This window comes from Triticum dicoccoides, chromosome 2B (genome assembly GCF_002162155.2).
Source record: "Triticum dicoccoides isolate Atlit2015 ecotype Zavitan chromosome 2B, WEW_v2.0, whole genome shotgun sequence".
NCBI lineage: Eukaryota > Viridiplantae > Streptophyta > Magnoliopsida > Poales > Poaceae > Triticum > Triticum dicoccoides.
Genome location: NC_041383.1, coordinates 748,907,457 through 748,979,545, shown reverse-complemented (window position 1 = coordinate 748,979,545; position 72,089 = coordinate 748,907,457). Strand labels below are relative to the sequence as shown.

Here is a 72,089-nt window from a genome sequence, read left to right as displayed (position 1 = left end):
CCGCGCTCACCGTGCTCCGCCCCTGCCGTCCCGCGCGCCTGCACCACTCTCCCCGTGCCCCGCCTCCGCCTCTGGCCCCGCGGGCCATCGCCGCGCTGGCGGCAAACTTCGGCACCCACCCCGGGCTCTCTCCTTCCCGCTGCCGCCCCGTTCAGCCAACACATCCGCCGCGGCACCCCCGCTCCGCCCGTCCATGCCGGCTTGCATCACCGCGCCCAGCACGCCTGGTTCTACATGGGCGCTGGCGCCCGTCGCCCGTTCGCCCACGCCCGCTATGGCCCAGGGGCCTATGACAAGGGGCCCCGCCCCCTAAACATTTTATAAAAAAAAGAGAATAAAAAAAATAATAATAAAGAAATTAATTAATTAATAACTTAATTAATTAACTTAATTAATCCTGATTAGATTAACCTAATCACTTAGGTTAGTTAATTAATCTGGTAGGTTAGTTAACAGTCAATGACAGCTGGGACCCACACGTCAGTTTGACACAGTCAACGCCCTGTTGACTGCTGACGTCATGCTGACGCCAGCATACACTATTCGGGATAATGTTGATGTAAAATAATTAAATAAATTCTAAAAATGATTAAATCTTTTAAAATTAATATAAAATAAACCGTAGCTCGGATGGAAAAACATTGTACATGAAAGTTGCTCAAAACGACGAGATGAAACCGGATGCGCAGCCCGTTCGTCCGCCACGCGTCCCTAGCATAGTGAACCCGCAACATTTCACCTCTAGTTCATTTGTTCGAAAACACGAAACTCCGGGGATACTTTCCCGGATGTTTCCCCCTTTTGTCAGTATCACCTACTACCGCGTTAGGGCACACCTAACACCGCTTATTGTCATGTCATGCATCGTCATGCTAATTTTTGCATTGTATTTACTGTTTCTCCCCCCTCTTCTCTCTGGTAGACTACGAGACCGATGCTACTGCTGCCCAGTTCGACTACAGAATTGACGACGCCTTGTTCTTGCTAGAGCAACCAGGCAAGCCCCCCCTGATCATCAGATATCGCCTATTCTTCTCTCTACTGCTTGCATTAGAGTAGTGTAGCATGTTACTGTTCGATTACTCCTATTCTGTTGCATAGCCTGTCATTGTTGCTACAGTCGTTGCTACCTTACCCGCAATCCTAAATGCTTAGTATAGGATGCTAGTTTATCATCATTGGCCCTACATTTTCTTCAACCTGCCTTCCTATATCGGGCCGTGATCACTCGGGAGGTGATCACGGGTATATATTATACATATATACATACTATACAGATGGTGACTAAAGTCGGGTTGGCTCGTTGAGTACCGCAAGTAATTTCGATGTGGGGGCTGGAAGGACAGGTGGCTCCATCCCGGTAGAGGTGGGCCTGGGTTCCCGACGACCCCCGACTGTTACTTTGTGGTGGAGCGACAGGGCAGGTTGAGACCACCTAGGCGAGAGGTGGGCCTGGCCCTGGTCGGCGCCCGTGGTTACTTCATAATAACACGCTTAACGAGATCTTGGTATTTGATCTGAGTCTGGCCACTGGCCTATACGCACTAACCAACTACGCGGGAACAGTTATGGGCACTCGACGTCGTGGTATCAGCCGAAGCCTTCTTGACGTCAGCGATTGAGCGGCGCGCGCCGGCTTGGACTGGAACGCCTGCTCTTGTACAAGGGAGGCTAGGTCTGCTCATCGGCCGCGTACACAACGTGCAGGTGTGCAATGGGCGATGGGCCTAGACCCCTGCGCGCATAGGATTTAGACCCCTGCGTGTTGATTTTCCGAGGCCGGGCATGACCCAGGAAAGTGTGTCCGGCCAAAGGGGATCCACCGTGTTGGGTTATGTGGTGCACCTCTGCAGGGAAGTTTATCTATTCAAATAGCCGTGTCCCTCGGTAAAAGGACGACCCAGAGTTGTACCTTGACCTTATGACAACTAGAATTGGATATTTAATAAAACACACCCAGACAAGTTCCAAAGACAACCCGGTGATCGCTTTCCCACAGGGCGAAGAGGGGAGGATCGCCGGGTAGGATTATGCTATGAGATGCTACTTGGAGGACATCTATCTACTCTCTTCTATATGCTGCAAGACGGAGGCTGCCAGAAGCGTAGTCTTCGACAGGACTAGCTATCCCATCTTATTCTGGCATTTTGCAGTTCAATCCACCGATATTGCCTCTTTACACATATACCCATGCATATGTAGTGTAGATCCTTGCTTGTGAGTACTTTGGATGAGTACTCATGGTTGCTTTGCTCCCTCTCCCCCCCCCTCTTTCCTTTTCTTCTCGGATGCCACAACCAGACGTTGGAGCCCAGGATCCAGATGCCACCGTTGACGATGACTCCTACTACACTAGAGGTGCCTACTACTACGTGTAGGCCGCTGATGACGACCAGGAGTAGTTAGTAGGATCCCAGGCAGGAGGCCTGCGCCTCTTTCGATCTGTATCCCAGTTTGTGCTAGCCATCTTATGGCAACTTGTTTAACTTATGTCTATACTCAGATATTGTTGCTTCCGCTGACTCGTTTATGTTCGAGCACTTGTATTCGAGCCCTCGAGGCCCCTGGCTTGTAATATGATGCTTGTATGACTTATTTTACTTTTAGAGTTGTGTTGTGATATCTTCCCGTGAGTCCCTGATCTTGATCGTACACATTTGCGTGCATGATTAGTGTACGATTGAATCGGGAGTGTCACAAGTTGGTATCAGAGCCGACTGCCTGTAGGAATCCCCCTTCCACACACCTTGGCCGAAGTCGAGTCTAGACATTGCAAAAACTTTTACTAACATGGCTGTGTGTCTTCCGGGCCCACGTCGCCATTGGGTGGCACTAGGATCTTTTACTCCTCGCCTATGCTCTGGGACTCTGATCTCTCTTCTCTTCGCGGGTTAAATGATTTTACTAAATCTGACTCTAGGTTCTCGTAACTACTTTATCCCGGAGGGCCCTTCAGTCCAAATGATCGCCTGCTGGACCAGAAGATTCCGAAGATACTCTACGATGTGCTCTCGAGACTATGTGCCATCACTTTTGCAATTCACTTCCATCGATAAATCCCTCTGGATAACTACTACACATGTCGTTCATATTGTCATCCCCAGTTGCTCTTGTTATTACAAGATGTCCTGAAATACTCTCTGATCTAAAACAGGCGATGCCGCAGGATGTCGCGTCGAAGCGAGGAAGGGCGAACAGGGCCCCTGGCTGCTAGCCCCAGCCGTCCCTCCCATCAGGGTTGCCGTCGCCGGTGACGGCGTCACCGGAGGCGACAGAGGACGTATCGCCTGAGGGGAAGAAGGGGGTGCGCAGGCCTCCTGCTCGCATGCCCCTCCGAGGTCCGCCGGTCCCCCTCGGGAACCCAAGGCCGCAGACCCTTCCTTGGGCCCCATCAGCACAGAAGAAGAAGTCGAGGAGGAAGGCTGGACCATATGCCCGCCTCTCCCTCCATGGCGTCCAAAGCAGGTGCCACCTCCGGCCTACGCAACGGAGATGAAGAGGGGGCAGTGGTGGCCTCCTGTCCACCGGCTTCACGCTGTCCATCCAGCACAATCAAAGACTCGCACCCCACAACCACCAGTGGAAGAAGTTCCGACGGTCGTCCAAGTCAATTCGATCACTCCAAAGACGAGGAGGCGCGGAGAAAGCCCCAAGGATCCAAGCTGCATCATGTTGGTCAGAACAAAAACTGGAGACTTCTCATTAGCAGGCCCTCCTGCTTTAGACAAAGTTGAAGGCCCTCTAGCCTTATCACCATTGTTCTGTGCATTATCATCCTGGTACCCGGAGTCACCTCCACCCTCAGAAGTATCCATATGATGTGTCTCCTCAAATTCCTTAAATAAGTTAGGATCCTCATACTCGACATCCAACATATACACGATGCCCTCATGAGTCCATCTTACCACATCCGGCAAGAACTCAATGTTAGCAACACTTACAAGCAAATGTGCCACCCCATGAGCGTGTGTGAAGGGTATATCCACCTGTTCTGTCTTGCCAAGAAGGGATCCCAGGCTCCATGTGACCAAGAAATTATCCAGTGGTTCAGATGGCGCCCCCGAAAAACGGACCCAAATCCGAGTCAACGGCGTACCCGGAGGCTCCTTCTTTTTCACTCATCAAACTGCAACACAAGACTTGTTCCAGTGACTCTACTCGTGCCAAATTTGAGGATTCTCAACTGATCCTCTTTAGACGGAAACTCCACTTTGTAGGACTGATCAGTTAACTTCAGCAAAGACCACTAAAAATTACCCGGTGCCAACTCCCGTAACTACTGAATAATTTGAGCTTCAGTCAGAGGGCTATGAACCACCTTCACCACACCTGGGAAGGAAGTTCTTAGCTTCAACAACTAAAAGCGATAATAAACATAGAAGTAGGAGCGTCTTCACCACTTTCTCATCGGGCCTTTCCCATTCCGATCGCCGGTGTAGCTATAGGCGTCCGCGACTGGTGGAGGATCTTGGTCATCGAGCTATGGTTGTTGTTTCCGTCGTCGTTGGAGTCAGAGAGGATGATCAGCCCCTTCATTCGGCGTATGGCCCTGTCATGCTGGCGCTTCAACTTTGCGAGCCGAGCCGCCTCGCTGCTGCCTCCTTCACCTCGCGCTCCGAGGCAAGCCAGATCACATTCGTGTTCTTCCGTCGTAGGCGGAGAGCGTCCGTCTCCCCCGTCGTGTGCGACTGGCGGTAGACCCAAGCGAGGAGCCGCTTTTCATCATCGGGCTCCGCCGGCATCCTGCGGCAACGGCGCACGGACTACGCGGTCGTATCCCTCTCCCTTATGCGCTGCCTCTCGCGGCGGGCGACGCGCGCCTTCAATTCCGGAGTGCGTGTGCGGGCCGGCTGCGCAGGCACTAGCACCAACCACTGCCCGTGCGGAGCAACGACCTACGGGGATGGGGACAGTGTAGGGGCGGAGAGAACTGTGCCGCCCTGGCGGAGCTATGTGCGGGACAGAAGGGGCATGCTCTGGTCGTGCCCGTGCTGCGTCGGCATGGGGGCTATGGCGACGTTGCAGATCCAGAGCTGCCCCCGGTGTCCACCTTGAGCCGCTGCAAGGAATGTGAAGGGCCAGCTCCTCGCCGACGTCGAAGTGGTTTCAATAAGAATCTTTGTTGTTATTCTTTACTTCATTGTACTCAATTTGATTTATTTTGATTGGTTGCCAAACATATTCGTCCTCATCACCAGTAGAAGAACGCGAAGCATATTTCCCCTTTGCTTGACTAGCCAGGGCAAACTTGATGTGATTTTATGGTGTAGGGACCTTGATGTGATTTTACTTATGTTTTTGGTGCTTTATATTTGATGAGCTTTTAAAATATACTTATATGGATCTTTTTCTTGCAAAAGGAATCCATCCTCAAAAGTTTCGATTACCCTAGTCATCATCATGATTGACAAAAAAAATACGAAGCATGTATTTTTAACATCAAAATACGAAGCGTGTTAGTGTAACGCTGGGTTGATGGATTGCTAATTGAGTTCCCACATCCTCATCCTTAGGCTTTGTTCGGTTAATCCCAACCCCAGGTGGATTGGAAGGAATTTGCAGGGATTTTGGCTTGCAGGGGATTAATTCCTCCTCAATCCCCTTCAAATCCACCTCAACCGAACAAGCCCTTAGACGTGTCATCTCTCTCCCGTGACGCCTCCTCCACATTCAGAACCCGATCGGGCCGACGAGTCAACGTCCCAGATAGCCCGCACGGAAGCAAGCAGGCATGCGCGCATTTCCATTGTTGAGCTGTATCCCAAATGTGGCTGACGCTCATCTGGTCAGAACGCGGAGGTCCATCTGAACCCAAAGCTTAGCTTCCTGCTTAGTTGACCTACTAGAATAGATTAACACTAACATGCATGCGGCAAGCTAGTTAGCTCCTCCTGGCCACAGTTGACATTGTCGCAGCACACAAAAGCTTTGTCCTGGAGCTAGCAGATTAATTTAGGAGATATCTTATCTGATCATCTGATGGATGGCAGCTAGTCTCGCCATGCATGCATGACCAGTCTGGAGCCAATCCATGATGCCGTGGCCAAGTGCAGGTTGAGATGTACTCTCAAGAAGTAATGTTATCTCTAGATCAAGCTTATCTCCCGCACCGCCATTGGTCAATGGGTGAGTTAGCATGCTTAGTGGCAGCCAAACGACCGGAAAAAATTAGTAGTAGTAATACAAGACCCGTCAAATCATTCCGTCCATTTTTCGCGTGCCGATAACCATGGACTGTGGTCGGATTCATAGAGCATTGACCGTTATATATTTGCCACTTTCTGACGTATATGGTGCCCTCATTACATTAGCGGCGTCCTGGAGTTCTACGTGGTTTTTTTTATTCCAAAGGGTTGGATCTACGATCAGATATTTTCATGCTGCAGACGGACTATTTATCAAAGGGCTGCACATGATAGTAGTAGTGGACTAAAAAAAATGATACTAGTACTACTGCAGATTCTTTACCGTTTTACCAAGCCGTACGTGCACACTGGATCCAGTGGATCCAGAGCGACTGACAGGATCCGCCGTTGCCAGCTGCATCACCACCGTAAAACTGGTATGCCGACGAGGGAGGGGATCTCGGAGGATCTCCGTGCTGCGTGCTGGGCGCCACCGGCCGCAACCACGCGACCTTCCTCGGGAGCCGCGCGCGCCTACAGGTCCACCACCAACAACAGCTGCAAGCCCTCCGCTGAAAGGCAGAGGAATCTCGCTTGAATTCTGGGCGGTCCCGGCCGGCGGCCGACCACGCCGGGCCACGGGCAGCCGTTGGTTTGCCTCCAGCTGCGCCCGCGCGTCATGTGCCGTGCATACCTGTTGGATCGATTAAAGAAGAAAAGCGTCCAGCAAGCACTAGCTCCTTGTCTGCATGCGCTCCAGTTCGTTCAGTGAATCCGGAGGCGCAGGGCTGCCTAGCTTGGCGTAGGATCGTCGTGTCTTTCGGCGCAATTTTGGCACGGCCGACGGACGGTGACACGATCCACCGAACTGGAACCCCAACGGCACACTCAGGCTGTTGTGCTTAATTACAGCCCACGACAGTACATCGTCTCGAGTTAGCATAGCGCGGTGCTTGCTCCGGCTGCATGGCCAAGCAAGTTGCTGGGTACAGTCAGCCAAGTTGTTTGTTTAACTGGTCGACCTCGTGCGGTCGTGCAGTGGTCATGACCAATTCGTTTGGAAGTTCTGCAAAAAAAAGTAGGGTGATACGTACAGGGTACAGCCGCTGTGTTGTTTATGTTTTCTCCGCAGATCAAGTGCCCTGCATGGAACACTTAAAAAAAAATCATGTTTGTACTGTCAAGTACTCCCTCCGTTCCTAAATATTTGTTTTTCTAGAGTTTACAAATGGACAACTACATACGGATGCATATAGACATATTTTATAGTGTAGATTCACTCATTTTGCTCCGTATGTAGTCACTTGTTGAAATATCTAGAAAGACAATTATTTATGAACGGAGGGAGTAGTACCGTCTTCCATATTGCTCTTAAACTAAAACTAACAGTACTGCCGTCTTCTGTATTTATTTATTTTTGTGGGGACGTCTTCTGTATTTCAGTTTAAATAACTAGCAGTAGTGTCGTCTTTTTTTTTGCATGGTAATACGTGTCTCATTCATATCATAAGGATTAAAGTACAAGTCACGTAAGAACCGACATGGCAAAACTGAAAAGATAGCAGAACATCTCTGAGCTTGACACGAACACCCATCACCTGCCTCCGGCACCACGACAGCAGCCACCGAAGAAAAGAATGATGGATTACCTCCTCATCCGAGCTCGACGCGGCTCCATCGCTGATATGCAGCTTTGCGGACCTCCAAGATGGCTCACCAAAAGTGAAGCCCTTACCGTTGAACGAATCAGACCGGGGCAACACCCCGGACACGCCATCGAACTCCAGATCTGGCACCCCACCGCGACTAAGACGTCGCGGAAGGAAACCATACCTGCCATCCACAAACCACGAACCCAACACATGTTCCGTCTTCCAGATGTCGTCGATGCAGACCACAATCTGCATCCGCTCCTGGACTACCTCCCAAGCTCCGCGCCGATGCTGGAGCAAACGCCGGCGCAACGGCGGAGCCCGAGGACACAGGTCCACCACGAGGATGCCGCCGCCGCCACGCCATCCTTGCTTGAACAGACTGGTTTCCAAATCCATCCCCAACCATAGGACCAATGGCCTTGTCAAGGAAGGATCCGAAGAATCTTTATTCAGCGCTGTCATCGTCGCCGCCGAAACAAAGACGATGAACAACCTAAAAATCTAAACTACGAGGGAGTAAAAACGATCCACACGCGTGGATCCGGCGTCACCCTGTGCGTTCGGTTTATTCGGTTTAATGGTTCGGTTTATACGGTTTTTTGGTTTGTACGGTATTAATACTTCGGTAAATACGGTATGAAAATAAAATATGGTTCGGTTTCGGTATATATCAAATTATTTCGGTATGGTTTCGGTATATACCATAGAAACCAAAGTTGACGCGAATTTGAAAATGACGTAATAATAATTTGCAAATTTATGACTCAAAACACATACTATTTTACACAAATATTATATGACTACATATATAAGTATATATGAATGCTTTGATTCATCTGTTGATGGTTATGGACGTGCTTAGCATTTTAAAAGGAGAAAATGACTATGTTATAAGAAAAATTTACGTGCTTAGTAGTGAATTTAACTCATGTACAAGAAAAATGACAACTTTTATGGTTCTTCATCTCAAGAAATATAAATTTATTTTTTACTTCGGTTTATTCAGTTAACCGCTCGGTTTTTCGGTATATACCATAAAAATCGAAGTTCAAATTGGTATGAAAAGTTCATACCATACCGAAACCAGAAACCATAAAAGCCATAAAATCAGTTTGGTTCGGTTTATTTTCGGTATGGTTTTTCGGTTCGGTTTTCAAATGCACAGAGTGAATCCGGCGACCCCCCTCACCACAGACGACCGAGGTCGCCGGCGGAGGGAAGCCGCCGGAGGACGGCGCTGAAAGATTGGGTCTCCTGGCGGCGGCTAGGGTTCCAGCCGCCAGGGACAGGAGGAAAACGATTCCAGTAGTGTCGTCTTCTGTGGTCTCCCGTGTTTTAAAATACAGCCGAGGAATACAAGACTGAATGAGCCAGCGTCCAAGAGTGGGGGTGTGTTTGTTCGATGCACCATTCCCGTTGCCATTTCAAAACTAGTACTTCCTGTACTACTTCAGCATACGCACGTGCATGCCTCGGAGTCTGAATGGAACTAACTCAGCCTAGGGCATTCTTTTTATTCATGATTCTTAATTTCACCTTTATAAGATTGAATGGAACGTACTCTGCGGGATGCTAAGCGGCAGTTTGTCTTGTCTGTTTCCTCCGGAGAATTAGGATCTGGAATGGTGCACGGCCGCTTAGCTTAACTAGTGTACTCAAGGAATGACAAACAAAGAGAATCGTCACTTGCGAAAAGGCTCTGTGAGAATTTGGTTCCATATATATGACTGCGACAACACAACACCATTGTTTTCTTCGAAAAAACTAGTAATACTCAGTAATAGTGGCAGTAAACATAATGCACCACCAGTTTAGTTTCCAGAGCCTGTTGCATCATTTTATCCAGGGAATATGGAGATTTGAGATAACAGTAGCTAGTTTCTTGTGGTGCAACTGCATGTCTTTCTTAGATGATCAGCCCAACTAGAAGTTACTGGGATAAATACCCCGCAAAAGAAAAGAAAGTGGGATAAAAGAAGGATGCAACCCTGTAAATTTTGGTTTTGATCTCCGGCTGGCTCCTGGAGGCTGTCAACGGCCAACTGACTGTCTCAAACTGGCCTCTCCCTTGGACGCCGGTAGGGGTCGTGCCCTGCCTGCTTGTGGCGGACCGTCCGTCCGGCGGCGCGTCCTGGCCCACAGGGCATCCTCCACAAACACCGGTCCCAGGCCGATAAAAAGGAACACCGGCTGGTGCCCGGAAGCCGCCCACTGCGCCTCACGTGCTCGCATGTAGCACCACGGCACCACCCACTGGCTCAACGTACGACAAGATGATCCCGTCTGGCCTGAGTGGCAAAATTTCGTGTTTTGACCCTTTTCTAAAACCTATTCGAGATTTGACCCTAGTTTGAAAAAATTTCGAGATCTGACCCTTTTGCTACCGCCAGAGTCCATGGCGGTAGGGTCTAACAGCCTACCGCCAGGGACTTTGGCGGTAGGAAACGACGCTACCGCCAAACGGGTTGGCGGTAGCCTGCACAACCCTACCGCCAAGGTGCTTGGCGGTAGGCACGAGCACGCACTGTGTTCAATACTTCGAGATTTTTGGCGGTAGGGCATGCAACCCTACCGCCAGGGTCCTTGGTGGTAGGCTGTTATCCCTTATCGCCATGATCTCTGACGGTATCAAAAGGGTTAGATCTCGAAAAATTTTCAAACTAGGATCAAATCTTGAATAGATTTTAGAAAAGGGTCAAAACACGAAATTTAGCCGGCCTGGGTCGCCATGGAAAAATGCTCCAAGCAAGATTCAGATCTCCCAGGGCCCAGGAGAGGGACGCCTTTGCTGGACAGATCCTGTGTTTGGAGATGGAGATACCGGCACCTTGCCGTTCACGCCGTACAACGCATGCCACACACGGGGATTCCGGCAGGATAAGCAGATGGTCCCGGCCGACCTACCAAGATAGCCCAGCTACGTCCAGGTTTCCTTGCTCTTCTCCAATGCCGCGATTCTGAGGGCATCTCCAGCCGCGCCCCAAGAAGGCCTTCCCAGGCGTTTTTTTCGTGCCGGCGCCGAAAAAAGGCCCAGTCGCGCCCCCACGAGCCCGATTTTTGCCAGCTTGGGCCGAAAACAGCGCTGGCGGACCCAGCCCGAACCCGGCGCGCTGGGGGGGCGCTCGGGGGAGCCGGGCAAACTTTTTTGGCGCGAAGAAGCCGCGGGCCCGCCGCGTCAGCGACACGGCTCTCTTCTCGGCCCTTCGTCGTCCTCATCGCCTCGTTTCCCGTGGCGAATCAATGCCAAAGCTGCCGCGCCGGTCAGCCTGCGCCATTGATGCCTCACGGGCGGCGTAGTGAAGACCGGACGACGCGCGTCCCCTCACCCTCCCTCGCCCGCCACGCGTACACACGGTGCCACGCGCGTGGGCGGTGCCTCGGCCTATATAGGACGCGCCCCGGCGCACTCGGCGGCTCACACTCTCCCGCCATCGTCGTTCCTCCCTCTCCTCTCCTCTCTTTCGCCGTCTCCAGTTCACACCCATGGCCGAGCGCTTCCCAGGCGACGGCGCGGCGGCGAACGGCTTCGGCCGCCGCCATCTTCATGAAGACGAGGCTCGCCTCCTTTACGAGGCCGAGTACCCGGTCCCGCCGGACATGCGGGTGCCCGGGTCGTGGAGGATCAGCGCGGGCGGCGTGCCGGTGCCCCCGGTACCCACCGGCGCGGCGCAGCGTGCGGAAATCGCACGCATCCGCTCGAACCTGCCGCGTGCGGCGAGGGAGGGGCCACGATACGTCCCCGACAGCCCGCTCTAGGACCCTTACTTCCGCCGCCGTCACGCCCAGCAGCTCGAGGCCACCAACGGCGTCGTGCCCTCCGGCAGGCTCAACGCCGCCAACCGGCGTCGGTGGTGGGGTGTACCCGGGCGCACGTTGGAGGCCGTCCTCGAGTACATCGAGGGCGGCAACACACCGCGCCTCGAGTACCCCGCTCCCCCTTCCTTCTCACGCCGCCGGGGAAGCTCCTGGACCCCGAGCGCATGGAGATCGGGGGGTCATCCTCCTCGTCCGGCGGCTCGCCCTGCCTCCGCCCCGTCAAGCCGGAGCCCCAGGGCACGCCGGTCGCCGCGCGCACCGGCAGCTCCGGCGTCCGCATCGGCGCCAACGCCTCTCCACCCACCGGCCGCTTCGTCCTCGTAGAGCCCAAGCCGGAGCCCGGCCTCCCCGCGGAGTACGAGGAGATAGCCCGAAGCGGCTTCTCCCACGAGGACGCCATGCGGTGGGCGCGAGACGACTACCTCCGCGACGAGACGATCCGGCAGCGCCGGGCCCTGGAGGAGATCGCCGCCCGCAAGCGTGGGCGCGAGGATGAGCACGGCGTCGTGGTCCTCGACAGCGACGACGACGACGACGACTCCTCCGGACCGTCCAACCCGCCGCGCCAACCGGGGGAGGGATGCAGCAGGGACGGCGGAGGCGTAGGCGGGGGCGGCGACGACGACGACGATGACAACGACGGCGGTGACTACACGCGGTTCTACAGCCTCCTCGGCATGTAGAACCGCGTGGGCGGGCGGCAAGGGAGACGGCGGGGTAGCCCGCGGTAGTTTTTTTTTCTTTTTTTTGTAAAATATGTTTAAGTTTGAACGAACTCGCCGATGTTTGCGTTAAATTTGAGTCGTTTTTGCGCCGTATTAGACTTTTTTGACTAACCGTGGGCGCCGCGACTGGGGGGCATCACGCCCCCAGTGCGCGGTTTAGCGCCGCTACGCCCCCAGGGGGCGATTTTTTGCCCCTCCTGGGGGGCCAACGGCTGGAGATGCCCTGAGGTGAGGTTTACTTCGGGGCCGGCCTGGTTTCGGCGGGAAATTATTACGGCTCGTCGGCGTCCATTCACAGGTGCAACGAATATCGTATGGTTTTCAGGAGAGGATGAGTGGCTGAGATTGCATCATGAACTTTGTACAAAGGAACACCAGCGCCCAGCCACATCTCCTGACGTTTTATTAGGAAATACTAACTCCATCTAAAACTAAGTGGCTCTGGCAACGGTGCATACGGATAAGCCCTTCAGTAGGAGTTCTTTCTATGAGACGATGAGACTTGCATGGAGCTTAGCACAGGGAGTTAGCTTTAAACCACTGGGCGAAAATCTATTCTCCTTAACAGTTAATTGCATGGGAGATTGGAAGAGGGTCACAGAGGAGGGGCCTTGGTTGTTTTGTGACCATGGTGTGCTCATTGAGAAGTACGACGGATATTCTCGATATGATGAAGTGGTGTTGGATAAACTTGCAGTATGGATACAGATCGTGGATCTTCCTCCACTCTACAGGAGGGAAAACGTCATGCGATCGCTGGCAAAGAAAGTAGGGATGGTGGAGAAGGTAATGTTAAACCCTAGATGGGGCGAGGGAAGGATTGTGAGGATAAAAGTTAAGCTTGACATCCATGAGCCACTGATGCGATATGTCTCTATCACAAAAGATAAGAAGAAGGTTTACTACTCGGTCCTCTATGAGAAGATGCCGGTATTCTGCTATGTGTGCGGTCATATGGGCCACACCTATCTTGAGCATGGTAATGGGAAGCATGATCCGAGGACTATGGAGTGGGGCGAATTCATACTTGCACCACGACCAGGGGAGAGAAGGCAAACATGGCAAGGGTCGCAGGGATGGAAGAAGGACAGGGGAACGATGGGTGGTAGGGGGAGAACCAATAGCTCGGATGACGATGATCTGCACGACACTCGTACCAGCCCTACAAAACCTATAAGCGGGGGAAGGGCGCTGGGGCCAAACCTCCTGGCAGGAAAAGGCTTGCTTTCGATGACAAGAACACAGATCCGGCTGCGGCAAGGGAGGGGCTTTCAGCACTGGAGCCCCAGGTTGATATGTTAACTGCTATGGTAGTTCACTCGCAGGCGGGTTTGAACACAGGGAAAGTAGATGGGGAGGAGGGCGACACGTCCTCGCACGATTCTAAGAGATCGAAGAAGGAGAACTCAGCTGTGATGGATACCAGCCACAATTTATCGACGAGCTCCGAGAAGGGGCTCGACCGGTCACAATGAAACTCCTCGTGTGGAACTGCCGCGGGATGCGTAAACCTGCGGCAGTTCGAGCGCTCTTGGGGGTCCAAGAGCGAATAAAACCGGATGTGTTGTTCCTGTCTGAAACACATCTGGATAAGGCTAAGGCAGGAAAACTGAAGAGGAGATTAGGGTTTGATGAGATGGAAGTTTCGGAAAGCGATGGTAGAAGTGGAGGTCTGATCATGTTTTGGCACACTAACCTGGGAGTCTCTTCCTAGGAAACTCATGCAAATTTCATTGATATTCGAGTAAAGGAGACAACACCGGAGGGCTGGCGGTTCACAGGGTTCTACGGTGAACCAAGCAGCGATCGGAAACACATGTCCTGGGAGTACATGCGTGCTCTTTGCACAATGGCAGATTTGCCCTGGCTAGTAGCAGGTGACTTCAATGAAATACTGCATGCTCATGAGAAAGAAGGGGGGCTGCACGCCCCCAACACTGTATGCAGGCCTTTAGCAGTGCATTAAGTGACTGCGAGCTTGATGATCTTGGTTACTCTGGAGATATTTTCACTTGGCGAAGAGGACGCATAAGAGAGCGCTTGGACAGGGCTGTCTCGAGTGGCACGTGGGCAGACTTGTTTCCATCTTATGGTGTGTCCAACGAGCCTTTTAACAAGTCGGATCACCGACCAATTTTGATTGACACTGAGTTCCAGCAAGGTCTGCAACCAAGGGGCCCGACAGGGCCAAGAAAATTTGAAGCAAGATGGCTTGCCGAGGAGGACGTTGAGGTTATTGTTCAAACTACTTGGGACCGAGCCAAAGCGAGTGGAACTGGGCCATACTCGCAGGTTATAGATGACATACATGCTGCGTTGCATACATGGGATAAAGAAACACTCAAAGGTCCCAGGACTAGGTTGAGGAAACTACAGAAAGAGCTGAACGATGTTCTGTCGGGACCGCTAACGGATGAGGCAGTTGCGCGACAGCATGAATTACACTTGCAGATTGAAAACCTACTCGAACAGGAGGAGATATATTGGATGCAGAGAGGCCACGCTGATTGGCTATGCCGTGGTGATCAAAACACGGACTTCTTCCATAGAGCTGCTACTGGAAGACGTAAGAAAAACTTTATTAAAAAGCTGAAGGGAGAGGCAGGAGACTGGATCGAGGAGGAGGATCTCCTAAAGAGTCATGTGGCAAGTTATTTTGAGGGACTCTTTTCTTCAGAAGTACATGACCCAGACCAAGCTGTATTGGACAAGGTCAAGGCGAGAGTCTCGCCAGAGATGAATGTTGAGCTGATGAAACCCTACACTAGAGAGGAAGTGAAAAGGGCTATGTATAATATAGGGGACTTGAAGGTACTGGGACCTGATGGTCTACATGCGGTTTTTTATAAGAGATTCTGGCATATCATTGGTGAGGACTTGATCGATGAGGTGTTGATGGCAGTGATTAATAGAAAGATACCAAAGGGATGGAATAACACCACAATTGTTCTTATTCCAAAGGTGGAAAATCTGGAAGTCATTACACAATTCCGTCCAATTAGTCTGTGTAACGTGGTCTATAAGGTGATCTGAAAACTGCTATCTAATAGACTCAAATATATGTTACCAGAGATTATTTCACCAAATCAAAGTGCTTTTGTTCCCGGGCGCTTGATTACTGACAACTTCTTAGTTGCTTTTGAGTCTTACCATGCTATTAAGAGGAAGAGAACGGGGAAGTTTGGAACATGTGCGGTGAAGCTAGACATGCACAAGGCCTACGATAGGGTCGAGTGGGTGTTCCTTGAGAGGATTATGCTGAAGATGGGCTTTGCATCAGAATGGGTTGCACTCATCATGGAGTGCGTTCGGTCAGTGAAGTACCAAGTCCGAATCAATAACTCTCTGACTGAATTTTTCTTTCCTTCTAGAGGCCTTCGACAAGGAGACCCGTTATCGCCTTACTTATTTTTACTCTGTGCGGAAGGCCTCTCAAGTTTGCTCATTCATGAGGAGGAGGTTGGAAACTTATTGGGGGTGCGAGTCTGTAAAGAAGCCCCGGCAGTCTCGCATCTCCTGTTCGCAGATGACTCCCTTATTCTAATGCGTGCAGATGCCACTAATGCTACAAGCCTTCTCCGGGCTCTTGACGATTACTATACTGCCTCTGGCCAACTTGTGAGCGAGGCAAAATCGAGTATTTTCTTCAGCCCATGTACCCCTGCGGAGGTCCGAGCAGAGGTGTGCTCTATTCTGAATATAATGGTGGAGGCCATATCAGATAAGTACTTGGGACTGCCACCAATTGTTGGTTTGGACCGAACTGATTGTTTTCAACATATTGTGGATCGGATTTTGGCCAGGATGAGAGGCTGGAAGGAGAGGATGCTTTCTTTTGGGGGGAAAGAAGTGTTGCTGAAGGCTGTTATTCAAGCCATCCCATCCTATGCCATGCTTGTGTTCAAACTCCCAAAACAGATTTGCAACGCAATAACTTCTGCTATGTCTCAGTTTTGGTGGGGAGATGAGGATGTGAAGAAGCACATGCACTGGTTTGCATGGTGGAAGATGTGTGTACCTAAGAGCATGGGTGGAATGGGTTTCAGAGATGTGCATTGCTTTAACCTGGCCCTCCTAGCGAAATAATGCTGGCGACTGCTTGCAGAACCAGAATCACTATGTGCGAGAGTCTTGAGAGCAAAATATTTCCCGGATGGTGATCTACTAAACTGCACTCTTAAAAAAGGTAGTTCTTTCACTTGGCAAAGTCTATGGAGAGGTATTCAGACTTTCAAGAAGGGTCACATTTGGAGAGTTGGCGATGGTACACAAATAAATATTTGGGATGATCCTTGGGTCCCTAGCAGCCCAAGCAGGAAGGTGATGACCCGAAGAGGTAATATTGTTCTCACAAAAGTTTCTGAGATTATTGATATGGAGAATAGATGTTGGGATGAAGAACTGATCCGACATGTGTTATGGCCTATTGATGCCAATAGGATCTTGAATATTCCTCTTTCTATAGGAATGATGGAGGATTTTGTATCATGGCACTACAACAAAACGGGGTTTTTCTCGGTTAAGACGGCATATCACATGGAGTGGAATCATCAACATGGACGAAAGTTGAGACAAACAAATAACATATTGTCTTCAAGTACTAGTCCAGTTTGGCGCACTCTTTGGAAACTTCAAATACCGGCAAAGATCAAGGTGCATGTTTGGAGAGCTTTGTATGGTGCAATCCCTTGTCGGGGAGTCCTAGCCAATCGACATATGATAACAATCTCCGACTGCCCGATATGTGCCACGGATTGTGAGAGTATTCGTCATTCTCTTTTCAGATGCAACAGAGTGCAAGAGATTTGGGCAAAATTGGGCTTGCTCCACACTGTAAGCGAGTTGTGCGAAACTGAGATGGAGGGATCTTCGGTCCTTGGTGACCTCCTGCTAATGCCAAGCGTTGCGGTTCTGTCACTCCCGGGTGTGCCTATGAAGGAGCTGGTGGCTGTGGCGGTTTGGTACATATGGTGGGAACGACGAAGATTCACCCATGGTGAGCCCATCCAAGAACCTGGAAGATCGGCCCAGGCCATTGTTACCTTGACCAAAAACTTTTTGAGGGCAAGAAAGCATGGTGCGGGCAGGATACGAAGACATGGATGGACGAGACCAACAGAGGGATTTGTTAGCCTCAATATCGACGCCTCTTTTGATGCTGACAGTGGTACCGGCGGGACCAGAGCCATCATACGGGACTATACAGGATCTTTCATTGCGGCATCCACGAGAAACATCCCGTTTGTCCAAGATGCAGCGACAGCCGAGGCACGGGGCCTCAAGGTGTTGGGGAACGTAGTAATTTCAAAAAAATTCCTACGCACACGCAAGATCATGGTGATGGCATAGCAACGAGAGGGGAGAGTATTGTCCACGTACCCTCATAGACCGTAAGCGGAAGCGTTAGCACAACGCGGTTGATGTAGTCGTACGTCTTCACGATCCGACCGATCCAAGCACCAAACGTACGGCACCTCCGAGTTCAGCACACGTTCAGCTCGATGATGATCCCCGGGCTCCGATCCAGCAAAGCTTCGGGGATGAGTTCCGTCAGCACGACGGCGTGGTGACGATGATGATGTTCTACCGGCGCAGGGCTTCGCCTAAACTCCGCGATGATATGACCGAGGTGGAATATGGTGGAGGGGGGCACCGCACACGGCTAAGGAACGATCCGTAGATCAACTTGTGTGTCTATGGGGTGCCCCCTGCCCCCGTATATAAAGGAGTGGAGGAGGGGGAGGGCCGGCTCTCTCTATGGCGCGCCCTAGGGGAGTCCTACTCCCACCGGGAGTAGGATTCCCCCTTTCCTAGTAGAACTAGGAACCCTTCCATGTAGTAGGAGTAGGAGAGAAGGAAAGGGAAGAGAGAAGGAGAAGGAAGGAAGGGCCCCCCCCTCCCTAGTCCAATTCAGACTAGTCCAAGGGGAGGGGTGCGGCCACCCTTTTGGCCCTTTCTCTCCTTTCCCGTATGGCCCAATGAGGTCCAATACGAATTCCCGTAACTCTCCGGTACTCCGAAAAATACCCGAATCACTCGGAACCTTTCCGAAGTCTGAATATAGTCGTCCAATATATCGATCTTTACGTATCGACCATTTCGAGACTCCTCGTCATGTCCCCGATCTCATATGGGACTCCGAACTCTTTCGGTACATCAAAACTCATAAACTCATAATAAAACTATCAACGAAACCTTAAGCGTGCAGACCCTACGGGTTCGAGAACTATGTAGACATGACCGAAACACGTTTCCGGTCAATAACCAATAGCGGGACCTGGATGCCCATATTGGCTCCCACATATTCTACGAAGATCTTTATCGGTCAAACCGCATAACAACATACGTTGTTCCCTTTGTCATCGGTATGTTACTTGCCCGAGATTCGATCGTCGGTATCCAATACCTAGTTCAATCTCGTTACTGGCAAGTCTCTTTACTCGTTACGTAATGCATCATCCCGTAACCAACTCATTGGTTACATTGCTTGCAAGGCTTATAGTGATGTGCATTACCGAGAGGGCCCAGAGATACCTCTCCGACAATCGGAGTGACAAAACCTAATCTCGAAATACGCCAACTCAACATGTACCTTTGGAGACACCTGTAGTACTCCTTTATAATCACCCAGTTATGTTGTGACGTTTGGTAGCACCCAAAGTGTTCCTCCGGTAAACGGGAGTTGCATAATCTCATAGTTACAGGAACATGTATAAGTCATGAAGAAAGCAACAGCAACATACTAAACGATCAAGTGCTAAGCTAACGGAATGGGTCAAGTCAATCACATCATTCTCCTAATGATGTGATCCCGTTAATCAAATGACAACTCTTTTGTCCATGGCTAGGAAACATAACCATCTTTGATAAACAAGCTAGTCAAGTAGAGGCATACTAGTGACACTATGTATGTCTATGTATTCACACATGTATTATGTTTCCGGTTAATACAATTCTAGCATGAATAATAAACATTTATCATGATATAAGGAAATAAATAATAACTTTATTATTGCCTCTAGGGCATATTTCCTTCAGTCTCCCACTTGCACTAGAGTCAATAATCTAGTTCACATCGCCATGTGATTTAACACCAATATTCACATCTGTATGTGATTAATACCCATAGTTCACATCATCATGTGATCAACACCCAAAGGGTTTGTTCACATCGCTATGTGATTAACACCTAAAGAGTACTAAGGTATGATCATGTTTTGCTTGTGAGAGAAGTTTAGTCAACGGGTCTGTCATATTCAGAGCCGTATGTATTTTGCAAATATTCTATGTCCACAATGCTATGCACGGAGCTACTTTAGCTAATTGATCCCACTTTCAATATGTATCCAGATTGAGACATAGAGTCATCTGAATTGGTGCAAAAGTTTGCATCGTTGTAACTTTTTACGACGGGCTCTTTTATCACCTCCATAATCGAGAAACATTTCCTTAGTCCTTACTAAGGATATTCTTGACCGCTGTCCAGTGATCTACTCTTAGATCAAAATTGTATTTCCTTTGTCAAACTCAGAGCAAGGTATACAATAGGTCTGGTTCACAGCATAGCATACTTTATAGAACCTATGACTGAGGCATAGGGAATGACTTTTCATTTTCTTTCTATTTTCTACCATGGTCGGGTCTTGAGTCTTACTCAACTTCACACTTTTGCATCACAGGCAAGAACTCCTTCTTTGACTGTTCTATTTTTAACTATTTCAAAACTTATCAAGGTATGTACTCATTGAAAAAAATCTTATCAAGCGTCTTGATCTATCTATATAGATCTTGATGCTCAATGTGTAAACAGCTTCACCGAGGTCTTTCATTGAAAAACTTTTATTCAATTATCCCTTTATGCTATCCAGAAAATCTATATCATTTCTGTTCAACAATATGTCATCTACATATAGTATCAGAAATGCTACAGAGCTCCCACTCACTTTCTTGTAAATACAGGCTTCTCAAAAAGTCTGTATAAAACCATATGCTTTGATCAACTCATCAAAGCGTATATTCCAACTCCGAGAGGCTTGCACCAGTCCATAAATGGATTGCTGGAGCTTGCACACTTTGTTAGCATCTTTAGGATTGACAAAACCTTTTGGTTGCATCATATACAACTCTTCTTTAATAAATCCATTAAGGAATGCAGTTTTGACATCCATTTGCCAGATTTCATAAAATGTGGCAATTGCTAACATGATTCGGACAGACTTAAGCATCGATACGAGTGAGGAAATCTCATCGTATTCAACCCCTTGAACTTGTTGAAAACCTTTTGCAACAAGTCGAGCTTAGTGGATAGTAACACTACTATCAGTGTCCGTCTTCCTCTTGAAGATCCATTTATTTAACATGGCATGCTGATCATCGAGCAAGTCAATCAAAGTCCATACTTTGTTCTCGTACATGGATCGTATCTCAGATTTTATGGCCTCAAGCCATTTCGCGGAATCTGGGCTCATCATCGCTTCCTCATAGTTCGTAGGTTCATCATGGTCTAGTAACATGACTTCCAGAACAGGATTATCGTACCACTCTGATGCGGACCATACTCTGGAAGACCTACGAGGTTCTGTAGTAACTTGATCTGAAGTTTCATGATCATCATCATTAGCTTCCTCACTAATCGGTGTAGAAATCACTGGAACTGATTTCAGTGATGAACAATTTTCCAATTCGGGAGAAGGTACAGTTACCTCATCAAGTTCTACTTTTTTCTCACTCACTTCTTTCGAGAGAAACTCCTTCTCTAGAAAGGATCCATTTTTAGCAACGAATATCTTGCCTTCGGATCTGTGATAGAAGGTGTACCCAACAGTTTCCTTTGGGTATTCTATGAAGACACACTTCTCCGATCTGGGTTTGAGCTTATCAGGATGAAACTTTTTCACACAAGCATCGCATCTCCAAACTTTAAGAAACGACAGCTTAGGTTTACTGCTAAACCATAGTTCATACGGTGTCATCTCAACGGATTTAGATATAGCCCTTTTAACGTGAATGCAGCTGTCTCTAATGCATAACCCCAAAACAATAGTGGTAAATCAGTAAGAGACATCATAGATCGCACCATATCCAATAAAGTGCGGTTACGACTTTCGGACACACCATAATGTTGTGGTGTTCCAGGTGGTGTGAGCTTTGAAACTATTCCACATTGTTTTAATTGAAGACCAAACTCGTAACTCAAATATTCGTCTCCGCGATCAGATCGCGGAAACTTTATTTTCTTGTTACGATGATTTTTCCACTTCACTCTGAAATTCTTTGAACTTTTCAACTATTTCAGACTTATGTTTCATCAAGTAGATATACCCATATCTGCTCAAACCATCTTGTGAAGGTCAGAAAATAACGATACTTGCCACGAGCATCAACACTCATTGGATCGCATACATTGGTATGTGTTATTTCCAACAAGTCGGTAGCTCGTTCCATTGTTCCGAAGAACGGAGTTTTAGTCATCTTGCCCAAAAGGCACGGTTCGCAAGCATCAAATGATTCATAACCAAGTGAATCCAAAAATCCATCTTTATGGAGTTTCTTCATGCGCTTTACACCGATATGACCCAAACGGCAGTGCCACAAATAAGTTGCACTATCATTATTAACTTTGCATCTTTTGGCATCAATATTATGAATATGTGTTCACTACCATCGAGATCCAACAAACTATTTTCATTGGGTGTATGACCATTGAAGGTTTTATTCATGTAAACAGAACAACAATTATTCTCTGATTTTAAATGAATAATCGTATTGCAATAAACATGATCAAATCATACTCATGCTCAACGCAAATGCCAAATAACATTTATTTAGGTTTAACACTAATCCCAAAAGTATAGGGAGTGTGCGATGATGATCATATCAATCTTGGAACTACTTCCAACACTCATCGTCACTTATCCTTCAACTAGTCTCTGTTTATTCTGCAACTCCTGTTTCGAGTTACTAATCTTAGCAACCGAACAAGTATCAAATACTCAGGGGCTACTATAAACACTAGTAAGGCACACATCAATAATCTGTATATCAAATATACCCTTGTTCACTTTGCCATCCTTCTTATCCACCAAATATTCAGGGCATTTCCGCTTCCAGTGACCATTTCCTTTGCAGTGTCAACACTCAGTTTCAGGCTATGGTCCAGCTTTGGGCTTCTTCACAGGAGTGACAACTTTCTTGTCTTTCCACTTGAAGTTCCCTTTCTTTCCCTTTGCCCTTCTCTTGAAACTAGTGGTCTTGTCAATCATCAACACTTGATGCTCTTTCTTGATTTCTACCTTCGTTGATTTCAACATCACGAAGAGCTCGGGAATCGTTTTCGTCATCCCTTGCATACTATAGTTCATCATGAAGTTCTAGTAACTTAGTGATGGTGACTAGAGAATTCTGTCAATCACTATCTTATCTGGAAGATTAACTCCCACTTGATTCAAGCGATTGAAGTACCCAGACAGTCTGAGCACATGCTCACTAGTTGAGCGATTCTCCTCCATCTTTTAGCTATAGAACTTGTTGGAGACTTCATATCTCTCAACTCGGGTATTTGCTGGAAATATTAACTTCAACTCCTGGAACATCTCATATGGTCCATGACGTTCAAAACGTCTTTGAAGTCCCGATTCTAAGCCATTAAGCATGGTGCACTAAACTATCAAGTAGTCATCATTTTGAGCTAGCCAGACGTTCATAACTTCTGCATCTGCTCCTGCAATAGGTCTGTCACCTAGCGGTGCATTAAGGATATAATTCTTCTGTGCAGCAATGAGGATAAACCTCAGTTCACGGATCGAATCCGCATCATTGCTACTAACATTTTTCAATACAATTTTCTCTAGGAACATATCAAAATAAACATATGAAAGCAACAACGCAAGCTATTGATCTTACAACATAATTTGCAAAATACTACTAGGACTAAGTTCATGATAAATTTAAGTTCAATTAATCATATTACTTAAGAACTCCCACTTAGACAGGCATCTCTCTAGTCATCTAAGTGATCACGTGATCCAAATCAACTAAACCATAACCGATCATCACGTGAGATGGAGTAGTTTTCAATGGTGAACATCACTATGTTGATCATATCTACTATATGATTCACGCTCTACCTTTCGGTCTCTGTGCTCCGAGGCCATATCTGCATATGCTAGGCTCGTCAAGTTTAACCTGAGTATTCCGCGTGTGCAAAACTGGTTTGCACCCATTGTAGATGGACGTAGAGTTTATCACACCCGATCATCACGTGGTGTCTGGGCACGACGAACTTTGGCAACGGTGCATACTCAGGGAGAACAATTCTTGATAATTAGTGAGAGATCATCTTAAAATGCTACCGTCAATCAAAGCAAGAATAAGATGTATAATAGATAAACATCATATGCAATCAAAATATGTGACATGATATGGCCATGATCATCTTGCGCCTTTGATCTCCATCTCAAAAGTACTGTCATGATCTCTATCGTCACCGGCACGACACCATGATCTTCATCATCTTGATCTATATCAATGTGTCATCACATGGTTGTCTCACCAACTATTGCTCTTGCAACCATTGCTATCGTATAGCGATAAAGTAAAGCAATTATTTGGCACTTGCATCTTATGCAACAAAGAGACCTCCATAGGGCTTCTGCCAGTTGCCGATAACTTCAACAAAAAACATGATCATCTCATACAACAACTTATATCTACTCACGTCTTGACCATATCACATCACAACATGCCCTGCAAAAACAAGTTAGACGTTCTCTACTTTGTTGTTGCAAGTTTTACGTGGCTGCTACGGGCTTAAGCAAGAACCAATCTCACCTACGCATCAAAACCACAACGATAGTTTGTCAAGTTGGTGCTGTTTTAACCTTCGCAAGGACCGGGCGTAGCCACACTCGGTTTAACTAAAGTTGGAGAAACTGACACCCGCTAGTCACCTGTGTGCAAAGCATGGCGGTAAAACCAGTCTCGCATAAGTGTACGCGTAATGTCGGTCTGGGCCGCTTCATCCAACAATACCGCCGAACCAAAGTATGACATGCTGGTAAGCAGTATGACTTATATCGCCCACAACTCACTTGTGTTCTACTCGTGCATATAACATCAAACCATAAAACCTAGGCTCGGATGCCACTGTTGGGAACGTAGTAATTTCAAAATAATTCCTACGCACACGCAAGATCATGGTGATGGCATAGCAACGAGAGGGGAGAGTATTGTCCACGTACCCTCGTAGACCGTAAGCGGAAGCGTTATCACAACGCAGTTGATGTAGTCGTACGTCTTCACGATCCGACCTATCCAAGCACCGAACGTACGGCACCTCCGAGTTCAGCACACGTTCAGCTCGATGACGATCCCCGGGCTCCGATCCAGCAAAGCTTCGGGGATGAGTTCCGTCAGCACGACGGCGTGGTGACGATGATGATGTTCTACCGGCGCAGGGCTTCGCCTAAACTCCGCGACGATATGACCGAGGTGGAATATGGTGGAGGGGGGCACCGCACACGGCTAAGGAACGATCCGTAGATCAACTTGTGTGTCTATGGGGTGCCCCCTGCCCCCGTATATAAAGGAGTGGAGGAGGGGGAGGGCCAGCCCTCTCTATGGCGCGCCCTAGGGGAGTCCTACTCCCACCGGGAGTAGGATTCCCCCTTTCCTAGTAGAACTAGGAACCCTTCCATGTAGTAGGAGTAGGAGAGAAGGAAAGGGAAGAGAGAAGGAGAAGGAAGGAAGGGGGCGCCCCCCCTCCCTAGTCCAATTCAGACTAGTCCAAGGGGAGGGGTGCGGCCACCCTTTTGGCCCTTTCTCTCCTTTCCCGTATGGCCCAATGAGGCCCAATAAGAATTCCCGTAACTCTCCGGTACTCCGAAAGATACCCGAATCACTCGGAACCTTTCCGAAGTCCGAATATAGTCGTCCAATATATGATCTTTACGTCTCGACCATTTCGAGACTCCTCGTCATGTCCCCGATCTCATCCGGGACTCCGAACTCTTTCGGTACATCAAAACTCATAAACTCATAATAAAACTATCAACGAAACCTTAAGCGTGCGGACCCTACGGGTTCGAGAACTATGTAGACATGACCGAAACACGTTTCCGGTCAATAACCAATAGCGGGACCTGGATGCCCATATTGGCTCCCACATATTCTACGAAGATCTTTATCGGTCAAACCGCATAACAACATACGTTGTTCCCTTTGTCATCGGTATGTTACTTGCCCGAGATTCAATCGTCGGTATCCAATACCTAGTTCAATCTCGTTACTGGCAAGTCTCTTTACTCGTTACGTAATGCATCATCCCGTAACCAACTCATTGGTTACATTGCTTGCAAGGCTTATAGTGATGTGCATTACCGAGAGGGCCCAGAGATACCTCTCCGACAATCGGAGTGACAAAACCTAATCTCGAAATACACCAACTCAACATGTACCTTTGGAGACACCTGTAGTACTCCTTTATAATCACCCAGTTACGTTGTGACGTTTGGTAGCACCCAAAGTGTTCCTCCGGTAAACGGGAGTTGCATAATCTCATAGTTACAGGAACATGTATAAGTCATGAAGAAAGCAACCGCAACATACTAAACGATCAAGTGCTAAGCTAACGGAATGGGTCAAGTCAATCACATCATTCTCCTAATGATGTGATCCCGTTAATCAAATGACAACTCTTTTGTCCATGGCTAGGAAACATAACCATCTTTGATAAACAAGCTAGTCAAGTAGAGGCATACTAGTGACACTATGTTTGTCTATGTATTCACACATGTATTATGTTTCCGGTTAATACAATTCTAGCATGAATAATAAATATTTATCATGATATAAGGAAATAAATAATAACTTTATTATTGCCTCTAGGGCATATTTCCTTCACAAGGATGGGCTGGTTCTGGCAAACACCATCGGCTGCAACAAGGTGGAGATCAGGGCGGATTGTATGGAGGTCATCCAGATAATGCAAGACGGAGGCAATTTCTTAGGCCCAGCTGCAGCCATCTATGAGGAGTGTACTTTCTTGTGTCGTAATTTTATCTCTGTTAGGTTCTGTCATTGCCCTAGGGAAGCCAATATGGCGGCTGATCTTTTGGCTACTAAGTCGGAGCCCTCACGAACTATTGTGTGGCAGAACGAGACTCCAGACTTTCTGCTCGATGTAATCACAAATTATGTATCCCTATTTTCACATGAATTATAAACCGCCATGATGGCATTTCCCTCTAAAAAAAAGTGGCTCAACTTTGTACTAAATTTAGTAAGTACAAAGTTGAGTCACTTATTTTGGGACCGAGGGAGTAGTAGGATGCGATGCCTTTCACCGCGCACAATTGGTAATACGGAACCTTAGTGTGTCACTAGATAATCCATCTATGCGACAAACAACACATAACTTTTAAATTTTTGTACTGCCCACCATGTTGATTCCTCCACGCCATAGAATTTGTGGACACCACCTAATATTCTTTTGGCAAAATTACCCACTCTTTGCCACATGTAAAACGCACTGGATGTCTCGTTTGTACAGGTCCATTAATCTAGGTCTAACATATACTCCCTCCGTCCGGAAATACTTGTCATCAAAATGTATAAAAGGGGATACATCTAGACGTGTTTTAGTTCTACATACATCTCTTTTTATCTATTTTGATGACAAGTATTTTCGGACGGAGGGAGTAGCAAATTGTTGATAAGGCTAGTCATAGTGGGAGTAACTTAAGTAGTAACATAGCGCACTTCGAGAATTTTTTGCTTATGTGGCAAGTAGTTAATGAATAGTGGTAACATAATATGTTAATGTAACGTAGTGCTTTCCAAAATAAGATGAGTCTAAAAGCTATTAAATCAAACCACCTATGACACTACTACTATATTACTTTGCATTATGAAGGTAGTAACTTAGACTAGTGTCAGATGCATGACACTAGTATAAGTTACTCCCACTATGACCAGCCTAAAACGACCAGGCGAAAAATGTTCACTTCAGATTCATAGATGCTCACAACACACATATGCACTCATATTTATGAATGAACGCACACACACCCTACCCCTTTGAAGACCTCTGAACGGGCACAACTTTTTGACATTAAGGAAGTCACCACACACACGTCTTGTAGTCGATATAAACGTCTCCTTCCATAGAGCGAACATCGGCGAAAAGTCTGAAATAGTCTGGAAAATGCGAGCAACAATACTAGGTTTAGAACTTGAGTCCTTGTGGGTTGATTCCACCACACGAAACATAACCATATGACTACGCATTTGGAAAACCATACATGTTAGAGGACAAAAACATAACAAAAGTGCTCGAAAAAGTAGATATGTTTGCTACATGTCAATGTCCCATCTATATTGGTAACTTTATTTTGGTCCACTATACACACTTGCAGATAAAACCAGCCATGTAACATGTCACTTCAGTACATGGTGAACAACCAAGTGGCCTGCTTAATAAGCTACCAACAAACAATTGTAATCAATGAAAAAGGACATGCTGACAAGTGCAGTAGAACTACTCTAACTTTAGGTGGTGCCATGAAAAAGTATCAGACAATGCAGGTAATTTGGCAACCTAGAAAATCATGCTAATATGGAAACAAAAGAATCATCATAGATATATGATATGTATCTATTTGCCATGAATTTTGAAAAGAAAAGTTGATCTATGAAAATAATAATAATAATGTTTCTATGAATGGTAGTCTACTTTATCATCCCCAACAAAATTTGAATTATGTATACTGCACAATTGGAGAACCTTACTGAATGCCATCCAAATAGACATGCTTTTCTGTCTACTAGTGCATACAAAGAGAATCTACACAAGACTAATTGGTACGAATGACTCAGGAACTAAGTGGAGGAAGTGCTACATGATAGATACAAAGCGCTCTGATGACATGACCACCTAATCCTTACTCCTTCCTTTTAAAGTAATAGTAAATGTGAATGCACGTTGATATTAGGTAGTATGTTAATTGTCGCATATATTAGGTAGGATACTATTTATGGACTAATTATGTGATTATTCTTGACTTAGATTTTTGGTATGATACTAATTGCACGCATTAGGTAGGATATTCTTTATGAATTAATTATATATTACCGTTGATGCTGATATTTAGTATGGTATTAGTTGCACGTTAAATATGTTGAGCGCACACCATGAGTGACTTGGTTTAATGGCCGAGATTAGTTGGATCTGCCCAAAGGGGCGGTTTTATATTGGTATAGATACATATGTTTATGGTGACGGAGCATAGCTCGTTCCAGCTATATTATGTGTCGACCGCATGAGCATGCGGCATTTTGATGGGAATTAACTATTAAGGTACCTCCCCACAATATGGTTTAGTGTTATGTTTCATGAAACTTCATCCGGACATATGAAAGGGACCCTGTCGTGGTTGCTTTGACATATAATTAGTTATTTCTTCTTACATGGCAATGCAAAATGATAAGGATTTTTCGCACGAGAAGATGTAAAATGATCGCACTCAGAACTGGGTGAGACATGTTAAGGTAAAATCTTAGCACCGTTTAGACAAATGAAAAGTCTACATTGATGTGAATGTGTGGCTATTTTAGCACACACTTGATCCCCAGTTTCAAATGGATCTTGATGACTTACTCCTCGACGATACTCTGCGTGTATTTCTGAGAAACTGCATATGCTGCAAATAAAAGGGAATATTCAAAGCATATTTGAAATGTACTAAGTGCCATTGATTCTAAAAGATTCATTCGCTAAAAAGTATCATGCATGACATCAATCGTGGAAAGAAATGGGCATCATTGTGCGCCTCCCTGCTTTCGCCTTTGTTTGGCTGAAGGTGTGCAGATGCAATTTTGTCTCCCTGACTGACTAGCCTTGACTACAACAATATTCTATAACTGCAAAGAAGGATTAAAACATACTCCCTTCGTTTTAAAATAGATGACTCAACTTTGTACTAGATGTTATCTATTTTGAAACGGAGAGAGTAGAAATTAACATGCAGAATCAGCTAAGTACTGCCATGGGAAGCCCTGACTGGTTGACGTAACTTTTGTTCCAGCTAGCCGAGGCCGGGTTAACTTTGTATGGTGGTCGGCAGGTGCGTGCATCATCTCATCTCATTGCTCCGCGGAGCTGGGGAAAGCATGCATGCGCTGTTTGTGGTTTGTGACCGTGCCCGTGCGTGTCAGCTTCATTGGTTGGGTCAAAAGTGATGCAAGTGCGTCACAGATTCTTCTAGTCTGAAATTATCTTGGCTTCGGACCACGAGTGGTAAAACCGGCGCCCAGGTGTCTAGCGATGAAGGTGAAATGTACTCCAGCCCAAGCTGTGGGCAATCGATGCCCCGTAGTTGATAGTGGCCCCAGGAACAACGATGTTTTCCTTTGCCCGTGAGAAAAGATAAGTGTTTGTAGTACGTGGAGCACGTAATAACTGCACCTAGACACTACAATACACGTGAATTTTGTAATATATATCCTCCTCCTATTCCCATGACTGATTTGGTAACTGCGGACGCATCGCACCTCATATGTGCGCTTAATCTGAGGTCTTGCGATCTTGCATAATTCGGCAATTCCGGCACGGCTGATTTGGTGTGATCTCCACAGCAATTTCATCAGGGAAATGGATCGAGCGATCAGATTGTCCATAGGAAAGTTAATCCGGAATGTATAGAATCTTCACGTAGCCCCAAGAGATTAGAGCAACTCCAACGCGCCGATCCAACCAAACGGCGCTACTGTCCGTATTTCGTCCATTTGGGTCGGCCGCCCGCTCGACGTCCGTCCTGTTTAAAATTTGGGTCGGCACTGCGTCCAACGCGCCGATCCATATTTATCAGCGTGGCCGGTTGGCCGTCCTTTTTCAATAAATATGCACACATTTTTGCATTATTTCACAAGCAAACATATACTTTCATAACCAAATAAATAGCATAGTTTCACAAACAATTAAATTAAGTATAGTTTTACAAGCCGGGTAAAAATAAAATAGTCTCACCTAGTTTTGAAAGTCGGATAAAAAAGATACATCTATCCGTTACCAACATGAGTCCAGATATGCTCAACCAAATCATTTTGCAGCTGCATGTGAGTTTCTCAATAACGCATGTCATGATGAAATTGGATGAACTGTTCAAACGTTGCCGCTCCTCCATGCTCATGCACAACATTCTCGCCCTGAAACTGAAACCCTTAGTCGTAGATACGTTCCGGGTGCTCATCTTCTACGATCATATTGTGCATGACCACACAAGCAGTCATCACCTCCCACGGCTTCTTCGTGCTTCAACTCCTAGCAGGATACCAAACGACACTCCATCGAGATTACAAAACACCAAAGGCACGCTCGATGTCCTTCCTAGCACTCTCTTGCTCTTGGGCAAATCTTTCCTCTTCTCTCCGATAGGGTTGGGGATTGTCTTCACAATAGTGGTCCATGAGGATAGATACTGTCACCTAGGTAGTATCATTTGTCGTAGTTGTGGCCGTTGATGTTAACATTGATCGGTGGGCTGTTTGCCTTCGGCAAACCTAGCGAACACCAGCGAGCGATGAAGTACGTTGATATCATTGTGTGATCCAACTATGCCAAAGAAAGAGTGCCAGATCCAGAGATCTTGTGAGGCCACAGCCTCAAGTATGACAGTGCAAGCTCTGACATGGCACTTATACTATCCTGGCCAAGCAGAAGGGCAGTTCTTCCACTCCCAGTGCATGCAGTCTATGCTGCCAAGCATCTCTGGGAAGGCTCTACTGGCATTCATCGCCAATAAGCGGGATGTATCTTCAGCAGTCGGCTCTCTCAAGTACTCAGGGCCAAACACAACAATCACAACCTTGCAGATCTTGTACATGAAGTCTAGACATGTAGACTCGCTCATACGGATGTACCCATCAATGAGATCACCGGGCACTCCGTATGCAAGCATCCGGATGGCTGCAGTGCATTTCTGATAAGATGAGAAGCCAATATTCCCAATGGCATCCTCTCTGCACTCGAAGGAGTCATCGTATCCAACTACTCCCTCTATAATACGGTTGAAAAGATGCCTACTCATACGAAAACGCCGCCGAAATTTCTGATGGTTGAACAACGGGTTGGTTGAGTCAAAGTAGTCCTTCCAAAGAAGGAAATGACCGCTCTCTCGGTTGTGATTCAACGCAGGAAGGTGCCCTGGGATGGAGCCACGGAACAATGGCCGCTGGCTATTAAGGTGGTGATGGACCAACACGGCAGTCAAGATCTGCTCCTCCTCATTGGACGAGGAATCGTCGGAGTCGCAAAATAAATTGTGGAAAAAGAACTCGTTAGCGGAGTCCATTTTGTATCTTGGCAAATTGTCGAACAGCTTGCGGGCGTCGACGAAGAAGCAGGCCGGCGAAGAGACGCCCGCCTCCCTTGGACCAGGTGGCTGGCCTGCTGGCGTCCGATGACCGTGCCGGCGTCAGGCCGAAGGAGCTGGCCAGGGCGGCGAGGTGGCTTCCTGCTCGCGTCGGCGTCAGGAGGAGGGGATGGGAAGCTTCGGTACCCCGGCGACGAGACAGTGGTGGCGTCGACGTGGGAGGTGGAGGCGTTGGGGAAAGGTGTGTCGGCACCGGCTGCTGGTAGAGGCATCGAAAATGGGTGGCGGCAGCAACGTGGCGGAGGTGGAGGCGTTGGGGAAAGGTGTGTCGGCACCGACTGCTGGTAGAGGCATCGAAAATGGGTGGCGGTAGCAACGTGGCGGAGGTGGCGAGGGTTTGCTGTTGTGGTGGGAAAGGATGGCCAATGTGCCACCAACTAGCGGGGCGGAGGGAGAAGGAGGCGGGCGGCGTGCGCGTGTCCGTTTCCTGTCCGTGCCGACGCAAACTAGCCTTAAAATTAGGCCGGGAATGGGTCGACAGACGGACAAAAAGCAGACGCGTGTCCGTTTGGGTCGACGCGTTGGGCCGATTTTTCTGTACATGCCGACCTAAACAAACGCGCGTGTACGAAATAGGTCGCCGCGTTGGAGTTGCTCTTAGGGCATAATTTAATTCCTTACAACGAGGGCACCGGCGCAAAGATTCCATCTCGTGGCGGATTCCCGCGCAGTTTGTGCGGTCTAGCTTGCCTGGATTCCACCGGGATCTTCTGCGCCGGCAGCCAATTTAACACTTGCTCGGTGGTTGGTCGCAGCCGGCTGCTGCACTAACAATTTTTTTTTGCTGCACTAACATTCAACCTTAAGCATTGACCCGATGTTTGTTCTAGGTCTAGTAGTGCTTAAATGCACATGTTATGTAACATACTGGATTACTTTAAGTTGATCGTTTTGTTGCATGGAATTATTTGGTGCTAGAAGAAAGCCGTCAACAATTTTAACATTCTTGTCTGTGGAGGTTGAGTAAATTTACCGGAACGACATAGGTAGATAAATCGACCCGAGGCACTGAATCTTCTTCATGACTTGTAGTATTCAGTTTTACCATGAAGTTGTCTTGCTCGTTTTGTCCCTAGGAGAGACATCATGCCATACCGTTGCAGTGCCGTGCTGAATCCAACCGGGCAAAAATTACGCAGCCTCTGAAATTAAGGTGCCGAATCCATTTATTTACTGCTGTACAGGGGCACCTCGTTTACGTGCCACTCATCAAATCCCGCCTGCGTGCAGTGCCGGATACCGTTCCGTTTCGGACCCAAGATTCCAAAACTCGCAGCACCCAAACCAAACCAAACCCCCCGCGTCCGCCGGAGGAGCCTCCCCTGCCACCCCTCGCTTCCCCTATAAATACCCCGCCCTCGCAGCTCCCATCCTTCATCTGCAACACACACCAACAGACAGAGCCGCAAGAAAGAGCAGAGCATCACGTAGCCTTAGCAGGCGACAGAGAGAGAGAGAGAGAACGAAGTGTCTTTAGCCACCTAGCAACACACCACCCCCCGTACGCACGCATGGCGCGCTGGGCCATTGCCATCCACGGCGGCGCTGGTGTGGACCCCAACCTGCCGGAGCACCGCCAGGAGGAGGGCAAGCGCGTGCTGGCCCGGTGCCTGCAGGTTGGGGTCGACCTGCTGCGCGCCGGCGCCACGGCGCTCGACGTGGTGGAGGCCGTGGTGCGAGAGCTGGAGACGGACCCCTGCTTCAACTCGGGCCGCGGCTCCGCGCTCATCCGCGCCGGCACCGTGGAGATGGAGGCCAGCATCATGGACGGCAACGGCCGCCGCTGCGGCGCCGTCTCGGGCGTCTCTACAGTTAGAAACCCGGTCTCCCTCGCCCGGCGCGTCATGGACAAGTCCCCTCACTCCTACCTCGCCTTCGACGGCGCCGAGGATTTCGCCCGCGAGCAGGTAATTAATCCTAAGATTAACCCAATACTGATTACCCTCCGTTAATTCTAATTCCTACCAAAAAAATGCACCCCAAAAACTGCCTGCATGCCTGCATGGCGATCTAATCAACACATATCAGGACGGTAATTAATTAACATTTTTAAATTGGAAAGTTCACGTGACGGAACGGACGGAGTAGTATGGCATGCAGCCGCAATTTCTCTTGGAAAGGGTCCTTGGAAATTAAGCTGTACTACTTGACACGCGTAGATGACGTGTGGGGCACCGTGGTGCGGTACACCATAAGTGCACAGCTGCGTGCAGCTGGCGTGCACGGGAAATACCGTTCATTTGGGTAACACATGCATATAGATATATCTTATCTGAGCTAAGCTTTTCGTTCTCTCTGGAAAAATACGTTAAGAGTGTAAGACACAGCTTACTCAGCACAGCAAGTTCATAAAATACACGTGGGTGTCTCCCTTTCGTCCCCTGGTCTTTGGAGAAATGTGTGGACCGAAATGTAGACAGTAGTAGTACGTGTTGATTTCACATCCAGCTGAAAGCAACGGCAACGTAACCTGTCTACCATTTGCTATTGGTTTGGTAGTCATGTGCGCGTCGTCGATTTACAAACCACCACAGCTGGCGATTAGTTGGCACTCCTGCATGATAATATTATGATGCAAATATATGAGATTTGCATTTTGAGTAAGAACCAAAAGGCTAAGAAAACATGTGAAAAGTGAAGAAGAAACATGGGTCTCGTGGTGACACCAGGCCAGCCGCCTCGCACCTACCAAAAACCCACCTTCACGATATTTCCATGCCTGTCCAACTTAATTTTGTCCTCTGCCGTTAAAATTCTACTAAGCCTTAAAGTTTTCTAGTCAAGATCGTGCAGCTAGCAGCCGCACAAAAGGAATCCATCTTGTCGCATGCATGAAATAAATTTGTCGTGGCCGGCGCTATTTTGCATTAAATTAATTAAAATAAACAGTTTGCTAATCAAAGTGAAACAATAGAAGCAAGCAGTAGGTGGCAAAGTCTCATGGCAGATCCATGAACCTAGGATGGCTACTGTAAGCATGCCCTGTGCTCCTCTGTTTCTGCCGCCAAAATTTGTGCACGGCATCGCCTCCTCCCTGTGCACCACTCGTGCCGTGTGGTCGCCATGGCATGGAATCCTCGCCGGATCTTGTGCCCCGCCCATGCCAGCCGACGCGACGGGACCAGGCCACTTGCTCCCCGTCCGACGAATCCGTCGTCCGTACATGGTCCACCACCCCGGCCAACGAGTACAGCAACTGGATCTGATTCCGTGATTCCTGCAGAATCCCGCGCTTTCCCTGCAGATCTCGTGGCCCTGCACTGTGTCCCGATTTTAACTGCGATCTATATATGCAACCAGAGTTAATTGGGATTAAAAACAGATTGATTTTTGGATGTGTTGATCTGATTTTGATGTGTTTGCAGGGCCTCGAGGTGGTGGACAACAGCTACTTCATCACGGAGGAAAACATAGGCATGCTCAAGCTCGCCAAGGAGGCCAACAGCATCCTCTTCGACTACCGCATCCCGCTGGCCGGAGCTGACACATGCAGCGCGCTGGCGGCCGCGTCGGAGAACCACAATAACAACGGCACGGTGATGAACGGGCTGCCCATCAGCATCTACGCGCCGGAGACGGTGGGGTGCGCGGTGGTGGACTCTAACGGCTTCACGGCGGCGGCCACCTCGACCGGTGGTCTGATGAACAAGATGACTGGCCGCATCGGCGACTCGCCGCTCATCGGCGCCGGCACCTACGCATGCGGGCACTGTGCCGTGTCGTGCACGGGCGAGGGGGAGGCCATCATCCGCTCCACGCTGGCGCGCGATGTGGCAGCCGTCATGGAGTACAAGGGCCTGCCTCTGCAGGAGGCCGTGGACTTCTGCGTGAAGGAGCGGCTCGACGAGGGCTTCGCGGGGCTCATCGCCGTGTCTGGCACCGGCGAGGTGGCGTACGGGTTCAACTGCACTGGCATGTTCAGGGGCTGCGCCACCGAGGACGGATTCATGGAGGTCGGCATCTGGGAGTGAGCAAGTGCGTTAGCTCAGCCGGAGATGAGTCCGCAAGTATGTAGTGCGTGTACATACATTTGGGCATTTGGCCATGGGAAATGTTTGGAGCCGGCAGACCGGCCGAACTTTGGGCCGGTCCTGCCGCTCTTCTTGTGCACACGCATAACAGCCTCACGCACACCACGTGCCCCCATCCATTATCCCACACGCACCACATCACGTTCTTATCCCCAGCACCACCCATCCACACAGGTCTCGTCATCTCGCTCGTGCCTCGCCCGCCTCGCCTCCTTCCCTCTCGCTTGCGCCGCCGTATCCTAGCTCCGACGAGCCCACCACTCCGACGAATCCCCCTTGCTACTCTTTCCCCCTCTCCGACAAGCCTATTCCCTCTTTTTTCCTCGTAGCTCCATGAGTCAGCCTCCACTTCCTCCCTCCCCATGGCCCCTCTCGCCCCGGGATCGACCACGGACGGCAGCCGGTGGAGCAGCTCCACCGGCCACGCCGGGAGCTGCAACCGGCCACGTCGGGAGCTGCAGCCGGAGGACGGAGGAGCTGCAACCGGGAACGCAGGGAGCTGCAACCGACGGCCGGAGGAGCTACAGGCGGCGGACGAAGGAGCTACAAGGGGCACGCGACGGTGAGCGACTATGCGACGACGAGTGCTACAACCGCGTTGCGAGATGTTGGAACCAACACTCAATTGTGCTACTACCGACGGTTTGGTTTGATGGAACCAACAATCCAATTTTCTTTTTTGCTACCACCATATTTTAGTTTTGCTGGAACCATCATCATTATTTGCTACCACCGGTGTTTTGAGTTTGTTTGGAATTTGGAGCCATGGTAAATTTTTTAATTTTTGCTTCTACCGGCGTTCTGTTTTGCTGGAACCAGCTTCATTTTTTGCTACCACCAGAGTTTTTGGTTTGCTGAAATAGAACACAATTTTTGGAATTTTGCTACCACTGTTCATATGATTTGCTGGAACCAGCGCTATTTTTTGCTGGCACCGGCAATCGTAAAAGTTACATCCGATGAGATTTTTTGCTACAACGGCAAGAGTTGGCGATGGCGGAGCTACCGCTGTCAATGGATGGGGCTGCAAGCAGCCATGGCCGACCTCGGACCCATCAATGGTGGGTGCTACCGTGGGTCAAACGAGAAGGGAGATTGATGGCTGGGACAGCGGTGTTCGGGACAGGAGGAGATGCGGTGGTGAGGAGTAGAAAGAGCAGGGGATGGTGAGGAGATGCGGCGGTGATGGCGGCCGACGGCGACAACACCGGGTGACCGGGCAAGGACAGGGCCGAGGACGAGCAAGGCGGCGCCGAGGAGGCTGGCGAGCGTGGCGTCGTACATGGCCGACGGCCGCCAGCGCGGGAAAAAAAGAAGACGACACAAGGGGATCCAAATCCAACGGTGGGACGCGGCTAATCGGGCGGCTGGAGGCTGACCGGCCGAAATTCGGCCGGTGCGCCGGCGCCTAGTGGTGCCCTTTGGCCATCCTGCGATTGCCATCTGGTTCTAGTCTAGGAATCCTCCGTTAGTAGCACTGGTTACTTCATAGCCTTGAGCTACCGGATAATAAATATGGGACAGCCTATGCACCACGTGCCTGAATAAAAGTTCTATCAGTCACTTCTATTCTAGACCGTCTAATCTTCATCCAACGGCTGTAAACAAAACTGACAAAGTTCATATTTAACCATTGGCGGCTTCTTCCTCACGTGTAGACGCCAGCCCTATTCTAGTCCTTCTAATCTTCATCCAACGGCTGTATGCACCACGTGTAGACGCCAGCCCAGGCTTAACCACATACCACTGCCCCCGTCCCCCACCATCCCGGCGGTTATCACCGCCTAGCCCTCCACTCAACTTCTCCCCCACGTCGTGCTGGCCGTCACCATGGCATCTTTGCCGCATTGAAAAACAACTACAGAGATCCCCTGCACCCCACCCCTATTAAGATAGAATGATAGATAATGTGGGCATGGCTTCAACGTAAGAGAGATTTCCGGCGAGGTCCGGCCCGGCTAAAGAAAATGACTAACACGAGGTCCGACGTGGCTATAAAAATGAAAAACGCATGAAAAAATTTCAGACACCTGAGAAATAGCAAAACCGAGTTAATATAAGTATAACGTGGAAAGCATTATTTCTAAGCTTCTTTTAAAAGTTGGACTGCGCCGACCGCTAAACGTTCTATTTTTAGAGATGTTACTGAATGACTCCGTCATCATCTCTAATGATAGACATGCATGCATTAGAATAACCCTTTTACTCTAACGTAAAACAAACCTTCTCCCTAGTGCACTTCTCCCTCTAGTAGCATGTGTGCATGTACTAGGGGACAAAAAGGTGATGTCATTTGAAATTCTTCCTATTTTAAAAAAAATTAAGGAGCGATCGCATTTTTCCCTTAGTGGGAACTTACAGATGATGTTTGCTCTTAGATTTGCCTAATAGGTTGCCTGAATGCCTTCTGTCACCGTGTCGTCCGGTCAAAGGCATTTGGCCTATAATGCCCCTCGTAGCTAGCACAAGTGCAATGTCCCTGACACGCGGGACCCGCTAGAAAAAAGCAAAAAGAAATAATCATGACCCATTTGTCACTCCCTTACACGTGGGACCCACCAGAAAAAACAGAAGGTAATATACATGACCCCTCTCTCTCTCTCGCTTGCATATGGGTCCCACACCACAAAAGAAAAAAAATCTATCTCTCCACCTCTCTCTTAGTCCCGACGCCATGGACCTCCGGCGAGCCCTCTAGTGAGTCTGTCTGTTGGGCACCGGAGACACCATGGTTAACCTCCGCCTCCTTACCATCCTCCACGTCGGCCATGCAGAATTATCACCGAGAGCCACCAGAGCCATGCAATGCGCGCCGCAATTCGACCACCTCGGTCAACCTCCTCTGGAGTCGTGCACAATCGTCATCGAGAGCCACCAGAGCCGTGCATCGCCTGCCAATTCGACAACCTCGGCCAACCTCCCTCCATTTCACCCATGATATCTCTGTCTCCCTTGTGCTCTTACTCCTTTGCCATCTAGTGCCCAGAGCATCTCCTCTACCAGCTACTTGAAGGAATATGTGGCCAACCTCATCCCCGATTCAAATTACCATGTCTGATAGCCATACCTCGAAGTCTGGAGCAACCCTACGAAATAAATTGACTTGGGGTGCTCAAATCAACAACTGGCCCTTCATCTTCTCCGCCTTGGGTGAAGCCCTCCACCGCCTCGATCTCCTTCGTCTTCTCCCCCTTAGGTAATCGCTTAAGTATGAGATAACTTTCACTTTACAATGGAGGGTAATTTCCAAGGTGGGCACAAAGACTCATCTTTGCGTCACTACAAAACTTATTTCCAAAATAAAAAAATCAGCCATGAATATATAAAGCAAAAACCAATTCTCAGGAATACTTGCTCCCATTGGATAATGCTACATTCATCACAACCACCACACACTCATGCTCTCTATTTGTTCTTGTAATAATTTATTACAGGCATCTAACATTTGTCTTTGTCTTGCTAAGTAATTTATTTATCTCTTTGAAACACTCATATCTTAGTTTTAGAGAGTCTAGGTAAAGTAGACACCAAACTGCAAGGATAGTCATGTAAGTGTCGTACACACTTGAGAGAGTAGAAAGCCTACCTTTAGCTCCAAAAGGTATTGACACTCATATAGTTTGTTTCACATCCACATTGGAGAGTGCTACAACAACTCTTTGCATTTGGGAATTATCACTAGGGCACGCTCCATGACCACAACCAAGTCCTCCATGCCTGGCCCCTCGCGCTTTCTTGGGCAATCCTCCTCGTTGACCTGGGGAGGTTCTTGGCTTTGGGAGGGTTGGTTGTCGTCCCGCTTTTTGACCTTGCCATACCTTTGTTCACCGAGGACCGCTTGTTCCCCGGAGGCATACTTGTTTGCCAAGGCGGAAAGCTCTCGGGCCATACGGGAAGAGTTGCATCCGATCCCGTGGGTCGTCCCAAGGAAGTGGAGACCGGTGGAGAATGCATAGCTGACCTTTGGTTCATGCACCTCAACGAGTGAGTTCTTCACTCAAGTGAACCGCTTGATGTAGTTTGGAAATTATGCTAAGGCCTTTTGGATAACTAAATACAAAAAGTTCACAGGAGCTGGCCCTAAAACAATAGCTCACAAGAACCTCTCCGCGAACAGGTCAGAAAATGCCTTCTGGTTGTAATCCTTTTTTTGAGATTATCAACGTAAGTTTTGGTTTCAATAAGAATCTGTGTTGTTAATCTTTATTTCATTGTGCTCAATTTGATTTACTTTGATTGATTGCCAAACATGTATGTCCTCATCACCGGTAAAAGAACGCGAAGCTTTTTCCACCTTTGCTTCATTGGCTAGGGCAAACTCGTCCCGCTCTCCTGTGCTTGTTGGTCTATTTAGTTGTTTAGGTTACGTTTTTTTAGTCCTTGCTGGCGTGGTGGTCGGGCTGTTGGCAATGCTTTTCCTCTTCAAGTTTGTCTTTCGGGGTCCGCTTCTCCTCGAATTCGTCCATTCGAGTGTAGTCGACAGAGCTCCAACATAGATTTTAGTCGTCTCTTTGCGGCGGCGAGGTTAGGGGTTCTTGTCGTCATACGGGCGCAGTGGCTAGACTTTATGTTACACCTGATCATTCCTCGGGCAAGGCCGGGTTTCGGGCAGGGCTTGTAAAAGCCCGAAGCAAAAATCCCAAGCCCGGGCCATGCCCGGCCTGGCCTGAAGCATATGAATAGTGATGTTTTTCAATTAAAACAATAATATTTAGGGTATTAAAATAATAAACTATACCTATATTTCGAATAAAATATAGATTTATGGGGGACTTTCGGGCCGGGCTTCGGGTCAGAAAATGGAGCCCGGGCCTGGCCCGGATGCCGGGCTCGGGCCTTCGGGCTTGGCTGTCCATGCACATGTTTACTTTATGTTAGGTGCTTCCGGTCTATTCAAGGTTCAACAATGACAATTGTAGCTCCAAGTGTTGATCTTTAAGGACACGTGCACGGAGATTTTTTTTTGACTTTTATCAACACATTCAACCCTGCTTCGGTAGGGCAACAACGCCAACGGCGCATCGACGACCTGTTCTTACGTCGGTAGTGTATGGTTTTGGATGTGATTTTTAATATGTTACGAAAAAGGTGATTTCTAATATGTTTGCGGTGCTTTATATTCGATGAACTTTTATAATAGATCCTGATTTTTTATATGAAAAAAGCCATCCTCATAATTTTTGCTTCAACTAGTCATCATCATCATTGACCCAAAAAAAAAAAAACGAAGCGTGTTAGTGTAACGCAGGGTTGATGGATGGCAAATTGAGTTCCCACATCCTCATCCTCAACCGTGTCATCTCTCTCCCGTGACGCCTCCTCCACGTCCAGAACCTGATCGGGCCGACGAGTCACCGTTCCAGATAGGCCGCACGGAAGCAAGCAGGCTCAGGTTTAACATGCGCGCATGCATATTGCCATTGTTGACGCTCATCTGTGATGTCATAAGGCAGCTGGTGAGAACGCGGAGGTCCATCTGAACCCAAAGCTTAGCTTCTTGCTTATAGTTGACATAACAGAATAGACTAGCACTAACAAGCATGCGCGATCGGACCTGGCTAGTTAATTAGGTCCTCCTGGCAACGGTTGACATTGTCGCAGCAGACAAAAACTTAGCCCTATAGCTAGCAGATTAATTTAGTCTCGCCATGCATGCATGACCGTGGCCAAGTGCAGGTTGAGATGTACTCTCAAGAAGTAATGTTATCTCTAGATCAAGCTTATCTCCCGCACCGCCATTGGTCAATGGGTGAGTTAGCATGCTTAGCGGCAGCCAAAGACCGGAAAATTTAGTAGTAATACAAGACCCGTCAAATCATTCCGTCCATTTTTCGCGTGCCGATAACCATGGACTATGGTCGGATTCATAGAGCATTGACCGTTATATTTGCCACTTTCTGACGTATATGGTGCCCTCGGTACATTAGCGGCGCCCGCACTTATTTCACGATCACAAACTCGGACGAAAACCATGATCACTACTCCCTCGTCCGTTACTTAACGAGACATCTACTCCCTCATCCGTTCCTAAATATAAGTTCTTTTTTTTAGGTTTCCATATGAACTATATATGGATGTATATAGATATAGTTTAGAACGTAGATTGACTCATTTTGCTCCGTATATTGTCCATATTAGAATCTCTAAAAAGGATTTATATTTAGGAACGGAGAGCGTATAACTATTGCCGATTTGCTCTCATGAGAAACTACTAAAAAGTTCTCCGTGGGGACTGGGGTACTTTTCTTTTCTTAGAAAGGGCAGGATCCACGATCAGATTTTTTCACATTGCAGACCCTGTTGGCACATGATATGATAGCACTGCAGATTCCTTACCGTCTTACCAAGCCGTACTTACACACTGGATCCGGTAGATTTACCAAGCCGTACATACACAGTGGATCCAGTGCGACTGCCAGGATCGGCCATTGCCAGCTGCAACACCACTGAAAAACTGGTATGCCGACGAGGGAGGGGATCTCCGGCGCTGGGCGCCACCTTCCTCGGGAGCCGCGCGCGCCTAGAGGTCCACCACCAACAAGAGCAACAACTCGCTTGACGCCCTCCGCTGAAAGGCAGAGGAATCTCGCTTGATTTCTGGACGGACCAGGCCGGCCGACCACCAGCTGCTCCTCATGTGCCGTGCATGCATGCATGCATGTGCGATCGATTAAAAAAGAAAAGTGTCAAGCACTAGTAGCTCCTTGTCTGCCTGCGCTCCAGTTCAGTGCATCCAGAGGTGCAGGGCAGCCTAGCTCGGCGTAGGTTTGTCCTGTTTTTCGGCGCCTGCCTGCCTGCGCTCCAATTCATTGCTGGCACGGCCGTCGGACGGTGACACGATCGACCGAATTGGAACCCCAACAGCACCAAATATGCAAATTGTGTGTATTTGTTAAAACCAGGCTGCTAGCCGGCCACACAGACAAATATGAGTCAACGCGTTGGGCGTACTGTCCAACCAAATCATAAAGCCGGCGGATATGGAGCAGGCGGACGACCCAAACAAACGGAAACCGAACAAAATCGCCGTCCGTTTGGGTCGGCCGGTTGGAGTTGCTCTTACTGTCCACCACTGTAGTACATCGTTTCGAGTTACATAGCACAGTGCTTGCTCCGGCTGCATGGGCAAGTGGCGAATCTTGTTAAAGTGAAACAGCATTCTGTTGATGGGTAGGCCAAGTTGTTTGTTTAACCGGTCGACCGAGCTCGTGCGGTCGTGCCGTGGTCTGGTCATGACCAATTCGTTTGGAAGTTCTGCGAAAATAATTAGGGTGATACGCACAGCCGCTGTGTTGTTTATGTTTTCTCTGCAGATCTAGTGCGCGGCATGAAACTCTTAAAAAGTCAGGTTTGTATTGTACTGTACTGCCAAGTAGTGCCGTCTTCCATACTGCTCTTAAACTAAAATTCTAAAACTAACAGTACTGCCTTCTTCTGTATTTCTGTTTAAATTAAACAAGTACCAGTAGTGCCGTCTTCTGCCGTTTTAAAATATATATGCCGACGAAAACAAGACTGAATCAGCCTGCGTACAAGAGTGGGTGGTGTTCAGTGCACCAGTCCATTTGGTATTTAAAAACTACTAGTCCCGCGCAGGATCATGTACTACTTGAGCATATGCACGTGCATGCTTGTGCGCCCGAATGGAACAAACTCTTTTTCTTCATGATTTTTAATTTTACCTTATCAGATTGAATACAATATACTCTCCGGCAGTCTGTCTTGTCTCTTTCCTCCGGAGAATTAGGATCTGGAATGGTGCACGGCCGCTTAGCTTAACTAGTGTACTCAAGGAATGACAAACAAAGAGAATCATCACTTGCGAAAAGGCTCTGTCAGAATTTGGTTCCATATACTGTATATGACTGCGACAACACAGCACCATTGTTTTCTTCGAAAAAGGTACTCCCTCACAACACCATTGTTTTCTTCGAAAAAGGTACTCCCTCCGCGAAAATCCGCATCAGCTCAGATGCTCCCGCTCAGAAAACAATTCAAAACAAATATTAAAAAATCCAAAAAAAAATTACGTAGTAGATAATTTGTTGCGTGAGGACCGCTGTAAATTTCAACTCATTTGGACATTTGAGCAGCTCTCGGCCAAAAGAAATCGGGTCAAAACAGTTCATGAACAGTAAACTTTTTTAAAGACCCTGATTTTATCTTTTTTGCGGAGAGATGCTCAAATGTCCAAATGAGTTGAATTTTGCAGCGAACCTCACGCATCAAATTATTTACCACACAAAAAAATTTGAATTTTTCTGAATTTTCTAGTATTTGTTTTGATTTTTTTCGTCGGCGGGGGTGCAGCTGAGCCCGGGAGCCAAATTGGCCTTCTCCTCACTCCGTCCCAAAATAACTGTCGTGAGCTTAGTACAACTTTGTACTAGAGCTAGTACAAAATTGAGACACTTATTTTAAGACGGAGAGAGTAGTACTCAGTAATAGTGGTAGTAAACATAATGCACCACCAGTTTTTAGTTTCCAGAGCCCGTTGCATCATTTTATGTAGGGAATATGGAGATTTGAGATAACAATAGCTAGTTTCTTGTGGTACAACTGGATGTCTTTCTTATATGCTCAGCCCAACTTGAAGTTACTGGGATAAATACCCCGCAAAAGAAAAGAAAGTGGGATAAAAGTAGGATGTAACCCTGTAAATTTTGGTTTTGATCTCCGGCTGGCTCCTGGAGGTTGTCAACGGCCAACTGACTGTCTCGAACTGGCCTCTCCATTGGACGCCGGTAGGGGTCGTGCCCTGCCTGCTTGCGGCGGACCGTCCGCCCGACGGCGCGTCCTGGCCCACAGGGCATCCTCCACAAACACCGGTCCCAGGCCGATAAAAAGGAACACCGGCTGGTGCCCGGAAGCCGCCGACTGCGCCTCACGTGCTCGCATGTAGCACCACGGCACCACCCACTGGCTCAACGTACGACACGATGATCCCGTCTGGCCTGGGTCGCCATGGAAAAATGCTCCAAGCAAGATTCAGATCTCCCAGGGCCCAGGAGAGGGACGCCTTTGCTGGACAGATCCTGCGTTTGGAGATGGAGATACCGGCACCTTGCCGTTCACGCCGTACAACGCATGCCACACACCGGGATTCCGGCAGGATAAGCAGACGGTCCCGGCCGACCTACCAAGATAGCTCAGTGTCACAACAGTGACCCACCAGAGCGGTGACACGACGCGGCAGATACTCAGTGGGGCCAACACATCAGAGACGAGTGGCTAGTAAGCCGTGTGAGTGCGTGCGACCGCGCCAGGTTGTTGGGCGGTGGCGTGTGTAGCGTGAGTACTATATGTGGGTGGCTGAGACTCCTGTAGCGGCATCGAGAAAGTAAACAAATGAATGGAACGAGAGGAAGCTGATCTTCCCTCACCTTCTCCTACCTACCCCTTTCCCCTCCCTGCTCCAGATCTCGAATCCTCCCCTTCCTCCTCCTAGATCGACCCGTAACAACTTGGTATCAAAGGTCAGGCGCCGATCTGGAGCCACCGGAATACCTGCGGAAGCCGCGCTACAACACCAAGCAAGCCCTTCGCACCGCGGCCGTGGAGGAGCAACTCGCGACCCTGATCCAGAGCGTCAACGACAGCCGCGCGGCCAACGACGCCAAGCTTGAGGCCATTCAGGTCTCCCTCGAGCTCTGGCGCCCTGCCGTGACCAATCTGCAGCACCAGCCCGACGAGCTCTGCACGCAGGTGGGACGGATCGCGCTCCACCCGGCGCTCGCCGATCCAGCGGCCGCAACACCAGATCCAGTGGTGCAGCCCATCGCGTCGCCTCCAGCGGCCAACCCGGGGCACCACGGGCCAAGTGGCCACGGCGTCGTCTACGAATCCGGGGGTCTGGCACCTGGGGTGGTCACCACCCTAGCGCCGCCTCCGGCCAACGGTGGGTACAGTAGTCCGTCTTCTTCCTTATTTCCGCGCATGGCAGTAGAGGTTGTAGATGGGGGGAGAGAGCCCGACCATAGGCAGTTTTCCTCGCATAATTGGGCCCTGCCGAAGTTGGATTTTCCTTCGTTCGATGGTGACAACCCCCAATTTTGGCAGAGTAAGTGCGAGAAGTATTTTGCTGTGTATGGTGTGCAACCGGAGTTGTGGGTGCGCGTCGCGACGCTCCACCTCACCGGCAATGCAGCCCGCTGGTTGCAGTTGCAAGAATCGCAGAGGGCATCCTTCACTTGGGAGGCCTTGTGTGCAGCGCTGCGGGGCAAATTCGGTCGGGAGCAGTATCAAACGCAGTTGCGGCAGTTTCGCACTCTGCGCCAAACAGGCACAGTTCATGCCTACATGACACAATTCGAGGAAATTATGCACCAACTCTTGGCTCATAATTCTTCGTTTGATTCTGTCTTTTTCACTACGCAATTTCTTGAAGGGCTTAAGCATGAAATTCGTATGGGGGTGCTATTACATCAACTGAAGGATTTGGACTCTGCCTTTTCTCTTGCTGCATTACAGGAGGAGCTAGTGGAGGCCCTTCCCCAGCGCGAATTCAGGCGGCAAGAAGTACCGGCTGTTCGGCAGCAAGCACGACCACTGCTGGCATTGGGAGCTCCGCCCGCGCGACCTCTTCAACATGGGCTTCCCGCAGCGGCGGATGACAGGCGTGGCCTGGACGCAGCCAATGCTCCTGAACGACAAGGACGCGGGGACGACCGAGTTGCAGCGCTCCGCAATTACCGCCATGCCCGCGGCCTGTGCTTCAAGTGCTGTGAACGGTGGGGGCAAGGCCACCAATGCGCTGCTACGGTACAGCTCCACGTGGTGGAAGAGCTATTGGATCTCCTCCAGGCAAATGATCCACTCCCTCTTCTTCCTGAAGATGACTTGGACGAGGAGGTTCTGATGTCGATCTCCAAGGTGGCTACTACAGGGCAAACCACTCCCCACACTGTCAGATTGGTGGGAAGGATCGCGGGCAAGGAAGTGCTCGTGTTGGTGGATCCTGGTAGTTCGCATAGCTTTATCAGTGAAGCTGTGGCCAGCCGTTTGCCTGATCGGGTCCGGCCAACCCATGGAATGTCAGTCAAGATAGCAGATGGAGGTGTGCTTCAGTGTTCGGGTGCCGTTCCGGCTTGTCAGTGGCAGACTCAGGGGCATACATTCGAGTCAAACTTGCGAGTTCTATCTTTGGGATGTTACGATATGGTAGTGGGTATGGATTGGCTGCAACAATGCGGTCCGATGTGGGTTGATTGGGAGCAGAAACAGCTACAGTTCACACACCGCGGCGAGCTGATAATGCTTCAGGGTGTACAAGGGAGATTGCAGCCAGTGCCTCAGATATCGATGGACCAACTTCAAGTGTTGGAAGCTGATGATGCGATAGCCTGCGTGGTCACTCTATTCCAGATAATTGATGCAAAGGAGACAAAGGAGCCTAACGCTGTACCACCAGAAGTTGTGGAAATCTTAGATCAGTTTCAAGTGGTGTTCTCAGAACTGAAGCAGCTGCCGAAACACAGACCGTGGGATCACTCCATTCCTTTGATCCCTGGGGCGAAGCCAGTGAACATCAGACCATATCGGTACACTTCGGAACTGAAAACTGAAATTGAGGAACAAGTGAAAGAAATGTTGAAGGCTGGGTTGATTGTGCCCAGTACCAGTCCTTTCTCCTCCCCCGTGCTGTTAGTCAAAAAGAAGGATCAGACATGGCGATTCTGCATCGACTTCCGTCACCTGAACATGATCACGATCAAGAACACCTACCCCCTGCCAGTAATAGATGAACTGCTTGATGAACTTTCTGGATCTCACTGGTTCTCCAAACTTGATCTGCGAGCGGGTTATCACCGAATCAGATTAGTGGAGCAAGATGAAGAGAAAACTGCATTCAAAACCCATCAAGGGCACTATCAATTCAGGGTTTTGCCATATGGTGTAACTGGAGGTCCCCCAACATTTCAGAATGGCATGAATGTTGTCTTTGCACCCCTCCTACGCCATGGAGTCCTTGTCTTCATGGATGATATCCTGATCCAGACTCGCACATACAGTGTGCATCTGAGGTTGTTGCGTCAAGTGCTGCAGCTCCTGAAGGAAAACGAACTCTTTGCCAAACGCTCCAAATGCTCGTTCGCACAAAACAACATTAGCTACTTGGGGCACAAGATTAGTGGAGAAGGCGTGGCTACTCTGGAAGAACATATACAGACAGTAAAAACTTGGCCACAACCACAGACGGTGAAGCATCTAAGAGGATTCCTAGGACTGGCAGGTTACTATCGCAAATTTGTCAAGAACTTTGGGATTCCCAGTCGTCCACTCACGGATCTCCTCAAGAAGAACTCCTTGTTTGTTTGGACACCAACTGCGGAGGAAGCATTCCAGGCCCTGAAACGAGCGTTGATTGAAGCACCCGTGCAGGGTGTGCCTGACTTCTCCAAGCCATTCGTCGTGGAAACTGACGCGAGTGCAACGGGAATCGGTGCGGTGTTAATGCAGAATTCGCATCCTGTGGCGTATCTGAGCAAGGCGCTCGCGCCGCGTAACCTGGGGCTTTAAACATATGAAAAGGAATGCCTCGCCTTACTCCTCGCAGTGGATCGGTGGCGCCCATGCCTGCAACATACAGAGTTCTTGATTCGCACGGATCAGAAAAGTCTGTTGAACTTGACTGATCAACGCCTGAATACACTGGTGCAGCAGCGAGCATTCACAAAGTTAGTGGGGCTACAATTTAAAATTCAGTATAAGGCTGGGGTCTCCAACAAGGCGGCTGATGCACTCTCGAGACGCAGCCACGATGGCACAGCAGAGTTAGCAGCTATTGCAGTCTGTCGCCCCGCGTGGCTGGAAGCAGTCCTAGCCAGTTACAATCAGGATGAGAAAGCGCATCAGCTACTGTCACGATTGGCGCTCAGCTCCCAGGATGAGGAGGGGTTTACTCTCCAGGATGGTGTCATCAAATTCCAAAGGCGCATTTGGATTAGCAATGATGTGGAGATCCAAAACAACCTGATCAGAGCTCTCCACGATAGCGCTACTGGGGGCATTCTGGATTTCATGCTACCTATCATAGAGTCCGTCGGCTGTTCGCTTGGAAGAATCTGAAGCAGATGGTCAAGGAGTTTGTCCGTCACTGTGTCACTTGCCAGAAAGCAAAAACGAAGCATGTCTCGCCAGCCGGACTGCTACAACCGCTCCCAATTCCGAAGCGTCCCTGGGCAATGGTGTCACTTGATTTCATCGAGGGCCTGCCCAAATCGAGAGGGTTTGATGTGATTCTGATGGTGGTGGATAAATTCTCTAAATACGCACACTTCGTGCCTATGAAGCATCCGTACACATCACTGACAGTAGCAACGACATACATGCAGCAGATCTTCTGCCTGCATGGCTTGCCCCTGGCGCTGATTTCGGACCGGGATAGAATCTTCACCAGTGCACTATGGCAAGAGCTGTTTCGACTGTCCCAGACACAACTCCGAATGAGCTCGTCGTATCACCCGCAAACGGATGGCCAGACGGAACAAGTCCATCAGTGTTTGGAGATATATCTGAGATGCTCTGTTCACTCTTGCCCTCGCAACTGGTACCGTTGGCTGTTCCTGGCCGAGTACTGGTATAACATGACCTTCCACTCAGCTCTGGGGAGGACCCCATATGAAGTGGTATATGGAACACTGCCTCGGGAGTTCGGAGTCGAGCAATTGGAACCAAGCACTGTACCAGACCTGTCGACTTGGCTCAAGGAAAGGGAGATCATGATGGAGCTTTTGCAACAACAGTTAAAGCGCGCACAGGATAGAATGAAAGCACAGGCAGATAAAAAGCACACGGACCGGGAGTTTGCAGTGGGGGATTTGGTTTTTCTCCGGCTTCAACCGTTCATCCAAACTTCGGTGGCTCAACGTCCATTCCAGAAGTTGGCATTCCAATACCATGGGCCCTACAAGATCAAAGCTTGGGTGGGGAAAGTGGCGTACAAGTTGAAGTTACCAGCCACCAGCAAGATCCACCCGGTGGTTCACGTGTCGCAGCTCAAACAGGCTCTGGGATGTGACATTCCAGCCGAGGAAGCTTTGCCCCCCGACAGCGACAGGTGAGCAATCGCGTCTCTTCGTCCTATGGTCAGAATTGCCCCCTTCGATGGTCACTTGGGAGGATCCGGAGGACTTGCAGCGCCGTTTTCCAACTTCACTGGTTGGGGACAAGCCAGAACTCAACAGGGGGAGAATGTCACAACAGTGACCCACCAGAGCGGTGACACGACGCGGTAGATACTCAGTGGGGCCAACACATCAGAGACGAGTGGCTAGTAAGCCGTGTGAGTGCGTCCGACCGCGCGAGGTTGTTGGGCGGTGGCGTGTGTAGCGTGAGTACTATATGTGGGTGGCTGAGACTCCTGTAGCGGCATCGAGAAAGTAAACAAATGAATGGAACGAGAGGAAGCTGATCTTCCCTCACCTTCTCCTACCTACCCCTTTCCCCTCCCTGCTCCAGATCTCGAATCCTCCCCTTCCTCCTCCTAGATCGACCCGTAACACTCAGCTACGTCCAGGTTTCCCTACTCTTCTCCAATGCCGCGATTCTGAGGTGAGGTTTAGTCTGGGGCCGGCCTGATTTCGACAGGAAATTATTACGCCTCGTCGGTGTCCATTCACAGGTGCAACGAATATCGTATGGTTTTCAGGAGAGGATGAGTGTGTGAGATCGCATCATGAACTTTGTACAAAGGAACACCAGCGTCCAGCCACGTCTCCTGACGTTTGATTAGGAAATACTAACTCCGTCTAAAACTAAGTGGCTCAACTTTGTACTAAATTTAGTAAGCACAAAGTTGAATCACTTATTTTGGGACCGAGGGAGTAGTAGTATGCGATGCCTTTCACCGCGAACAATGGGCCATATGGAACCTTAGTGTGTCACTAGATAATCCATCTATGCAACAAACGACACACAACTTCTAATTTTGTACTGTCCACCATGTTGATTCCTCCACGCCATAGAATTTGTGGACACCACCTAATATTCTTTTGACAAAATTACCCACTCTTTGCCACATGTAAAACACACGTGGATGTCTCGTTTGTATAGGTCCATTTATCTGGGTCCAACATATAGCAAATTGTTGATAAGGCTAGTCATAGTGGGAGTAACTTAAGTACTACTCTAACTACTCTAACTTTAGGTGGTGCCATGAAAAAATATCAGACAATGCAGGTGAAAGGATTGATATGGTTGACTAGAGGGGGGGGGGTGAATAGGCAACTAACAATTTTTAAGCTTTTCTTTACCAAATTAAACTTTGCAACAAAATAGGTTGTCTAGATGTGCAACTAAGTGAGCAACCTATATGATGCAATAACAACTAGCACATAAGCAAGCAAGGGATGCAACACAAGTAGGCTTGCAAAAGTAAAGGCATGAAATAACCAAGAGTGGAGCCGGTGGAGACAAGGATGTGTTACCGAAGTTCCTTCCTTTTAAGGGGAAGTACGTCTCCGTTAGAGCGGTGTGGAGGCACAATGCTCCCCAAGAAGCCACTAGGGCCACCGTATTCTCCTCACGCCCTCACACAATGCGAGATTCCGTGATTCCACTATTGGTGCCCTTGAAGGCGGCGACCGAACCTTTACAAACAAGGTTGGGGCAATCTCCACAACAATTGGAGGCTCCCAACAACACCACGAAGCTTCACCACAATGGAGTATGGCTTCGAGGTAACCTCAACCATCTAGGGTGGTCAAGCACCCAAGAGTAACAAGATCCGCTAGGGATAAGTGGGGGGAATCAAATATCTTGTGGTGGAAGTGTAGATCGGGCCCTTGTCACCCAATCCCGAGCAAATCAACAAGTTTGATTGGCTAGGGAGAGAGATCAGGCGAAAATGGAGCTTGGAGCAACAATGGAGCTTAGAGGTGGAAGAGGTGGTCAACTAGAGGTAGAAGACGCCCCTTATATAGTCATGGGAAAAATCCAACCGTTATTCACATGTTCAGCCCGCGACACGCGGTACTACAGCTCCAGGGGCGCGGTACTACCGCGAGGCCGCGCGGTACTATCTTGGCAGACCACGGTACTTCCGCGACAACAGCAGAGGCCGGGACTTGCCTGACTAGGGTGCAGTACTACCGCTTGCGCGGTACTACCGCTCCCCCTTGCGGTACTACCGCAAGGCGGGAAAGTCATTGCCTGGGAAGGGCGCAGATGAAATAAATTAATTCCGTGCCTACTTCCACTGAAAAAGCGGTGGTGCAAAAATCCGACGTGGTACTACCGCGCATGAGGCGCGGTACTACCGTTGAGGCGCGGATGTAAAAAATTATATCCGCTCCTACTACCATGACGCCGCGGTACTAGGTAGGAGGGCCACGGTACTACGACTCCTGGGGAGCGGTACTACCATGGGCCCCAGCGATACTACCGCGTTGGACGAGCGGTACTACCGTGGGTGGCGTGGATGTAAAAAATTACATCCGCCCCTACTACCGTACCGGAGCGGCACTAGGCCTGGGAGCCGCGGTACTACGGCTCCAAAGGAGCGGTACTACCGTGACCCACGGTGGTACTACCGCTGGTACTTGCGGTACTACCGCAAGTACAGCAGTAGCCGTCAGATTTCTGCACAACCAGGATAACGAAGAGAAGCTCCAAAGTGCAGGGAAAGGTAGGACAAGTGTACGTGTTGATTCCACCCAAACCTTTCCGACGCGGACCCCCTCTTAATAGTATGGCTTTCCTACGACTCAAATCCACCAAAGAGAAACGTAGAATAACGCCGACTTCAATAGTGTCCGAGGGGCTCCGAATCGTCTCGTGCCTAGTGATGAAGTATCTGAGAAACTCAAGGCACACGATTAGTCTGCAAAAGCATTGTCATCAATCACCAAAACACCTAAGGGATAAATATGCCCTTACAATCTCTCCTTTTTGGTGGATTGATGACAACACAGGATTTGCACATAGATAAGATAATATTGAGCAAGGGCAAACCCCACTTCTCTAAAATATAGACGGGCTCCCCCTAGATGTGTGCACTCTAGATAAATGCTTTGGACTGCATAGCAGACAGACTAGGGTCAACACTCCCCCTATATTTTAGAGACCAAGGCACGATAATTAACATAGCATAGCATAAAGATAGCACAATATAACACAAGCTCGCTAGGATAGATAGAGTGCATATGTCTTACACCATACGAAGTAAAGCAACCAAGGTTCAAACGAGAAAGCAGCAAATAGTTCAACCGAGAAAGTAGCAAACACACGACACACACGACTCGCAAACTCGCAAAACCCTACACTCTCCCCCCTTTGGGATCGAGATGCCAAAAAGGCAGAGAGGACACCTACACACAAGAGGTGGCTCAAGCAGGGAACTCGTCCCAACCCTCTCCGTCGGTATCCTCTACATCTGGGATGGTCTCCTCGACATCCTCCTCAGAATTAGTCCACCTGTAGCCTTGCTTCTCCATCCACTCGGCCTCTGGAGTGATGCGCTCCTCAGACCCGCCAGACACTTCCTCACCATAGAGCTGCAAGATCTTCTTGTCCCTGCGACGACTCTCCTTGGACGCCACGTGAGTCCTGTACTGCCCCTTGGCTTGCATGCAGAAAAGAGTCTTCATCTTGTCCTTCAGCTTCTTGGCCCATGATGGCATAGTGGCACTCTGGGAAGGCCTAGCAGCATGGCCCTCAGCAACATCCTCGGCGCCAGCATCCTCCTCATCAACAGCAGCCCTAGCAGCAGTCGCCTCGGCACGAGTAGTGGTGTTGGCCCATTTGGATTTGATACGCAGACAGATGGGCTCATGGCGAATCTAGTCTGGAGCAAGGAACTCCTCACCAGGAAACATCTTCTCCCAAGTCTTCAAGATCAACCGAAACAGATAGGGCCCATAGATAGGCACCTTGCGGTTGAACACTGCAAACCGAACCTCACACCACATGATGTGTGAGATATCAAGTGGCTGAGACTGAGACGAACGAGCCTCCTCGCAAATGAGCATCATATCCACCATATAGGCATGAACCTTGTCTTTGTCACCGATGCGAGGGAACAAGGAGTTGCGGAACATGCGATACATGATATCCAGAAAAGAGTTGAGCACCAACGTTGTCTTGCCATTGGCGAGCGCCTTCTCAACCATGAACGGTGCAACCTTGTCCTTGCTGGCAGACTCAGCGTTGGCATGAGGGCGAACACCCACTGGAGTGTTGAGCCCATCATGAGGAACCTGGAGAAGATCCATGAACTCCTTCCAGGTAGCAGACAGTTGACGACCATTGGTCATCCAGGTCATCCTCCGCTCCTCATTGGAGTGAAAGTAAACAGAGGCAAAGAACTGACAGATAAGCTCAGGGTCATAGTCAAGGTGAAAGGATATCACATGCTCAATGCCAAACTGCTCCACCAAGTCCAGAGCCTCTCCAAAGTAGTCACGGAACTTGTCCTTCCTCATGTGATGCATATCAATCCATTTCACCTCCACGTAGGTATTCTGCTTGTTCTTGATGACATCCAGATAGATGTTGGTCTATTGCTTGTTCCAGAACAGCTCACAGCCTCTGACAGTGGAGCGAGGGTGCACATATGGGTGAAGCTGCCTGAGACGGACATACTCAGATGGGGCTATCTCATCCATGCCCTTAGCGGGCTCCTTGTTCTTGCTAGCTGAGAGTCTTGACATTTCGCTTGGAGGCAGAAGAGCCCTCTGGTACTTCACCTGGGTTGCGCAGACGCTTGGAGCCAGTGTCACGACTGGGATTGGACCGGCGAGAGCCACCACCTGAGACACACACGCAAAACACCAAAGACGCGAAGAAGATCAATGCAAAGGCCACGGTAAAGCACAAGAAACACATAGAAGGCATACGAGAAAGTTGTCATGCGATAGATGTGAGCCACGGTAGGACTGCCACTGCCTGCGGTACTAAAATATTAGTACCGCTCCAAAACGCGGTAGTACCATGCGGGGTCACGGTAGTACCGTGGTTGGAGCGGAAGTAAAATTTTAGTGCCGCAGTGAGCGCGGTAGTACCGCTCCCGACGGGCGGTAGTACCGTACAAGCGGTAGTACCGCGCCAGACGGGCGGTAGTACCGCGTCGCGTCAGATCCAAACGGTGGTTTGAATCTGAAAAACCGCGAAACAATGGCGGTGCTACGGTGATCAAATCTAGCGCAAGACAAAAATACAAGTATGAATCCTACGCAATACTACGCTCCTTCATCCTACTCTTGCATAGATTAAGCCTATGAATCTCAAGAACACACAAGTCTCCCCCAAAACCTAGAAACACCAAACACAAACAACAAGGAGAGAGAGTTGGGGAAAGACCTTGGTCCATAGCAAGAGCACGTGGTGGGGAACGATCCCACCGGATGGAATCACGGGAGGGCAGCCGGTGGAGGAGATCCGGCGACGAACGCCGGCTCCGTTCTTGAGCGAGGGAGAGAAACAGGCGACGTGGGGGATGAACTGCAAATGGGTATGGGGAGTTAGAACTCCCCTGCCCGTCCTTATCCCCACGCGTCCAATCCGGCACGGTAGTACCGCGTATCATCGCGGTAGTACCGCTCGGGCGGAAGTACCGCACCGAGGCAGTAGTACCGCTCACCCAGGTGGCAGTAAAAAGTACTGCCGCGTGGTGATGGTAGTACCGTGCTCCCGCAAGCGGTAGTACCGTGGCTGGCTGCGGTAGTACTGTAGCTGGCCGCGATAGTACCGTGAACTCAAGACACCGAAAGTTTCAACAAAATAAGGAGGCCTTTGCACAGAAACTTTTCACACACAAGAAACCACAAGAACACGCACAAACAAGAGGCAAAGAGACAACAAGAAACCACCAAGCGACAAAGCCTCTGAAAGAGAGAGGGCGGTGGCTGAAGCCACCTATGTTTGAGTTGGATGGTATGGCACCGCAAAGAATTATCCTTGGGCCCATGACCAAAACTCGTCTTTGACGCACAAGTACCATAAAAAATGGCTAATGTGAAAGAGGTGATTGATTTATGCATAATGGGGGGAGGGAGAGTTCATTGAGAGAAGAACACTCCCCCTATGTCCATGCCTACACCTGAACTAGACAACAAGTTGAGTGTGGTGGGGGGTACACGGGTTCAAGTCACATTGCTCAAATCAATGATATTTAGCTCATGCCTTAACTCGCGAAATCTTGCTTCATCCAAGGGCTTCGTGAAAATATCTGCAAGGTGATCATGAGTGTTGACATACTTGAGCTCGATCTCCCCTCACCTAATGTGATCCCGGATGAAGTGATACCGAATCTCAATGTGCTTCATCTTGAAGTGTTGCACCGGGTTGAGAGAAATCTTGATGGCACTTTCATTATCACACGAAAGAGGCACTTTGTCACAAATTACACCGTACTCCTTTAAAGTTTGCCTCATCCATAGGAGTTGAGCACAACAACTACCGGACGCCACATATTCCGCTTCGGTGGATGAGAGAGACACACAACTTTGCTTCTTGGAAGACCAACTTACCAAAGAGCAACCAAGAAATTAGCACCCTCCGGAAGTGGACTTCCTATCCTCTTTGTCTCCCGCCCAATCGGAATCCGTAAAACCTTCAAGCTCGAAGTTTGCTCCTCTTGGGTACCATAAGCCAAAGTTTGGGGTATGAGCTAAATACCGAAAGATTCGCTTGACCACCACATAGTGACTTTCCTTCGGTGCGGCTTGAAACCGTGCACACATCCCCACACTCAACATGATATCTGGTCTAGATGCACAAAGGTAAAGCAAGGAGCCAATCATGGAGCGATATACCTTTTGATCCACCGCTTTACCATTGGGATCGATGTCAAGTTGGCACTAGGTAGGCATTGGGGTAGTAGCCGGCTTGACATCACTTAGCTTGAATCTTTTAAGCATGTATTGAGTGTATTTGGCTTGGTTGATGAAGGTTCCTTCTCTTCTTTGTTTGATGTCAAAAGCAAGGAAGAACTTCAACTCTCCCATCGAAGACATCTTGAACTTGGAGGTCATGAGAGTGGCAAATTCCTCATTGAAAGCTTTGTTAGGAGAACCAAAGATAATATCATCAACATATAGTTGGCATACAAACAACTCCCCTTTGACCTTTTTAGTAAAAAGAGTGGGATCGATTTGTCCTACTTCAAATACATGATCTTGTAGCAACTCGGTAAGGTGGTCATACCACGCACGTGGGGCTTGTTTAAGGCCATAGAGTGCCTTATCGAGTTGATACACATGATCCGGGAAGTAGGGGTCCTCGAACCCGGGGGGTTGCTTGACATAGACCAACTCATTAATAGGACCATTAAGAAAAGCACTTTTCACATCCATTTGTTGCAACTTAAAGTTGTGATGGGAAGCATAAGCAATCAACAAACGAATGGATTCAAGACGAGCAACGGGAGCAAAGGTTTCACCGTAGTCGATACCCTCGACTTGGGAGTAGCCTTGTGCTACCAATCTTGCCTTGTTGCGAATGATGTTCCCATGAGCATCTTGCTTGTTCTTGAAGATCCACTTGGTTCCAATGACGTTGTGGTTCCCCGATCGTCTTGGCACCAATCTCCACACCTTCTTGTACTCGAAGTTGTTGAGTTCTTCATGCATGGCATTGAGCAAATCCGAGTCTTCGAGCGCCTCATAGACCTTTTGGGGTTCAACACAAGAGACAAACGCGTGATGTTCACAATAGTTTGCTAATTGTCTACGAGTGCTTACCCCCTTTCTTAGGCTTCCAACCACGTTTTCCATGAGATGGCCTTGGGTGGCGAGCTTGGAAGCAATCTTTGCGGCACGACGCTCTAATTCCTCCTCGGGTGTGGAAGGAGGAGGGTTAACTTGATTATCTTGAGCGCCGTCTTGAGCTTGTTCTTGATCTTGAACTTGCTCGAGGGGGAGAACTTGACCTTGGGCATCATTTAGAGATTCACCACCATCTTGAGGTTGATCTTGCCCTTGGTCTTGTTCACGAGGTTGAGGGCCTTCACTTTGTTCTTCGGAAGCATGTGGGTCTTGGGGAGTTGATGGCTCCACTTGAGTGGAGCATTGTCCTTCTCCTTCGGCCACAAGGGGTTCCTTAATGGGTAGGATTTGACCAATACCCATTCTTCTTATGGCTTGGGGAGGAATTTCATCACCTACATCACAAGTACCACTTTGCTCCACTTGGGAGCCGTTATTTTCGTCAAACTCCACGTTACACGTCTCCTCAATGAGTCCGGTGGACTTGTTGAGAACACGGTAAGCATGAGAGTTTGTAGCATAACCAACAAATATGCCCTCATGAGCTCTAGCCTCAAATTTAGACAAACGAACACCTTTCTTGAGAATGAAACACTTACAACCAAACACCCGGAAGTACTTGAGGTTGGGCTTGTTGCCGGTGAGTATCTCATAAGGAGTCTTGTTCAAGCCTTTGCGAAGATAGAGCCGATTGGATGCATGACATGCGGTGTTGATGGCTTCGGCCCAAAAGTTGTATGGAGACTTGAACTCCGCCATCATGGTCCTAGCCGCATCCATCAACGTCCGGTTCTTCCTCTCCGCAACACCGTTTTGTTGAGGGGTGTACGGAGCAGCATATTGGTGCTTGATCCCCTCATCACTAAGAAACTCATCCAAGGTGTAGTTCTTGAACTCGGTGCCGTTGTCACTTCTTATTGTCAAGATCTTAGCATTGTGTTGACGTTGAGCTTCATTTGCAAAGTCGATGACTGTTTGTTGAGTCTCACTCTTCCTCTTGAAGAAGTATACCCAAGTGTATCTTGAGTAGTCATCCACAATCACCAAGCAATACTTTCTTCCTCCAAGACTATCAAAATATGGAGGCCCAAAGAGATCCATGTGAAGGAGCTCCAAGGGTCTCTTCGAGTAGATGATGGTTGATGGAGGGTGAGCCTTTTCATGAAGCTTTCCTTTGATACAAGCACTGCAAGCACGATCTTTGGCAAAACTAACATTTGTTAGTCCATGGACACGGTCCCCCTTGAGAAGACTTTGCAAAGATCTCATATTGACGTGGGCTAAACGGCGATGCCAAAGCCATCCCACATCAACTTTAGCCATTAGGCATGTCGCGGACTTAGTGGGTCGCTCTGAAAAGTTAATCACATAGAGACCATTCTCGACATGCCCAACAAAGGCTACTTTAAGAGTCTTGCTCCACAAGAGGGCCACGGTATCAATGTCAAAGAAAGTAGCAAAACCCATGAGTGCAAGTTGACGAACGGAAAGCAAATTGTATGCAAGGGACTCAACAAGCATGACTTTCTCGATCGTTAGATCATGAGAAATGACAACCTTGCCGAGACCCAATACCTTAGAATGTGATGCATCACCCCACTCGACATTGGTGGGCATAGATGGAATCTCTTGCACGTCCACCACCAAATCCTTGCTCCCGGTCATATGATTTGTTGCTCCACTATCGAGCAACCATGATCCCCCACCGGAAGCAAACACCTACAAGAGATCAATGCTTGGTTTTAGGTACCCATTTAGTAATGGGTCCTTTGATGTTAGTAACAAGGGTCTTGGGAACCCAAATAGACCATTCAATGTACTCATAAGGAGAACCAACAAATTTAGCAAAGACATGTCCATCACTAGCACGACACAACACATATGACGGGTTAAAGTCGCCGGCTTTGTTTGAGGAAATGCTTTTGCCCTTTTGGATATCAACTCCCTTCACTTTTTCCTTCTTCTCCTTAGGAGCACCCTCTCCCTCTTTCTTAAACGTTTGCTTGAGAGGAGGACGTTTGGTCTTGTTGTTCTTCTTCTTCTTGCTCTTGGACTTGGGTGCAAACCCAATTCCTTCCTTAGCCACAACTTCCTTTTGATTGCTCAAAAGGTCGTTGAGGTTTTTCTCACCTTGAATGCATGTCACAGGGCCTTTCTCAAGTTGATCCTTCAACTTGGCATTCTCCTCCACAAGATGCACATGCTCACAACACGGGTTAGTAGCACATGCATTATCAATTAATACCATATGAGGAAAGGTGGCCTTTTCCTTGATTAGCTTAACTTGGAGTTGAGCATGAGACTCCTTGAGGTTAGCGTGAGCACCCTTCAAGACCTTGTGGGCCTTGTCAAGTATCTCAAACTCCTCTTTGAGTCTAGCATGATCAACCCCAAGTTTAGCCTTCTCGGAAGTTAGCACACGAGACACGACAAGAGCATGATCAAGATCTTTCTTTAACTTAGCATGGTCATCATTGTGTGACTCCTCAAAAGTCAAACGATGCACACGCTCTTCCTCAAGAGCATTAGAGAGATCCGATATCTCATTGGCATAGTCACGACTATGACCTTCCATCTTAGAGATGGTTTCTTCATGAGCCTCGATCATGTTATTGGCCTCACCAAGTTGTTCCAAGAGAGCAACAAAGTGCTTCTTGGACTTACCCTTGAGCTTACTCATAAAAGACTCAAATTCATTCACTTCCTCATTAGACTCAACATGTTCATCAATGCAATCCTCCAAGGAGGGATTAGTAATGATGGTGGTTGTGATGTTGGGGGTTACCTTGTTTGAAGATTTAGCCATGAGGCACTTGGCGGTGATGTTTTCGTTGGGTGAATCAAAGAGAGACACCGGGGGAGTAGTAGCAATGGCAACGGATGCCATGGCCATTGCTTCTCCACTTTCATCATCATCGTCATCCTCTTGGTATTCTTCTTGAACCACCAACCCACGAGTTGGAGTCTTCTTGACGAAGTTGGTCTTGTTGGGGAAGGACTTGGCTTTGTCTTTTTGAATGAATTTGCCACCATTGTCTTCCCGCTTCTCGTGAGGACAATCCGCAATGAAATGGCTCACATTGCCACAGTTGAAGCAAGTTCTAACTCGTTGCTTGCCCTTGACGCCACTTGAGTTGTTCTTGTTGAAGTTGGGTCTTGAATTTTTCTTGCTCCAAAATTGTCTTGAAGCAAGGGCCATGTGTTCATGATAATCATACTTGGTGTCTTCGGGATTGCTCTCCTCATCTTCCACTTCGTCCTCTTCTTCCATGATGACCTTGGCCTTCAAAGCAAGGTTGGGCTTCTTTGCCCTTTGAGAACGGAGCACCGCATTGTCGGCGGTCTTGTCCAAGATGCTCATTGCAACGAACTCATCCAACACTTCACTTGAGGTCATGGAGTGGAAGTCCGGTCTTTGACGAATGACGGAGGGCATGGCCTTGTTGTAGGGCATCATGGCCTTGAGGAACTTGCGCTTGATCCAATCGTCATCCGTGTCCTTGCTTCCATGATCTCAGAGTGAGACCGTGAGTTTGGTCACTCTTCTAAAGAGCTCACGAGGTTCTTCATCTTCTTTCATTGCAAACTCATCGGCCTCATCTTGCACCACTTCATAGTTGGAGCGTTGAATGCTAGCACTTCCTCGATAGAGAGACTCAACACATTTCCATGCTTCTTTAGCCATGGCATGAGGTCGAAGATGAGGGAGATCTTCGGGAAGGATTGCATCTTGGATGATGAAGAGAGCACTCTCATTGAATTGATTGTCCACGGCTTCTCGAGGGGTGAAGTTGCTTGGGTCATGAGGATAGAAACCTTCTTCAATGATTCTCCAAAGGTTAGTGTTCACATGTTTCAATTGACGCTTGAAGCGATAAACCCAAGAATCAAAATCTTCATGTTTCTCATATTTAGTAGGAGGACCGGCATGATTCAAATGCGTGGAAGGGATTGGCCCTCCATAACTTGGGGGTTCCACATGAGCAAAGATGCCGGTGCCATTTCTACCACTAATAGAAGGACTCTTTTCAATGTTAGCTTCCCCATTGTCGGAGATAGCATCCGTCACCTTGTTGGTGGAATCACCCACTTTCATCGGCGAGGTAGATTGTTTAAGTCCTTCTAGGAATTCTTTAAACATGTCCTTGACCTCGGTCGTCATGGAGGTTTTCAATGTTTCCAAAGCCACATTGAATTCCTCACGTGAGATCGAGTTACCCCCATCTCCCGTAGATGATATTGGATCCGCACCGGAGTGCTCTCCCACATCATCTACGACATCAACCATACTCTTCGGACGGTAAAGTCCTTAAAAAGAGACGAGGCTTTGATACCAATTGAATGGATCGATATGGTTGACTAGAGGGGGGGTGAATAGGCAACTAACAATTTTTTAGCTTTTCTTTACCAAATTAAACTTTGCAACAAAATAGGTTGTCTAGATGTGCAACTAAGTGAGCAACCTATATGATGCAATAACAACTAGCACATAAGCAAGCAAGGGATGCAACACAAGTAGGCTTGCAAAAGTAAAGGCACGAAATAACCAAGAGTGGAGCCGGTGGAGACGAGGATGTGTTACCGAAGTTCCTTCCTTTTAAGGGGAAGTACGTCTCCGTTAGAGCGGTGTGGAGGCACAATGCTCCCCAAGAAGCCACTAGGGCCACCGTATTCTCCTCACGCCCTCACACAATGCGAGATGCCGTGATTCCACTATTGGTGTCCTTGAAGGCGGCGACCGAACCTTTACAAACAAGGTTGGGGCAATCTCCACAACAATTGGAGGCTCCCAACGACACCACGAAGCTTCACCACAATGGAGTATGGCTTCGAGGTGACCTCAACCGTCTAGGGTGGTCAAGCACCCAAGAGTAACAAGATCCGCTAGGGATAAGTGGGGGGAATCAAATATCTTGTGGTGGAAGTGTAGATCGGGCCCTTGTCACCCAATCCCGAGCAAATCAACAAGTTTGATTGGCTAGGGAGAGAGATCGGGCGAAAATGGAGCTTGGCGCAACAATGGAGCTTAAAGGTGGAAGAGGTGGTCAACTAGAGGTAGAAGACGCCCCTTATATACTCATGGGAAAAATCCAACCGTTATTCACATGTTCAGCCCGCTGTCGGTGTCAAAACCGGCGGATCTCGGGTAGGGGGTCCCGAACTATGCGTCTAGGCGGATGGTAACAGGAGACAAGGGACACGATGTTTTTACCCAGGTTTGGGCCCTCTCGATGGAGGTAAAACCCTACTCCTGCTTGATTGATATTGATGATATGGGTAGTGAAGGAAATATGCCCTAGAGGCAATAATAAAGTTATTATTTATTTCCTTATATCATGATAAATGTTTATTATTCATGCTAGAATTGTATTAACCGGAAACATAATACATGTGTGAATACATAGACAAACATAGTGTCACTAGTATGCCTCAACTTGACTAGCTCGTTAATCAAAGATGGTTAAGTTTCCTAACCATAGACATGAGTTGTTACTTGATTAACGGGATCACATCATTAGGAGAATGATGTGATTGACATGACCCATTCCGTTAGCCTAGCACTTGATCGTTTAGTATGTTGCTATTGCTTTCTTCATGACTTATGCATGTTCCTGTAACTATGAGATTATGCAACTCCCGTTTGCCGGAGGAACACTTTGGGTGCTACCAAACGTCACAACGTAACTGGGTGATTATAAAGGAGTACTACAGGTGTCTCCAAAGGTACATGTTGGGTTGGCGTATTTCGAGATTAGGTTTTGTCACTCCGATTATCGGAGAGGTATCTCTGGGCCCTCTCGGTAATGCACATCACTATAAACCTTGCAAGCAATGTAGCTAATGAGTTAGTTACGGAATGATGCATTACGTAACAAGTAAAGAGACTTGCCGGTAACGAGATTGAACTAGGTATTGGATACCGACGATCGAATCTCGAGCAAGTAACATACCGATGACAAAGGGAACAACGTATGTTGTTATGCGGTTTGACCGATAAAGATCTTCGTAGAATATGTAGAAGCCAATATGAGCATCCAGGTTCCTCTATTGGTTATTGACCGGAAACGTGTCTAGGTCATGTCTACATAGTTCTCGAACCCGTAGGGTCCGCATGCTTAAGGTTTCGATGACAGTTATATTATGAGTTTATGAGTTTTGATGTAGCGAAGGAGTTCGGAGTCCCGGATGAGATCGGGGACATGACGAGGAGTCTCGAAATGGTCTAGACGTAAAGATCGATATATTGGACGACTATATTCGGACATCGAAAGGGTTCCGAGTGATTCGGGTATTTTTCGGAGTACCGGAGAGTTACGGGAATTCGCTGGGGAGTATATGGGCCTTATTGGGCCATACGGGCATAGAGGAGAGAGGCCAAAAGGAAGGAGGCATGCACCCCCCTTCTGGTCCGAATTGGACAAGGGGCGCAGCCCCCCTTTCCTTCTCCCTCTCCCCCTCTTTCCCCTTCTCCTACTCCAACAAGGGAGGTGGAATCCTACTAGGACTAGGGAGTCCTACTAGGACTCCACACTTGGCGCGCCCCCTCCTAGGGCTGGCCTCCTCCCCCCTTGCTCCTTTATATACGGGGGCAGGGGGCACCCCATGACACAAAAGTTGATCTTCGTGATCGTTCCTTAGCCGTGTGCGGTGCCCCCCTCCACCATATTCCACCTCGGTCATATCGTAGCGGTGCTTAGGCGAAGCCCTGCGTCGGTAGAACATCATAATCGTCACCACGCCGTCGTGCTGACGGAACTCATCCCCGACACCATGCTGGATTGGAGTCCGGGGATCCTCATTAGCTGAACGTGTGCTGAACTCGGAGGTGCCATACGTTCGGTACTTGGATCGGTCGGATCGTGAAGACGTACGACTACATCAACCGCGTTGTCATAACGCTTCCGCTTACGGTCTACGAGGGTACGTGGACATACTCTCCCCTCTCGTTGCTATGCATCACCATGATCTTGCGTGTGCATAGGAATTTTTTTTGAAATTACTACGTTCCCCAACAGTGGCATCCGAGCCTAGGTTTTATGCGTTGATGTTATATGCACGAGTAGAACACAAGTGAGTTGTGGGCGATAGAAGTCATACTGCTTACCAGCATGTCATACTTTGGTTCTGCGGTATTGTTGGATGAAGCGGCCCAGACCGACATTACGCGTACGCCTACGCGAGACTGGTTCTACCGACGTGCTTTGCACACAGGTGGCTGGCGGGTGTCAGTTTCTCCAACTTTAGTTGAACCGAGTGTGGCTATGCCCGGTCCTTGCGAAGTTTAAAACAGCACTAACTTGACAAACTATCGTTGTGGTTTTGATGCGTAGGTAAGAATGGTTCTTGCTCAGCCCGTAGCAGCCACGTAAAACTTGCAACAACAAAGTAGAGGACGTCTAACTTGTTTTTGCAGGGCATGTTGTGATGTGATATGGTCAAGACGTGATAAGATATAAGTTGTTGTATGAGATGATCATGTTTTGTTGAAGTTATCGGCAACTAGCAGAAGCCCTATGGATGTCTCTTTGTTGCATAAGATGCAAGTGCCAATAATTGCTTTACTTTATCGCTATACGATAGCAATAGTTGCAAAAGCAATAGTTGGTGAGACAACCATGTGATGACACATTGATATAGATCAAGATGATGAAGATCATGGTGCCGTGCCGGTGATGATAGAGATCATGACAATACTTTGGAGATGGAGATCAAAGGCGCAAGATGATCATGGCCATATCATGTCACATATTTTGATTGCATATGATGTTTATCTTTTATACATCTTATTCTTGCTTTGATTGACGGTAGCATTTTAAGATGATCTCTCACTAATTATCAAGAAGTGTTCTCCCTGAGTATGCACCATTGCCAAAGTTCGTCGTGCCCAGACACGACGTGATGATCGGGTGTGATAAGCTCTACGTCCATCTACAACGGGTGCGAGCCAGTTTTGCACATGCAGAATACTCAGGTTAAACTTGACGAGCCTAGCATATGCAGATATGGCCTCGGAACAAGGAGACCGAAAGGTCGAGCGTGAATCATATAGTAGATATGATCAACATAGTGATGTTCACCATTGAAAACTACTCCATCTCACGTGATGATCGGTTATGGTTTAGTAGATTTGGATCACGTGATCACTTAGATGACTAGAGAGATGTCTGTCTAAGTGGGAGTTCTTAAGTAATATGATTAATTGAACTTAAATTTATCATGAACTTAGTCCTGGTAGTATTTTGCAAATTATGTTATAGATCAATAGCTCACGTTGTTGCTTTCATATGTTTATTTTGATATGTTCCTAGAGAAAACTGTGTTGAAAAATGTTAGTAGAAATGATGCGGATTGGATCCGTGATCTGAGTTTTATCCTCATTGCTGCACAGAAGAATTATCTCCTTAATGCACCGCTAGGTGACAGACCTATTGCAGGAGCAGATGCAAACGTTATGAACGTTTGGCTAGCTCAATATGATGACTACTTGATAGTTTAGTGCACCATGCTTAACGGCTTAGAATCGGGACTTCAAAGACGTTTTGAACGTCATGGACCATATGAGATGTTCCAGGAATTGAAGTTAATATTTCAGCAAACACCCGAGTTGAGAGATATGAAGTCTCCAACAAGTTCTATGGCTAAAAGATGGAGGAGAATCGCTCAACTAGTGAGCATGTGCTCAGATTGTCTGGGTAGTACAATCGCTTGAATCAAGTGGGAGTTAATCTTCCAGATAAGATAGTGATTGAGAGAGTTCTCTAGTCACCATCACCAAGTTAGTAGAACTTTGTGATGAACTATAGTATGCAAGGGATGACGAAAACGATTCCCAAGCTCTTCGTGATGTCGAAATCGACGAAGGTAGAAATCAAGAAAGATCATCAATTGTTGATGATTGACAAGACCACTAGTTTCAATAAAAGGGCAAAGGGAAGGAAAGGGAAACTTCAAGTAGAATGGCAAACAAGTTGTCACTCCTGTGAAGAAGACCAAAGCTGGACCAAAGCCTAAAACTGAGTGCTTACACTGCAAAGGAAATGGTCACTGGAAGCGGAAATGCCCTGAATATTTGGTGGATAAGAGGGATGGCAATGTGAACAAGGGTATATTTGATATACAGATTATTGATGTGTGCCTTACTAGTGTTTATAGTAGCCCCTGAGTATTTGATACTTGTTCGGTTGCTAAGATTAGTAACTCGAAACAGGAGTTACATAATAAACAGAGACTAGTTGAGGGGAAGTGACGATGAGTGTTGGAAATAGTTCCAAGATTGACATGATCATCATCACACACTCCCTATATTTTCGAGATTGGTGTTAAACCTAAATAAATGTTATTTAGCGTTTGCGTTGAGCATGAATATGATTTGATCATGTTTATTGCAATACGGTTATTCATTTGAAGCCAAAGAATAATTGTTATTCTGTTTACATGAATAAGACCTTCGATGGTTATACACCCAATGAAAATAGTTTGTTGGATCTCGATCGTAGTGATACACATATTCATAATATTGATGCCAAAAGATGCAAAGTTAATAATGATAGTGCAATTTATTTGTGGCACTGCCGTTTGGGTCATATCGGTGTAAAGCGCATGAAGAAACTCCATAAAGATGGATTTTCGGAATGACTTGCTTATGAATCATTTGATGCTTGCGAACCGTGCCTTTTGGGCAAGATGACTAAAACTCTGTTCTCCGGAACAATGGAACAAGCTACTGACTTATTGGAAATAATACATACCGATGTATGCGATCCAATGAGTCTTGATGCTCGTGGCAAGTATCATTATTTTTTGACCTTCACAAGATGATTTGAGCAGATATGGGTATATCTACTTGATGAAACATAAGTCTGAAATAGTTGAAAGGTTCAAAGAATTTCAGAGTGAAGTGGAAAAATCATCGTAACAAGAAAATAAAGTTTCTGCGATCTGATCGCGGAGACGAATATTTGAGTTATGAGTTTGGTCTTCAATTATAACAAATGTGGAATAGTTTCACAGCTCACGCCACCTGGAACACCACAACGTTATGGTGTGTCCGAACGTCGTAACCGCACTTTATTGGATATGGTGCGATCTATGATGTCTCTTACTGATTTACCACTATCGTTTTGGGGTTATGCATTAGAGACAGCTGCATTCACGTTTAATAGGGCACCATCTAAATCCGTTTAGACGACACCGTATGAACTATGGTTTAGCAGTAAACCTAAGCTATCGTTTCTTAAAGTTTGGAGTTGCGATGCTTATATGAAAAAGGGTTTTCAACTTGATAAGCTCGAACCCAAATCGGAGAAGTGCGTCTTCATAGAATACCCAAAGGAAACTGTTGGATACACCTTCTATCACAGATCCGAAGGCAAAACATTCGTTGCTAAGAATGGATCCTTTCTAGAGAAGCAGTTTCTCTCGAAAGAAGTGAGTGGGAGGAAAGTAGAACTTGATAAGGTAATTGTACCTTCTCCCGAATTGGAAAGTAGTTCATCACAGAAATCAGTTCCAGTGATTCTTACACCAATTAGTGAGGAAGTTAATGATGATGATCATGAAACTTCAGATCAAGTTATTACAGAAACTCATTGGTTTTCTAGAGTACGGTCCGCACCAGAGTGGTACGGTGATCCTATTCTGGAAATCATGTTACTAGACCATGATGAACCTATGAACTATGAGGAAGCGATGACGAGCCCAGATTCCGCAAAATGGTTTGAGGCCATGAAATCTGAGATGGGATCCATGTATGAGAACAAAGTGTGGACTTTGGTGGACTTGCCCGATGATCGGCAAGCCATAGAAAATAAATGGATCTTCAAGAGGAAGACGGACGCTGATAGTAGTGTTACTATCTACAAAGCTAGACTTGTCGAAAAAGGGTTTTGACAAAGTTCAAGGTGTTGAATACAATGAGACTTTCTCACTCGTATCAATGCTTAAAAGTTTGTCCGAATCATGTTAGCAATTGCCACATTTTATGAAATTTGGCAAATGGATGTCAAAACTACATTCCTTAATGGATTTATTAAAGAAGAGTTGTATATGATACAACCAGAAGGTTTTATCAATCCTAAAGGTGCTAACAAAATGTGCAAGCTCCAGCGATCCATCTATGGACTGGTGCAAGCATCTCAGAGTTGGAATATACGCTTTGATAAGTTGATCAAAGCATATAGTTTTATACAGACTTGTGGTGAAGCCTGTATTTACAAGAAAGTGAGTGGGAGCACTACAACATTTCTGATAAGTATATGTGAATGACATATTGTTGATCGGAAATAATGTAGAATTATTCTGCAAAGCATAAAGGAGTGTTTGAAAGGAGTTTTTTCAAAGAAAGACCTCGACAAAGCTACTTACATATTGAGCATCAAGATCTATTGAGATAGATCAAGACACTTGATAAGATTTTATATGAGTACGTACCTTGTAAATTTTTGAAATAGTTCAAAATGGAACAGTCAAAGAAGGAGTTCTTGCCTGTGTTGCAAAGGTGTGAAATTGAGTAAGACTCAAATCCCGACCACGTCAGAAAATAGAAAAGAGAATGAAAGTCATTCCCTATGCCTCAGTCATAGGTTCTATAAATTATGCCATGCTATGGGCCAGACCTATTGTATACTCTGCCCTGGTTTGGCAAGGGAGTACAATAGTGATCTAGGAGTAGATCACTGGACATTGGTCAAAATTATCCTTAGTGGAATAAGGATATGTTTCTCAATTATGGAGGTGACAAAAGGTTCGTCGTAAAGGGTTACGTTGATACAACTTTTGGCACTGATACAGATGACTCTAAGTCTTAACCTGGATACATATTGAAAGTGGGAGCAATTAGCTAGAGTAGCTCCGTGCAGAGCATTGTGGACATAGAATATTTGCAAAATACACACGGTTCTGAATATGACAGACCCATTGACTAAGCTTCTCTCATGAGCAAAACATGATCACATCTTAGTACTATTTGGGCGTTAATCACATAGTGATGTGAACTAGATTATTAACTCTAGTAAACCCTTTGGGTGTTGGTCACATGACGATGTGAACTATGGGTGTTAATCATATACAGATATGAATATTGGTGTTAAATCACATGGCGATGTGAACTAGATTATTGACTCTAGTGCAAGTGGGAGACTAAAGGAAATATGCCCTAGAGGCAATAATAAAGTTATTATTTATTTCCTTATATCATGGTAAATGTTTATTATTCATGCTAGAATTGTATTAACCGGAAACATAATACATGTGTGAATACATAGACAAACATAGTGTCACTAGTATGCCTCTACTTGACTAGCTCGTTAATCAAAGATGGTTAAGTTTCCTAACCATAGACATGAGTTGTTATTTGATTAACGGGATCACATCATTAGGAGAATGATGTGATTGACATGACCCATTTCGTTAGCCTAGCACTTGATCGTTTAGTATGTTGCTATTGCTTTCTTCATGACTTATACATGTTCCTGTAACTATGAGATTATGCAACTCCCGTTTGCCGGAGGAACACTTTGGGTGCTACCAAACGTCAGAACATAACTGGGTGATTATAAAGGAGTACTACATGTGTCTCCAAAGGTACATGTTGGGTTGGCGTATTTCGAGAGTAGGTTATACCTCTCCGATTATCGGAGAGGTATCTCTGGGGCCTCTCGGTAATGCACATCACTAAAAGCCTTGCAAGCAATGTAGCTAATGAGTTAGTTACAGAATGATGCATTACGTAACGAGTAAAGAGACTTGCCGGTAACGAGATTGAACTAGGTATTGGATACCGACGATCGAATCTCGAGCAAGTAACATACCGATGACAAAGGGAACAATGTATGTTGTTATGCGGTTTGACCGATAAAGATCTTCGTAGAATATGTAGGAGCCAATATGAGCATCCAGGTTCCTCTATTGGTTATTGACCGGAAACGTGTCTCGGTCATGTCTACATAGTTCTCGAACCCGTAGGGTCCGCACGCTTAAGGTTTCGATGACAGTTATATTATGAGTTTACGAGTTTTGATGTTCCGAAGGAGTTCGGAGTCCCGGATGAGATCGGGGACATGACGAGGAGTCTCGAAATGGTCAAGACGTAAAGATCGATATATTGGACGACTATATTCGGACATCGGAAGGGTTCCGAGTGATTCGGTTATTTTTCGGAGTACCGGAGAGTTACGGGAATTCGCCGGAGAGTATATGGGCCTTATTGGGCCATACGGGAATAGAGGAGAGAGGCCAAAAGGAAGGACGCATGCGCCCCCCTTCTGGTCCGAATTGGACAAGGGGCACAGCCCCCCTTTCCTTCTCCCTCTCCCCATCTTTCCCCTTCTCCTACTCCAACAAGGGAGGTGGAATCCTACTAGGACTAGGGAGTCCTAGTAGGACTCCACACTTGGCGCGCCCCCTCCTAGGGCTGGCCTCCTCCCCCCTTGCTCCTTTATATACGGGGGCAGGGGGGCACCCCATGACACACAATTTGATCTTCGTGATCGTTCCTTAGCCGTGTGCGGTGCCCCCTCCACCATATTCCACCTCGGTCATATCGTAGCAGTGCTTAGGCGAAGCCCTGCGTCGGTAGAACATCATCATCGTCACCACGCTGTCGTGCTGACGGAACTCATCCCCGACACCCTGCTGGATCGGAGTCTGGGGATCGTCGTCGAGCTGAACGCGTGTTGAACTCGGAGGTGACGTATGTTCGGTATTTGGATCGGTCGGAGCGTGAAGATGTACGACTACATCAACCACGTTGTCATAACGCTTCCGCTTACGGTCTACGAGGGTACGTGGACATACTCTCCCCTCTCGTTGCTATGCATCACCATGATCTTGCGTGTGCGTAGGAAAGTTTTTGAAATTACTACGTTCCCCTACAGGTAGTACAAGAGTGGATCTACCACGAGATCAAGGAGGCTAAACCCTAGAAGCTAGCCTATGGTATGATTGTTGTTCTGTCCTATGCACTAAAACCCTCCGGTTTATATAGACACTAGAGAGGGCTAGGGTTACACAGAGTCGGTTACAATGGTAGGAGATCTACATATCTGTATCGCCAAGCTTGCCTTCCACGCCAAGGAAAGTCCCATCCGGACACGGGACGAAGTCTTCAATCTTGTATGTTCATAGTCTTGGAGTCCGGCCGATGATGATAGTTCGGCTATCCGGACACCCCCTAGTCCGGGACTCCCTCAGCAGCCCCTGAACCAGGCTTCAATAACGACGAGTCTGGCGCGTATATTGTCTTCGGCGTTGCAAGGCGGGTTCCTCCTCCGAATAATTCATAGAAGATTGTGAACAACAGGATAGTGTCCGGCTCTGTAAAATAAATTCCACATACCACCATAGAGAGAATAATATTTACACAAGTTCAATCTGCTGACGTATTTTGTGGCGTGACGTCACACCACAACCAAGCCTTTACTCGAATTGTTTTTATTATACCACCTCAGTGCGTTTAGCGAAGCGGTTTCCTTGGCACATCTTGTCGAAGCAGAGATCGTGTTCCCCTTATTCCGTGATTCCCATCAATATGGACGTGGGTAACCCAACCGCGCCATTGATTGCGGCGCTTGGGAGATAAGCGAGTTTTATCAGGCCGGTGGGGACGC

At 47.9% G+C, this 72,089-nt stretch overlaps 1 protein-coding gene across 1 annotated transcript; it reads left to right on the top strand.

The window, feature by feature from the left end:
* The first annotated feature begins 33,142 nt into the window (after window positions 1–33,142).
* Window positions 33,143–35,860, top strand: LOC119366056 (probable isoaspartyl peptidase/L-asparaginase 2). The gene is made up of 2 exons (XM_037631717.1): window positions 33,143–33,655; window positions 35,114–35,860. The coding sequence occupies exons 1-2, from the start codon at window positions 33,260–33,262 to the stop codon at window positions 35,717–35,719; spliced, it is 1,002 nt and encodes a 333-aa protein (XP_037487614.1). The 5' UTR covers window positions 33,143–33,259; the 3' UTR covers window positions 35,720–35,860.
* Window positions 35,861–72,089: the final 36,229 nt, after the last annotated feature.

Excerpts from the sequence above, each read along its gene's own strand:
- LOC119366056 (XM_037631717.1), top strand. The coding sequence starts at position 33,260 with ATGGCGCGCTGGGCCATTGCCATCCACGGCGGCGCTGGTGTGGACCCC. Across the intron at positions 33,656-35,113 it reads AGGATTTCGCCCGCGAGCAG|GGCCTCGAGGTGGTGGACAA; the intron begins GTAATTAATCCT and ends ATGTGTTTGCAG.